Source organism: Cotesia typhae, unplaced genomic scaffold, assembly GCF_013202065.1.
Source record: "Cotesia typhae breed Kobodo isofemale line unplaced genomic scaffold, CoteBio_Ctyphae contig_35, whole genome shotgun sequence".
In the NCBI taxonomy this organism is placed as follows: domain Eukaryota; kingdom Metazoa; phylum Arthropoda; class Insecta; order Hymenoptera; family Braconidae; genus Cotesia; species Cotesia typhae.
Window position 1 is genome coordinate 724,288 of NW_027423743.1, and position 61,461 is coordinate 785,748.

At 29.0% G+C, this 61,461-nt stretch overlaps 7 protein-coding genes and 1 long non-coding RNA gene across 11 annotated transcripts in view; 2 read left to right on the top strand and 6 right to left on the bottom strand.

Moving 5' to 3' along the window:
- Window positions 1-3,871, bottom strand: part of LOC141526567 (uncharacterized) — a 5,911-nt gene extending 2,040 nt beyond the window's left edge. Inside the window, exons 1-4 of the mRNA XM_074241600.1 lie at window positions 2,309-3,871; window positions 1,801-2,205; window positions 1,531-1,728; window positions 576-927 (exon numbers count right to left, since the gene is read on the bottom strand). Of these exons, the coding sequence (XP_074097701.1) occupies window positions 576-927; window positions 1,531-1,728; window positions 1,801-1,836 (586 nt within the window). The 5' untranslated portion in view covers window positions 1,837-2,205; window positions 2,309-3,871. The remainder of the gene's footprint in view (window positions 1-575; window positions 928-1,530; window positions 1,729-1,800; window positions 2,206-2,308) is intronic.
- Window positions 3,872-9,850: 5,979 nt separating this feature from the next.
- On the bottom strand, window positions 9,851-12,163 carry LOC141526565 (uncharacterized). The gene is made up of 3 exons (XM_074241597.1): window positions 11,442-12,163; window positions 11,219-11,321; window positions 9,851-11,137 (listed from the first exon to the last, which is right to left on the bottom strand). The coding sequence occupies exons 1-3, from the start codon at window positions 11,696-11,698 to the stop codon at window positions 11,006-11,008; spliced, it is 492 nt and encodes a 163-aa protein (XP_074097698.1). The 5' UTR covers window positions 11,699-12,163; the 3' UTR covers window positions 9,851-11,005.
- A 2,201-nt stretch (window positions 12,164-14,364) lies between these two features.
- Window positions 14,365-25,860, top strand: LOC141526562 (uncharacterized). Its single transcript, XM_074241595.1, has 3 exons — window positions 14,365-14,576; window positions 23,504-23,678; window positions 23,770-25,860. The coding sequence occupies exons 2-3, from the start codon at window positions 23,592-23,594 to the stop codon at window positions 25,858-25,860; spliced, it is 2,178 nt and encodes a 725-aa protein (XP_074097696.1). The 5' UTR covers window positions 14,365-14,576; window positions 23,504-23,591.
- LOC141526575 (uncharacterized) lies at window positions 16,044-22,538 on the bottom strand. 2 transcript variants are annotated; one of them, XM_074241606.1, is made up of 10 exons: window positions 22,187-22,538; window positions 21,039-21,716; window positions 20,835-20,965; window positions 20,558-20,764; window positions 20,333-20,505; window positions 19,207-19,666; window positions 18,914-19,065; window positions 17,923-18,379; window positions 17,384-17,643; window positions 16,044-17,118 (listed from the first exon to the last, which is right to left on the bottom strand). In XM_074241606.1, exons 1-4 carry the CDS (start codon window positions 22,292-22,294, stop codon window positions 20,629-20,631), a joined length of 1,053 nt encoding a protein of 350 aa, XP_074097707.1. In that variant the 5' UTR covers window positions 22,295-22,538; the 3' UTR covers window positions 16,044-17,118; window positions 17,384-17,643; window positions 17,923-18,379; window positions 18,914-19,065; window positions 19,207-19,666; window positions 20,333-20,505; window positions 20,558-20,628. The 2 variants fall into 2 exon arrangements, with proteins under 2 accessions (XP_074097707.1, XP_074097706.1); XM_074241605.1 differs by having other exon boundaries at window positions 16,045-17,118; window positions 18,050-18,379.
- A 2,584-nt stretch (window positions 25,861-28,444) lies between the features above and the next one.
- LOC141526580 (uncharacterized) lies at window positions 28,445-29,194 on the bottom strand. The gene is made up of 2 exons (XM_074241617.1): window positions 29,084-29,194; window positions 28,445-28,803 (listed from the first exon to the last, which is right to left on the bottom strand). The coding sequence occupies exon 2, from the start codon at window positions 28,792-28,794 to the stop codon at window positions 28,456-28,458; it is 339 nt and encodes a 112-aa protein (XP_074097718.1). The 5' UTR covers window positions 28,795-28,803; window positions 29,084-29,194; the 3' UTR covers window positions 28,445-28,455.
- Window positions 29,195-39,148: 9,954 nt separating this feature from the next.
- Window positions 39,149-55,192, top strand: LOC141526545 (uncharacterized). 2 transcript variants are annotated; one of them, XM_074241578.1, is made up of 6 exons: window positions 39,149-42,543; window positions 42,603-42,686; window positions 42,967-43,041; window positions 44,532-44,712; window positions 45,639-45,965; window positions 54,628-55,192. In XM_074241578.1, the coding sequence occupies exons 4-6, from the start codon at window positions 44,604-44,606 to the stop codon at window positions 55,104-55,106; spliced, it is 915 nt and encodes a 304-aa protein (XP_074097679.1). In that variant the 5' UTR covers window positions 39,149-42,543; window positions 42,603-42,686; window positions 42,967-43,041; window positions 44,532-44,603; the 3' UTR covers window positions 55,107-55,192. The 2 variants fall into 2 exon arrangements, with proteins under 2 accessions (XP_074097679.1, XP_074097680.1); XM_074241579.1 differs by lacking the exon at window positions 42,967-43,041.
- LOC141526573 (uncharacterized) lies at window positions 47,002-48,933 on the bottom strand. Of its 2 annotated transcripts, XR_012479050.1 has the most exons (4): window positions 48,487-48,933; window positions 48,120-48,334; window positions 47,805-47,963; window positions 47,002-47,303 (listed from the first exon to the last, which is right to left on the bottom strand). It is a non-coding gene; the product is annotated as an uncharacterized LOC141526573 (long non-coding RNA). The 2 variants fall into 2 exon arrangements; XR_012479051.1 differs by lacking the exon at window positions 48,120-48,334.
- A 2,396-nt stretch (window positions 55,193-57,588) lies between the features above and the next one.
- LOC141526564 (uncharacterized) lies at window positions 57,589-60,467 on the bottom strand (the record flags this gene model as incomplete). The annotated part of the gene is made up of 3 exons (XM_074241596.1): window positions 57,589-58,039; window positions 59,722-59,923; window positions 60,029-60,467. Coding segments are annotated over 3 exons (1,057 nt in total), but the record flags the coding sequence as incomplete, so codon positions are not given.
- Between the last annotated feature and the right edge of the window lie 994 nt (window positions 60,468-61,461).

The window sequence follows — 61,461 nt, forward strand, 5'->3', positions numbered from 1 at the left end:
AGAAATGAAATTAAACTTTTTACCGGAAATACTTATTTGTAATCAGTAGCAAGAAACAGTGGTTTTAAGGAAAAAAAGGGTTCAGTTTGAATACACCGAATTGTTCTACACTGATAAAAAGTTAACTTGACTGAAGAAAAAAAAAACTTGGGTCAATTTTCTTAAAAAAATCATTTTGAAGGAATTCATTATCTTGAGTACTGCAAAACTAATTTTTGAAGCAAAAACTTTCTTCATTTGAAATTTGTCTTCGGGCCAAGCTTACTTCTTTATCGGTGTAATTAATTCTTACATAAGTACTCAATAATTTAATGAAAAGTTATTAAAAATTGATTTTTTCGGTGAAAAATTATTAGTACTCCCGATAACATAACATCTTCTTAGAGTGCAAGACAAAGTTCAAATTTGTCTAATCATATAAGTAACACGTTGCAGAAAAAAAATATTAACAAGTTTTGTGCTGAATATTGTGGAAAAATTAATTTTTGCAAATCTGTCTACAATATTTTTTATTGTATAATTTTCACTGACATTAGTTGTAAAAAAATACAAAAAATAATAATATTTAAACTTACCAAGAAATAAATTATGACTTGGCCGCTGTTCTTTTATCACAGAATTAATTTTTTTATGGTATGACTCCAACTGGTTATCGGTCCTATTTTCAGTAACACGGTAAACTGATATTTGTTCAGGGCCTTCTGCTCGCAGCCATTGTTTTGCATAATAATCGAGATAACGATCAAAAAATGATCCGAAATTTGTTTTACAATCATTTTTTATTTGATGAAACGTATTTACAATGTAGTCAGGTGGTAAAAGGGCCAAGTACTTTAATCTTCGTAGCACAACATAAATTTCTGGGTATTTATCACTTGTGATCGTTTTATCAATGATCTTATGATCATTAGCATTCTTCATCAACGCCTATAAATAATTAATGGTTATTAGTATTTATCATACCTTCACTGATAAAAAATTTAACTTGATTCAAGACAAAAAAATCTTGAACCATGATTACCATTTTGAACAAAATAATTTTCTTGAGTCAAGAGCAGAAATTCTTGAACTGAGAATAATTTCTTGACTCAAACAAATCATTTTCTTCAAAATGGTATTCTTGGTTTAAAATTTTTTCTCTTGAATAAAGTTAAATTTTTTATCAGTGTTTGCTTATTTACAACTACATAAAAAAATTGTTATCACATTTTTCTTCTCTCGTTTAACGACTTTACGTTGAAATTAATTGTAAATGAAACTGACAAGCAACAATTGGAGCAAGCATTATCAGAAAATTAACAACTAATTAATATATTACGATTTTTTTGTAACTTTGAATGTGCTTCTCTCTCAAGGAATGCAATTGTATTGACTTTAAGCTATGGCCGTATATGATGTAAATTAATTACTATTGTTATAATAATGATAATAATAATAATATATTATTATTAATTTTATTTCAATTTTTATTTTTATTTAATCTGAGAAAATAAATTCGTAAAATAAGATATAAAATCGAACGTTACTGACTTGAGCGTAATGAAAGTAACAAGTTCTTGTCTCGATTTGCGGAAATACCAATTTCAATGCATTTCGCAGTGCTAATTCATGATCAGACATACTGTATTTGGGCTTAAATTCTTCAAAATTATCAGCAATAAATTGAAAAATTTGTTGATAGCACCCCGTCGACTTATTCGTCATTAGAGCCCACATGAATGGAACAGCCTATAAAATTTGAAAGAATCATTTAACATAATCATTTACCGTTTATGGCAAGAGAAAAACCTTTTTAGTTACCTTGTTAATTCCGTGATTATTGTTTATTTGTGCCATAACCGTTAGTAATTGACCTTTTTTACGTGCAAGTTTGGAAATGCTTTAAAAGTTGCGTCTACAAAAATTCTGTCAACATGTGAACTTATATGACGTATAAAATCATGGTCATAAATTAATACGTTTGTAGCTGATAAGAGTTCACCGTTAGTTGTTTTTGTTTGGATTGTCTCATGTTTTCCAATAAGTTGAAATTGTTTTAGTTTACCATATTTCAAATCTTTGTCAGATATTTCCAGAAATTTTCCGAAAGTATTTATTTCTTTTTTAGGAAGCTGTATGTTCGTCGAAACTGGGTTGTTTTTATGGAGACTGCGCTGAACGTGCTTGCGGAGGGCTGCATTACGTGTGGATTGCGGTACTAGATTACTGAATTATAAAAGAAAAATGATTAAATTCTGTGGATTTTCATAAATTTTTACGATTTATAAAAATAAAATAAATAATTTCTAAATAATAACAATGCACTTACTTTGATTTTACAAAATTTATAATCTGCTTCGGTTTTATAAATGGAACGCTCGCTAATTTGTTAATTTGTTCTTTGCACATTTCTTTCTGTTGTTGTGAATGTTTGGGATCGTGATTGTGTCGATATTTTTTGCTGGGTTTAAACTTTCCGTTGATGTAGTATCCTCGTCCAAGGCACTTTTTAACTTTGTAATTATCTCGAATGCAATTCATGTATCTAAAAAGTTTATTGAATAAGAAAATACTTGATTATCGGGCTTTATCATAATTAAAATATCCATTAGAGAAAGACAAATTTTTTTATTTTCTATTGATTTATGTCAATAAAAAACATCAGATCTAAAAAATATCAAACGAGCATGCAACGGCGTTAATATTTGAGGTTTTCTTGTTGTCATACAGTACACATGAAAAATATAGTGATAAAATTTTTGATGAAATGGATGTTTGATAACATACATGTGTATTATTTCATGTAGGAATCTAAAAAAGTATCAGTACATAATGAATAATGTACACAAAACGAAAAAACAATTAATCTGACTCGAAAAAAAATTCTTCAATCAAGAAAATCATTTTGAAGAGTCTCATTCAAAGATAAGATAAAAAAATAATTGACGTCCCGATTTTTTGAGCTTGCAATGCTCGAAAATCGTCCAACACGTTGATTTTTGAGCTCTTTGAAGAGCTTAAATCAAGTTTAAAAATCTGAAAATTGTTTGAGATCAACATTTTTTCAAAATTGTTCAACAGCAATATTTTTTAAACACGTTCAATTTTGATCTTCCCCTTTCAACGCAATTTTGTAAGCATAAATAAATTAAGGTTGATCTCTTAGGATAACTAAAATATGTTTGAAAAGTTAACTGAATAAATTATACTTTTCTTTGCAACACTTTTGAATTGAAAGTAGATTCTCGTAACGAAAATAATACGATTTATTGACTAAATGGCTGATAATAGGGGTCTGGTTGATAGAAGAGTCACTTACCTTAAGTTTGATAGAGACAGAAATTACGATTAAAATTATTCACGATATAAAACGAGGATGATGAAATTGTTATTTTTAAAGTCTCTGATAGCTAAGAAAGAAGGGAATTTTCGGAAAAAGTTCTATATACAATTTGGGCATTTAACAACTAAATATCACGATTAAATCCGACAAAAAATTTAACGTTGTGTCCGTGTACCCAAGATTTACAAGATACGGAAAAAACTTAATGAAATAGCAGGGGGTTTTATCCTGTTGTTTCTGCTTCTGAGGATTGAAAAATACAAAAAAAAATGTAAGAGTAGAGTTCACCACATTGTCTATGCATCCAACTATTGAATGAATCAAAAATACTATGTTAAATTTTTCCGTGGCCATTAATAATTATAAGCACGGATAGGATGTAGGATTCAACTCATAGGATTTCCTTGTCTCTAAAATCATGGTTTCCGTGACTCTTAGTCCTTAGATCCAAGGACAGAAGCATAAAATGTCGATTCTACGCTGTTATCCATAGATGTAAGGACTAAGAGACACGGAATATTGTCCGAGGCTCTAAGTAAAATAGACCCAGAAAAATCGAGTCAGACGTTTCTATGTTTCTCTCCGTGGACCTAAGGACTAAGAGACATGGAAAAAATCAACAGAAAATTCTATGTTTCTGTCCGTGGACCTAAGGACTAAGAGACACGGAATGTTGTCCGTGGCTCTAAGGATTAAGAGCCCCGGACAGGACTAATACAAGTCGTTTCATACTTCCTGTCCGTGGAGCTAAGGACTAAGAGACACGGAAAAAAATCAACTTAGAAAATTCTATGTTTCTCTCCGTGGACCTAAGGACTAAGAGACACGGAAAAAAATCAACTTAGAAAATTGTATGTTTCTGTCCGTGGACCTAAAGACTAAGAGACACGGAATGTTGTCCGTGGCTCTAAGGATTAAGAGCCCCGGACAGGACTAATACAAGTCGTTTCATACTTCCTGTCCGTGGAGCTAAGGACTAAGAGACACGGAAAAAAATCAACTTAGAAAATTCTATGTTTCTCTCCGTGGACCTAAGGACTAAGAGACACGGAAAAAATCAACTTAGAAAATTGTATGTTTCTGTCCGTGGACCTAAAGACTAAGAGACACGGAATGTTGTCCGTGGCTCTAAGGATTAAGAGCCCCGGACAGGACTAATACAAGTCGTTTCATACTTCCTGTCCGTGGAGCTAAGGACTAAGAGACACGGAAAAAAATCAACTTAGAAAATTCTATGTTTCTCTCCGTGGACCTAAGGACTAAGAGACACGGAAAAAAATCAACTTAGAAAATTCTATGTTTCTGTCCGTGGACCTAAGGACTAAGAGACACGGAAAAAAATCAACTTAGAAAATTGTATGTTTCTGTCCGTGGACCTAAAGACTAAGAGACACGGAATGTTGTCCGTGGCTCTAAGGATTAAGAGCCCCGGACAGGACTAATACAAGTCGTTTCATACTTCCTGTCCGTGGAGCTAAGGACTAAGAGACACGGAAAAAAATCAACTTAGAAAATTCTATGTTTCTCTCCGTGGACCTAAGGACTAAGAGACACGGAAAAAAATCAACTTAGAAAATTCTATGTTTCTGTCCGTGGACCTAAGGACTAAGAGACACGGAAAAAAATCAACTTAGAAAATTGTATGTTTCTGTCCGTGGACCTAAAGACTAAGAGACACGGAATGTTGTCCGTGGCTCTAAGGATTAAGAGCCCCGGACAGGACTAATACAAGTCGTTTCATACTTCTGTCCGTGGACCTAAGGACTAAGAGAAACGGAAAAAATCAACTCAGACAATTCTCTGTTTCTGTCCGTGGACCTAAGGACTAAGAGACACGGAATATTGTCCGTGGCTCTAAGGTTGAGAGACGGAAAAACGAAGCCAAACAGATCATTTTTTACGTGTTATCCGTGTCTCTAATTTGAGTCACGGATTTTGTCGTCGAATGGTGTCTTTAGCCGTTTTTTAAATACTCTAGAGTATGTAGCAATTTCCTGCATTGACCCAAGCGTGGACCAAAGAAGGTGCGCTGAAGCTGGGTTCCCCAGTACTGACCTACCCCAGCCCAGTCATTCAACTCTGTGAGCTTCTACATGGTTATCCGTTATTTTAAATTGCCTCCTTATTTTTTAGCTGTTAGAAGCAGTGATAATATAGAAAATTTCGGTTGTCACCTTATTGGCCGTGCCTCCAAGACTCATGAAGCATGGAAAAACTTAAAAGAGCGTAAGGAGTACACCATAGTCCGTGCCTCCACCTCCTCAGAAACGCGGACAAAGTTAAATAAGCGGATAACTCTATTGATGTTGTTTGTGTTTTCGAGAATGAAAGGCACGGACAAAAATGAAAAAGCAGATAATTATTTTTTGTTATTTATTGCTATGATCAAATGCACTTTTATGAATCCTATGAGTTGAAAATATGACAATAAGTAAAGAATTCGAAATGAGATCCATTCTGTCATCTGGAAACCAATTCGGTTGAATCATTTCTAAATTTTACATACTCGTGTAAATCATCGTAAAAACACTTAGAATTGCATCTGAAGATTCCAAAACCGCGTTAACTTATCGAAGCTACAAGCAATAAAAATGAACACTAGTAATTTCCATCAATCTATAAAAATTTTTATTCTTAGCTAGAATTAAAAAAATAACTTACTTAGTCGGTAAGAAAAGAAATTATACTATCAACAAGACTAGTTCGAGCCCCACAAAGTTTTATCCAGAGCTCATCTAGTTTTCTTTAAAACATCGTATCTCTTAGTGGAGTAAATCATGTAGATGGTTTTAAAAGATAATTACAAAATTATCGACAGAGTTGTCAAAATTAATCTACCAGCGCTTCCGTATTATTACGTCTAAATAAATATACCTGTGAATTAATGTAAATATAAATATAATTTCTCAATAAACACACGCAAAAAGTCATAATTCATACAAGGAGCTGCCAATAAATAAAAACTTCACAAATAAAATTGTAGTTTTAACATTTAAGATTTATTTTATCAAACACTAGTAAAAATATTATTTACTATTCCCATAAAAATCAACATGTTAATTTTAATGAAGTTATCAATGATCAAATTTTTAGTTTATGTTAAATCGACTTAAATAGAACACAAAGATATATTATAAATATTAACTATTGGTACATGACTAAAAAAATATAAAAATAGTAAAAAGACTAAATTTTTTTAGCCTTGACAGTACCATAAATATGAAACTTACACCCTAAAGTGGGTTTTTTTGACGCTTAGGTCTTCCATATATGTTGCTCTGAATTCCGATGTGTCCTGTTACATCCGATGATTTTAGTTCTCCCGTGTAAAAAAGTTGCGGAATTCCTCCGGCGATCCGCCGAAAATCCTGAAGAATTCATATTTTAACACAAATATGAATTCCAGAGAAATTCCAGATGACTTCCAGAGGAAATCCAGATGAATTCCAGATAAAATAATGCAAAATGATTTTATCAAAAAATTGTATTGTCAAAAATTGAAAGTTTATTCGGTCTAACTTAAGCCTAAAGTCCGCAGAGATTCCCGCAGAAATCCGCAGAGTTTCCACTTGGATTCTTTCGGATTCTCCGAAGGAAATTTAAGAAGCCTGTAACTAATCAATCCACGGAATTGAATTTTGCAAATCTATACAGAAAACGTTATCAAGTTTCTATCGAAAACTAGCAGAAATTCCTGACAGAAAAAAATTTTTATCAAGCTTAATATATCGCATTTTTATTCAAGTTTCTACTACAATTTTTCGATAAAATTATTTTCTGATATTTCATCCGGAATTCTTCTGGAAATCATATTTGTGTCAAAATAAGAATTCCTCAGGACTTCCAGTGGAATTCCTCAGGACTTCCAGTGGAATCACCGGAGGAATTTCGCAACTGTTTTACACGGGCTGGTTCATTAGATGTAAGCCCTTAAAATTATAAACTCAATATTGGTACATAATGAATGCACGTATAATTTAACACAGTAATCATTAGAATGAAGGAGTTACCCATTCGTACAACACGTAAAGAATTATGGGTTATCAATTTATCATTTTGTATGAAAGAGAAATGAAAATTTCTTTGAAGAGAAAATTTTGCATTTGGAAAAAAAACTTTCAACATAGCACTAAAAATTAAAAAGAAAAAGTACTTACGCTACTACTTTATTATATCGTTTGACAAACCGCTTTGTTTTTACATGATAATTATACCCATCAAAATACCAAGATTTCCTCCGTGTACATTTATTTTTTGAGCAATTATCAGTAGTAATCTCCATTATTGAAAACCATAAAACATTTATCTTAATACAAGTAATATTTAATGAAAACTCAATAATATAATTATAGACATGCACATTCGTCCGAGTATGAATATTCATCAATAAAATATATACTATTGATACTTGAATTACTATTATTATAACGCGATTATAGATTAATGTTTTTAGGTTAATAAGAAATATTAAAAACTAAATATTGAAATTGAATTTCGCGCCGCTGACACTATCGCCGTGAGTAGATTCAGAACTATGATGTGAGTATGGCAGGTTCTGATAAATTCAATGGAGGTTTTAACTTTATTTTCAAGCTGACGGCTGCATTTTGCAGGTTCTCCATATTAACATAGACGATACTGCTGCAATAATAGTGTCCGTGTTCCTGAGCGCTAAGAAACACGAAGATAAAAAAATTTGGAGTACATTTGTACTTGCCTCTGAAATTTGAAAGACACGGAGTTGCCTTTAGAGCAGAAGTTATCATTTCCTATCCGTATTGCTAATAACTACGGGGACTCTGACATGGAAACTAAAACCTGGCTGCAATTATCCAGGTTTCCATAATAATATTACGGCAGGTGAGGTTTGCTCTGCTGGTTAGAAGCCTGGACAGAAATCAATGAAACCAGATCCCGTTGGATCCAAAGAATATCTCTCCAGTTCTTAAATTGTTAGTTTTTTTGCGATCCTATTTTTGGATAAATGGTTGTTTTTCTGTACTTCTTTACTTTTTGATTAGAGTATCGTTTTAGTTATCTTCAACTGAAAAAAGTAACTGATTTTGATAACGTGATATGGGATTATTTTAATTATTCTCACAGCATTAATTGTTGAATAAATCAATAAATTGATCATTTTCAAAATAAAATTAAACTCTCTTGTTTTTATTTTAACGATATGAATATTGTAACTTTTCTTGGTAAGCAATTTATGATAAGTATTGAAAGAAATATCTAATCAAAATTTTTTTAGATTAAAAATAAATTCTAATTTTTTAGATAAAGATTGTGAAAGAATAATCAGAAAAACAGGCAAGTTAGACATAAATATTTTATAAATATTGTAAACTAAAATAACAAATTGTAACAGGATGGGGTTTCTGTAATTACTTTCTTATTGGACTATGTGGTCTATGCACACTAGTTGAAGCTACTGCGGCGCTAATTATTTTAATTGCAATTTCTGTAGTAACTTGTGATCTTTTTTTCAATAAAAGACAGATAGTAATTTTGAATACTGTTTTATCACTAAGTAATTAATTCTAAATAGATTTAATTCTTTAAATAGAAATAGTGAAATTTCATTTCTTTTGTCTAGGGATCACTCTTGGTGGATTATTATTTGGTACCATAGCTGACTATGGTGGATGTAGAAATTTAATTCTAATTCATATTATTTGCTTCTTTCCTTGGACTCTCATTCTCTCAAACTTATTTATTGATAAACTTTTTTATTTTCATGTTGGGAATTGGATACAAAAACACTTCAATTATATCTCGTTCCAGATGTCATAAGGGCGTATACCGGTAAAATATAGCACTGAAAAGCCATAAGGGCATATGAAAAAAATTTTGTATGGAAATCGACAGATTTTTGTCTGAAACGTGCAGAAATGCCAAAAAAAAAAAATTTTTCTCAAAATTGAAATTTTTTGGACTTAAAAAAATGAATTTACCAAAAAAAGAAATTTCAATTTTGAGAAAAATTTTTTTACATTTCTACACATTTCAGTTTAAAGTACGTCGCCCTTATGGCTCCTGGTACCAACCTCAGATACCATAAGGGCGTATAGTAAAAATTCAAATTTTTTTAAGTCCAAAAGATATTTTAATTTTGAGAAAAATTTTTTTGGCATTTCTGCACGTTTCAGGCAAAAATCTGTCGATTCCCCAAAAAAATTTTTTTACATGCCATGGCATCTGTAACACGATATTTTATTTATATTGAAAAATAAGCCTTTAAATCTATTTGTTAAACTATTAGATTAGCAGGAAGTCACCTGTAAATTTGAGTTTATTTGATTGAGAGCGTTCCAGCTAAGAGAAGAGGCATTTGTTTAGTTTTTGTTGACCTGCTGCTATGGACTATTGGCTACTTTCTGTCATTAGGTATTTATAATTTTTTTCGCAGACGTATTTATAATTTCTTTATCGCAGACGTCCACAGCAAGCTTTAATTGTCCTCCAGCAAATGTTTGTTATCAATAATTCTCAGCATATTAATACTCTGAAAATAAATAGACACAGAACAGCCTAAAGAACTCATGTTTTCATGGTCTATCCGTGTCTGTGAAATTTAAGAGATGAGACGTACAAACAGACAGTGGCAATTTTTCGAGATCTTGGTCTGTAAAAGACACTAAAATGGAGACTGTGAACTGCATTGGTCCAGGTCCATATTATGGGCACACAACTGCCGTGTACTGAAAATTACCTCTTTTCCGTGTGTCTTATAGTCAAGAGCCTTGGAAATAGAAACAAAGGGCTACAATGATCCGTGTCTCAGAAATTTAAGAAATACAGAATTGCTGTGAACTATGAAACACGAATGAAGCTAATAAGAATTCAAATCTTACAGTAATATCTTCAATACCATTTAAAATAAAACGACACAGATGAAATCACACACAAGTTTGTTTCATTTATTTGTAGTTTTTAAAAGCATTGAAACATTGTTATGGATCTTTTGTGGGTTAAAAAATATCGCATGTTCTCTCGGACTCATACAATTAACCTTTGAAAACTTATTTTAAAAGTAACAAAGCTGAATACCAAAATTTTTAATAAACACATAAAATAATTTGTAACTCATATAGGAAATAAACGATGCTTATTTAATATATTAAATAGACTAAACTCTTTTTTTAACTTTTTTGACTCCGTAAGTTTCATATTCGGCACCTATAGTAGGTTTTATTTGACGTTTAGGTCGTCCACATACGTTACTCTGGATATCGTTTTGTTTTAATTCAACAATTGGCTTAGAAATTGATATTTTTGATGAAAGCTCATGATCAAGATCAGATGGAGATTTTAAAGCTGCTGGTGTAGATACTAAAGACGGCTGTTTAGATGGCGTAGGCAAATTTGAGTGTTGCAATTGAATTACCGTTGAAGTTGAACCATTTTGTGAAGCAGGCGGGCTTGTTGAGGGGAGAAGTTCAAGGTGTGGAGGTGAATTAATTACTGACGATGGCACTACAACATGCGACGACTCTTTACCTGAAGAAACTTTCGGATGATGTTTATCAACTGCTTTTTTTTTTATCTAATTTTTCAAAATTATGTAACAACTTGACAAGCATGTCTTTCTTCGTTTGAGTTGTACTGTCATCATAAGCGATACTCCTTTCAAATTTTTGGAAAATTTCTGACATCGATAATGTATTATACCTAGAACTTTTAAGATTCTTTTTTTTCCGCAGCCACCTCCAATTCAGTATTACGTTCTTCATCACTGGCAAAAGTTTCATCACTTACGTCGTTGTCATTATTATCTTGATGGCTACCATCAAGAGCAAGGTCATTATTTTCCTGTAAAGATAATTAAATTATTAATTAAGTAAATCATACATAAGTATTGTGTTTTACTAAATTTGTTCCAGTCGAACTTACTGGCAGATGGTTATGATCAGATATCCACTTTGATACGACTAACAATTTTTTATGTAAGTTCGCTGTTACATGGAGCTTAACTGGACAACCATTCTTGTTGGATCTGTAATATATATAAAAAATGTAACTATATAGTAAAACATAACGTTGAATAATCATAATTAATGTAGATGCAATTCAAAAATTTCACAACTAATAATTTGAACAATGAATGATTACTTACTTCACCTTACGGGAAATAACACCATCCTTTTTTTTTGACTTAAACTGTCCTCCTCTAGAGCACCGCAAATAGTAATAATAATAATCTAAATTAGGGTAGTCGTTTGCATTCTTACCCATGTGAGAACAATGCGTCACCATTTTACGAGAGTCATATTTACTTAAAGAAAAATTGGTTTGATCTTGATACATTATAATATGATTATTAAATTCTTCATGGTTATTGAATTCTTGGTTAAGGGAAAACAGATCAGCCATAGCGGCATGTAAATAATTATATCCAAACAAATAATTTAGAATTATTAAAAATCAAAAAGTTTTAATTTTAAATTATAAATTTAAAATATACACATTAAGGACCGAAAAATATATCTCAAAATTTTATAACAGGATAAAAAATCGTTTTATTAAGAAAACTTTATGAATAAGAAGAGAGAGAGAGATCAATGTTGAGTTTATAAATGTTATACTAACCAAAAAATATATATAGGAATTTAGCAGTCAGACAACAATCGAAATTGACAACAGTCGATATCTTGACAAGTGAACTTACCTTATTGATTTGGAAAAATCAAAAACGACTGTTATTTTACATGAAGTACATGAACCAGAAGGAAGTTAGCGTAGAATAATTGTTTTTTTAATTGAACCATATGTCAATTAATTGCTCTTTAAATACTCTATTAAAATCCGTAATTGCTTTACGTCTATTACTATTAGTTGATTTTTAATTAATTTAAAAAAATTTAATTTTCGAGAATTTCGTTTGGCTATAAATCATGAATTATCCACTTTTTCTTGACTTTTTTTTGCTCAAACAATTGCTTTCAATTTGCTCTATTAATAAAAAAAAAAAAATATTGTAATTTTTCAATATTTATAATATTTAATATAAAAAAATATTTGCATGCAAATTGTTGCACTATGACGTCATCGGCGGTTGTTGAATCCACTAAAAACTATGCTTACATGAATCCTCATTACGATGATTTCATCTTTGCCTTAATGTTTATATTTTCATTTTAAGGTTATATAGCCGTATTATTATGATACTCAAAAATAATACTATTCATTATTAATTACATTATTACACCTGCTCAAAAATAAAAAAACGTAGATTTAATATTAACTAAATAATTTTTATGAGTACTGTTGTTAGTGAGCTATTGTAGATAGCGATATATTTGCTTATATAGTAATGACTTTGTCGATCGGGTTTCACCGCTTCTTTTTTAAATCTAATAATTGAATATTAGAAAATTTGTAAAAACCACTTATAACTAAAATAATAAGTAAAAATAACAGTAAAAAAGTAAGTTTTCACGTGGTTACTTTTGAAATAAAGAAAAGTTTTACACAATATAAGAAAAAATTCATAAGGATTAGTGATAAATAAAAAAAAATAACGATTTAATAAAGATTTATTGATAATGTGATTTTTTTCACTTTAACCATGTGAAAATAAATTTTTTACTGTTATTTCATTTTTAGGTTTAGCATTAAAAAATTTGCGTAAAATTTTAAAATTCAATAATTGGATTAAGAAAAATTGCAAAACAGTAGTTAAACCCATTCGACTACGTGTTTGAAAAATGTAGGAGTAATGAAGAAATTAATCGAAGAGTATATAGTGGTCAAATTAAATCAGATAACAGAATTAAAAAATTTAATTTTTTTCAAATCTCAAAAAACATAGAACCAAACGTATACCTACGATTGGACAGGGCTTCAAAATCTTCAATTCATATAAATGTTTTTGATAATTTAAAAAAAAATTCCAAGGAGGCATACATTTTGAAAAGCGAAATTTTTTTCTATAAATCGAAAAAAAAATGACTACAAAAATATTTGATAAAACCATACTTATTTTCGGCGAAAAGCATGCAAAAAAAAGGAATTTTTGAAATAATTGATATGTAAGGGGAATGGAAGGTCCAAAGAAATGTGAAAAAATTAACGGAGTTATTTATTTGTTAACAATCAAATAAATACTGTGGTTCAAATGAGAACAGTAAATAGTGTTATTTTATTCGTAGGAAATATGAACATTAATTAATTACAGTTTATTTCTGACGTAAATTCTAAAAGTGTGCAAATATCATATGTACAGTAATTAATAAAATGTCAAAGTTAATCATGAAAAAAATTTATTAAAATTAATTACAAATAAAAGTTAACTAGTGGAAAAATAAAAGAGAAATTTCATTTTAATAATAAAAATTAACAAATGATTTTGAAAACCATAGACGGTTCAAATTTATTAAAAGAATTTGAAAATATATTCTTTGTTAATTTCATACTCATAAAGTAAATATAGAAAAAGATAATAATTATTAGAATATTTTTGTGACAAATTACATTTTTTTATTGAGTAATAATGACATTTTTAGATTTTTTTGTTTATATTAATAAGTTTTTTTATAAATAAAAAAATAATTGTAAGTAATTTTCGTGATTTAAAAATATTATGAACATTCAGTGTATATTAATTTCTGTAATAATTTGTATTTTTTAACTTACATAAGTAATATTCAATTGATACGATGATAAAATTTTAATAAATCTATGTTTTTGCTCCACAACACTTACGTACACTGTTGTAAACTCCATTTTTTTAAATCCAGAATTAAATTTTAATTGAAAAAATATTTATTAAAAATTGCGACGCTGACACTTACGACAAGGCAGTTATTAATTGAATAATAATTTAAATTTAAATACCGATTGATAATTTCAGTATCACTCCAAAAACGAAGAAAATTGTCTCGTAATGTTAATAGATATTTTAAACACATCAAAAGATTATTATTATTATTTTTATTATAATAATAATAACTATTATTATTATTATTATTATTATTATTATTATTATTATTATTATTATTATTATTATTATTATCATTATTATTATTATTTTTAAAAATTATTATTAATATCATTATAAATTATTTCTCACTGAATCATTAATTATCACTTTAAAAGAGTAATGTATATTCATTTTATTAAATAACTTTTACTTTTATAAAAATTTTACATGTGACTCCAATTTACAAGCTGTTACAAGCGTGTAGCTTGAGCTGCTTGAATAATATTCTAGCATAAGCCTATGGATGATGCTTCTTACTCGATTTTGAAGGTATATCCGCCATCTATTGACCAACTGCTACACCATCATGAAATGGCCTACCTTATCCACATGTACTTTTATCTACTCATTTCAATGAATAATTTTACAGGAGGCAGCACCTATATACTTCCCGCTGTGTGTTAGCTCCCTAATGGAAACACGAGCGTCCTCACAGTAGAACGTTGTGATACCAACTTGACAATGTTAAATGTTCCAACTTTGTTGGCAAAGTGTCCCCATCCCGTAGATAACATAAAAAAATTTTTTTCTTACAGTGAAAACAAACATAAGAAAAAATTTTCGACACAACTCTATTAAAATATTTTAAAAATTTAGTACTTTTATAGATTAGTTTGTCCAAATTTAAAACAGCATAAATTATTACAAAATACATTAATATTTTAGCTAATTTGAATACTTTTTATGATTACTTACCAGAAAACATAATTACCCGTCCTGTTTCTTTTTTTTGTTATAAAAAATACCACGCTTTCGCCTTCAGTTGGCGGGTTATTTTTATCAAACATAACCTCACTATCGTCAATTTTACAATATGAATTGTCCCTTTCACAAATTAGAATAAACATTATCTAAAAGAAGTTGTAAATCGTAATAGCAATAAGTAATATTTTTCTTATAGACTTATTTTACTCATACGAATCTAATTCCAAGACAAAGAGTGTAAATAACACACGTTGCGTACCGGCGACTATCGAAATATGTATACAAAGTATAAGCCGTATAGTACGATTCAGACTTGTAAGATGCACATGGAACGTGGGACGCTACACCTTTGAGAGTGTAGCTGTAGTAGTAGGCGCGGAATGTACGAAATAATTACTAACACTACTGAACCTGTTTACGTACATCCTATATACCATCGGCGTCACTACGTATCACGGAGCTTAGATAGAAGGAGCTCGAACGTATAGTATCAGAAGTGTCCACGAAAAGTAGAGAAAATAAAGTTTCATTACAGAGTGCGCTGCTACTGCTGCAATCCAGTTTTTGAATTTAGCGGTTAAGAGTATAAGTATAACGAGGAGTAAGCTATACTTAACCTACAACTCCAATGTTTACAGATTTTCCAATAAATAATTAAGAATTCGAAAATAATATTGAAATAACAAGTTAACGGCACATTTAATTTTTAACTAAATTGTTACTTTTATAATGACTTAATTATTTTAAAAATTTTTGAGTAAATAATAAATTATTTCATATAAAAACTGAACATATTAAGAGAAGGACCTGTTGAATAGATTTAAAATTATTAAATTTATTTTCTAAAAGAAGCCTTATAATTATAAAATACCAAAAATAGTATTAACGATGAATTCCTTGGTCTGTTTATAATTAGCAGGCATAGAAGTGAAGTATGAAAAAATAATTTCTATAAAGATAAAAATCAAATAATAAACGTAAACATCTATTAAAAAATATATATTGTTACTTAAATGTTTTTTTTTTTTTTTACATAAAAACTCTGCATAAAAATAATTAATAACTATAAAAGTTATCATTATAAAATTGTTAAGTTTGACGAACATTTGTAAAAATCTTTTAAAACTCCGATAAGCACAACTTATACTAATTTTGAAATTTTACGTAATTTTTTATTTTTAATACTTTTTTGCTTATAATTCTTATTAATATGATTAGCTAAGAAATGACCTCTAATAGTTATAAAGTAATTTAATATTTTTTCATCAACGTGAATTGATGTTCTTGGCAACCAACGAAAGGTAGTGATTTTTCTTCTGCGACTTTATCTAAAATACAATTCATCGTATCAAACCTAACTGTCTTTGTCCCAACAACAGTCAATACAATATTTTCCAATTGCTGGATCAAAGAATATAGATTATTACTTGGACGTATACATTGTTCACTCATTAGATCAATGACTCGATCTCTATGAGAAGATTTATCAGACTCTAGACTCGCCAAGCAAAGATGACACCGAGAAAATCGCTGCATTTTTCTGGCAACGTAACCAGCAATATACGACACAACAAACTCGCTTGTACTAACAACATCGTAGTCATGATGTTCATGAGGATCATTAGCCTGTAATCCATCAGCAATAGCAGAATCCAAATTAACATTATTGTTTTCATCTTCACTAGAGTCAACTAAACTCTCAAAAGGTTTTTAGCTACACTCCTTTTTTCAAGAAAATTCATAGTCCTTGACTTTGATGAATCATTGGTGGCAGACGTGACGTCAGTGTCATCTTCACTCGTATCAACTAAATTCTCAAAATGACTCACTGCGACGCTTTTTCTTCGGTAAATATCGTCTTCTTCAATAAATCCATTGTCAATTATAGAATCTAATTTCTGTAGCCACTTTGATTTTTTATCTTGAATTAGCATCAGTGATTCTTTTGTCTCCATCAATGATTGCAAAAGTTCAACGGCAGTTACATTTGATCCTTTTGGTGGCGTAACTAAAGAATAGGAGCAGAGTAATCTGAATACTTGTCCAAATATGATAGGATCTGGATGTTCATTACACCCACAAGCACTCCTTACGATCCCAAAAATTGCTATAAAGTATGAACAAATGAGAAATTTAAAAAATTTATGAAAGCTATAGAGCCGTTTAAAAATATTGATTGAAAAGAATTAAAAATGATGAAATTCAAATTTTTTCAATAATTTTAATTCTTTTGATTGTATATATAGATATACAGTTTGCATGGAGTGATCACTTTTCAATTCTTTTCAATCAGTTTTTAAACCAGGGAGACTCTATGAGAGTATGATATTTCGAGAAGTGACTGTATACAATTAAATCTTCATTGTACTTACTTCTAACTTGTCTTGATTAAGACGGGCAGTCATTAAATAGTCAAAATTACATTTTTCAGTCAAAAAATCCAATAGTTCAAGTGTCCCTCCTAAAGTAATCTTCAATCCTGTTAGCGTGCTTTTGGTAATAGCGAGAAAAAATGTTTTTCAATACTGTCATCACTTTCTACATTTTGATTTTTCTTCTTGCGACATTTGTTTTTGTTATCAACAGCTTCAGCTTCCCATTCTCTCAAATATTTGTCAAATTCTTTGATAATCTACAGCGTAAAAATAGAACTATATCAAGAAGTGTTGGTGAATTGGAAAATGTTCATGCAATGAAATAATTTGAAGTGAATGGTTATTACATATGTACATGTGATTATTAATTTTAAATTCATAACGAAAAATGAAATTCATAACAATACATAAGAAAACAGAGCGGCAAAGCATTACTAACTCAAATTATAAGAAATGTTTTGTCTTAGATTTAGTAAAAGATGTATGATGCATAAAATATTAATTATTTTTTTACTAAATATTGGGAATCAACATACTACAAAATTGTTTGTTATTATTTGTTATTGTTATTGCCGAATGAAGAACATGGAGTATCTGAACTGTGAATAGATGTGTGTAGAAGTGTGACTCTCCTCTCTCTTCAATTTTATATTGTTTACTTACTCCTTCTGATAAATATTGTGATGGAGAAAAAAACTTTCGAAGGTATTGATATTCGTTTTATGCGCCGTTAGCTGTGATATACCGATTTCATTTCCACTTGGTCTTTAACTGAAATAATCAATTATTTCTACTTTATTGAAAATAATACAATACCTGTCTCATTGGACATTCGTCATTAGAACGTAAAGCAGATTCAGGAGTGCGAGAACTCATCGCCTTTATCAAATTATCTACTCTTTCCATAAATTTGATAGTGGGTCCACAATCTTGCAGTTCGGTGCAATCGTTTTGCCAAGTCATCATAGCAACTCTTAATGGTTTAGAGAATAACTAAAAGAATAAAAAATTGCAATTTCTGTTGAAATTAAATTTTGATTTTTTCAGTGAGGTAGTCGTTCTTCGGAAATAGTAATGTCGGAAAATTCTAAACTTTTGTATACTTAATAAGGATATTGAAATGCACTAACCCTTTAAATTTGAAATTGATTAACTATTCCTAATGCGAGATTATTGCAATTTAAAGAATGACCAAACCGCATATTCTTGTTTTCACGCTGAATAGACGGTCTGATTGATTTAAAAACAAATATTATACGAATTTATATATTCAAATCCGAAGAAAAAAATAGGCATTTGCGGCCTCTTAGTTTTCTTCCGAAATTATTATTAAGTTAGTATAGTGAACGTAAATGGAATACCAAATTCGCGATAATTATGAAAAAAGCTGAACTACCAATGAATGAATAAAGAGACCAATGGCGGAATCTGTATTTTACAAGGCAACTGTTTCAACTAATATTAATTTTTCATGAAAATAAAAGAATCAGATAAAAAGTTAAAGATTAAAGATTAAAGTTTACTTACTTCTTCCGCTAAACGAACATTCATTTTTGATATCCTTCGGGGTGTATATGTTCAGGTGTTAATTTGTACGAAACTTTCAAGTTAGGTCTATATTGAAGCTCGTGTTGCAATAAAACTTCCCAATGGATTTTTTTCACAATCCCATCAGGGGTCTAAAAATGTATTAAGCTATTTAATTACCGTAATGAGAACAATTTTTCATACCAAACATGATATTTTTCTTACTAAATATTACGCATCGTCAATTTACATACTATTTACAAAATTATAAACATATATATTTGACTTCTTACCCAAAACGAAGGTCCCTCAAGAATTTTGGTTCGGAAACACTTCAGCAAATGAGGAAAGTCTGACATAAACCATAGTTGTCTAGATGTATCATAAGGATGCGTACAACTGAATTTTTGGTCTTCGATACCAAAATTTTCCACGCTCCGCGGTTCCACTGAGCACCATCCGAGGTGACAACATCTACTTGCATTCCAGCTTTCTCTAACTGGATGATGCAGTCTATGATTAATTTATGCAGAACGTCTTTCGTCACTGCACTTTTGCTTAAAAAATATCCCAACACTTGGACCCATGTACCACGGAAGGGTTGGTACATAAAAACTAGTGCATGATTAGCTCTCTCGTTTATTAAGTTTTGTGGCGTGTAACTGCCTAAATTGACGAAGCCATTAAACTCCATAGTTTTAGTATTTAATTTTACAGCTTCGCTTAAAGCGATTTCGTCAATTAATAAGGTACCTGCGAAAACACGAAGATGAAAGTTAGTGTAATAAAATGCTTGGAGTACTTGTATTAAAAAATTGTAAGCAAAAGTAATTTATTTCTAATTAAGCTATGTTAATAATGCATTATCTACGTATTAATAAGCATATTAGCAAAAATGATATTAAGCCTATGTAAATTATTCGAAATTTAGTACTACGCAATTTCTTTGTAAATGTAAAAATGACACAATGTGTATCATTGTTGTGTATGTCATAATTGTATTACTGTAACAAATGCTTTTTGAAAAATAATAGAAATAAAAAGTGGATAATTTATAACGCTAATAAAGCTCAACAGCTCATATTCACGTGTAGTTTAACGTCATGTTTCGAAGAAGCAATTGTTATATTGTCTTTGCATTGATTGTTAGTAACCAACTGTAGAAAAATTGTTAGTATCGCAAAGTTTACCACGTGTCACGTAAAATAAATTATACCCCTTTTGTCATAACTTTCCATTCGCGATGCCTTCAAACGGAGAGTGTCAAATATAGCTTTCGGAAAACCAAAAGCGCTATCTAATTTGTTTATGTATCTGTTTAGTGTGTCCTTACAAGGTAATGGTAATATTTGACGTTCACACAATTTATCATAAACCGCAGGACCTTTAATTCTAATCATTAGACACTCATATACCCACTCAATAGTATAACGTCGTTGTTTCGAATTTTTGACTTTAGCAGCTTGAAAACAAGCACGAACTGCTTGTTTTTGGGCTTCTGGGAGATCCGCGATTTCTTCTTCAATAACACTATCTTTGATTACAGCACACTGGTGTTTTAATTGTTCCATCTTTTCCTTCAATTGATGATTCTGTAGAACAACAAATAGTATAACAGCAATTACATTATAAAACCAATATTACCTTTTTCTTCAGACGATGTAAATTTTTTTGTTTTACATGCAGTTTACGTTTAATCGTAATGTAACGTTTCGTTATATCGTTGTTTTTCGTTTTGACGACATTAACAATCTTTTTCGTAAGGATCGACAACTGAAACATCGATTCATTTTCATAAATCTTTTATATTTTTCGGGTGATTGTAAAATACCATCACACCTGGTTGAACACCTACAAAAAAAGATAAAATTCGTAATTCATTTTATTCATTACTTCACAAGGAAATGAAGATAATAAAAACCTTCCGTTGTTCACTCCAGCACCACTGCAAAACTGCGATTTTTCAATTTCTTGGAGCATATTAAAAAAATGTATTACTGATGTTAATGAATAATTGTAATTAACAGTCACCCCTGTTTCCATAACAGTTATCTAAATAATAAATGATAAAAATTGAAAGATAAAATTTATATTTCCGGCCGATAATATACTAAAGTCTAAGTACCTGAATAATTAGATTATTACTAATTTTAACTTCTAATTTTAGTTTTTTCAAAAAACTATCTATGTAATATAGAATTAAAAGTTTTTGTGGTTCTGATTGTTTTGACCAACACCAATTTTGTGGTAAACCTTGATCTTTCAGTGCTTGCAATATTGTAGTTAACGAAAACGTTCCAGGATTGTCATCAAAAGCTGCAGGACGATAATTTTCTTCGCATAATATTTGCCATTCCAACTCAAGATCTCCAGTATGACTTGTTGTATCTTCAATTATTTCATTTACGATACTTGAACTATACATTTGTTGGCGACAATCGGAAAAATTGTCATTTATGTTGCTGTTCTCTTCCATATGTTTTCCGGCAGAACAGCCAGTATCAAGTTCTTCGTTTATAACCACTTCCTCCGAAACTATTTGCATAGGTAAAGGATTTGTATTTGAAGAATCTAATACACGTGCATCATGGTGGTCTACGATCATATTTGCCTGTACAGGAATTGCACCTGCCTTTAAGTGGAATCTTTCTTTTGGTAAATCAAAAACCTCACCATTTGGCAAGTTTATTCTGTCAAATGTTCTAATGATATCATCATCTTTAAAATGCAATTCACAGACAAAGTTTTTATGAAGAAGATGTTGTGACAATGCCAAGTTCCAATTTTTTAATGCATCGGGACACTAATTTAAGAAAAAAAAATTATATTTCCAACGATTATTCAGATATTAGTACGCATCTATTACGCTGAATCAAAAAAATGTGCAATTTCTTTTTTTTTTTTATACTTTAAAGTTTGAAGTGTTAGCAAAAACAGGGGAAAAATGCTAGCACGGGTAAATGCTAATAGCCACACTCATAGAAATTTGTTTGAAAAAAAAAAAAAAATTTAAATAAATAAATAACTGTGATGTCTTTAATCAATTATAACTTTTAAAAATTTTATATCTTATTTATCCTCAACTTTCATTCTATTAATTATTGATTATAATTCCCGTAATTTTTGATTTTATAAACTAGTGATTACAAAATAAAACTCGACTCTTTATTGAAAAATCACAGAATATAAATTAATTAACTCTTATTATTACTTAATTTAAATTATATATTATTAACTTATAATAAAATGGATTGAACTTATTGGTTATATTACCTTGGGTACTTGAAATAAAGTCGTTTGACGACGGTTTAATTCAACGTTTCGTTTTCTTTCAGCAGTTGAGCCACTTAAGCAATTTTTAACTGAACACTTTTTGACCATTTTCTTAAATTATTTTATCAATTATTTTCACACTTTAACAGCACTGTCCAAGCAAACTTAATTTTACATTTGTTTATGTTTACATACTTCATAAAATCTTAACGGCTTTTTGTGACGTCACAGAGATTGTAGTGATCGTTGCGCTACTCTGGTGGTGAAAATAGGTACATGTTATTTGCTGCTGTTTTTGAGGACACATTTTATACCAAATGACCTATGCCGTTCGAGCTCCTTCTATCTAAGCTCCGTGCTACGTATGCTCAAAGCTACTTTCGACGTATACGTATGTGCTATGGAAACTATACACTACGTCATATTCTCCGTAGATGCGTAATACGTACATACTATAGTTAGTTGGTTGCGCATAATGCAAGTAATACTATATAGTTATAGTCATAATATATATGTATGATAATATTTGTATACAACAACAACAACAATAACAATACAAAAATACAATAACAACAAAAACAATATTCAATAAGTGAAATTTTTTATTTCCCAAATTAAATAAAAGTTAATAGATCATCAATAGTAAATATTAACATTTTTTTATTAATATATTAAAAATTATCTATCAAAACAATGTCAAGAAGAGGTTTACTATCGTGTAATAAAAAAAAATTGACGTTTGTGAATATATATATATATATATATATATATATATATATATATATATATATATATATATATATATATATATATATATATATCAAAGATAGGAATGAATTTTTTAATAGTAAATAAATTATTCAATCAATAAAATCGATAAAAATTCAAATTCAAACAAATGCGCGTGTAAAAAAATTAATAAATAATCTACTAGATTTACACTTATAAAAATCGATAATGACAGTGAATCTAACAGACATGCATTAATATTTTAAAATTAAAAATAATGAAATATTATTAATTATAAAAAAATGCACCTCAAGAATTTTAAATTTTCTAAATGTGCTTTTTTTTAATTTTTAAATAAATATTAAATTTTTTATTTTTTTATTATAAAAATGAATCAGTGTCTGCTAGATTATGACACAGAATTCAGCAGTCACCTGACAAATTTTGGAATTTTTTAACCGGTAAATTTTTGGAAAAAAATGTTTTCTTATAAAAATTGTCAGTTGCCGGCTGAATTCAGTATCGTGCTAGATTATGCATTACAAATCGATAACTATGCTAATAAAAGCTTTGTACTCTCTGTTTTAGGTGGTTTTTGATAAAACATTGTTTTTTTAATTTTTTTCCCCACTCGATATTGCATAAAAATTGAAATTATATGTAAAAATTTATAAATATGATATCCGATGATAATGAAAAGAATTGTAACTCTCCAGTTCCAAAAAAAAAGTATAAGCTTTATAAATCAGATTCTACAATTTCGGTAAATATTTATTAAGTATATCTCATTTGTAAATTTTTGTGAATTTTTTTCTTATTGCTACGTCAATTTCTTTTTTTTTTTTCTACTTTAGATTCCATTGAGAACACTCAATCGATGGAGAGCACAAGGTTATTCTTATGAAGGTAACAGCAGTAATTATGTCGAAGATAATTTTGCTACTAATATTCCCTCATGTACTGAGTCGGATGAAGAATATTCAGAGTTGTATAAGTCGGATGTAGACAGTATTCTCAGCAATAGTAGTTCAGAAGATGAAGAGGAAAATGAAGATCTTTTTGAGAACAGTGATCATGAAACAAGCAGTAACTTTGATAATGAAGATAGTGAAGATAATAACGATGAATACGTCAATAATTATGAAGATAATGAAGACCAGGAAACTAATGATAATATAAATGAAATTGAAGCAGACAATGAAAATGTAGCTCGAATTAATACACTTTTTGAAGATAGTATTTTGACCACTGACAAATGTGTTTTTGATTTGTTAAACTTATATATTAACCATAACATAACTAAAGCTGCGTTACAAGATATATTGACATTGCAGCTAAAATTTTTACCAACCCATCATGAAATGCCAAAAACAGTTTTCAAGCTGTTTAAGTATGCAAAAGATATTGCACCTCCATGTAAGATTATTAAACATTTTTATTGTAGAAAATGTTTATTTAACGTTGATATTGTGATTATAAATAAGAAAGAAATTAAAAAATGTTCCTTGTGCGATACCAGTGAACCTTTAGATATTGGATTTTTCCATGAATTTGACATAGTGGATCAAATAAAATTTTTATTTGAACAAAATAACCTGGCTGAAAAGTTAAAAACCAATTCAACAAATAATGAGAATATCTCAGATATAACCGACGGAACGGAATACATCAGAGTTAATTCTCGAGATAATAGAAGCACGTACGACTTAACACTGATTCTCAATACCGATGGATTATCTCTTGTGAAAAGCGCAAAAAGCCATTGTTGGCCAATAATGTTCACTGTAGCAGAACTGCCTGAGTATATTAGAGAGAAACATATTATAATAACAGGATTGTGGTATGATGATCATTGTAAGCCGCCTATGAATCTTTTTCTTCGTCCGATTTGTTGTAAACTGAAAGAATGTTTTATTAAAGGTATTGATTGGGTACATCCCAAAACAGGAAATAGTGTCAATTCAAAAATTACTGCTCCATTAATAATAGCGGATGCACCAGCTAGAGCACAAATTCAAAATATCCTCTCTTTTAATGGTCGTTATGGCTGCAATATTTGCGAGATTCGAACTGTGAGAAGCAAAAATATTCCTGGCAAAAAAGCTTGTCGTATTTATCCCTATAAAACTGACTTTAGAGTAAGAATTGGAGAACGAATGGAAAAACAAGCAAAAAAATTACTTCGAACAGACATGAAACATCAAATACGAGGTGTGAAAGGATACTCTATTATGTCTTGTCTTCCTTTAACTGATATTAGTACATGTGTTTTCCCAGAATACATGCATTCAGTTCTTCTTGGTGTGGTCAAGCAAGTTATTGGTATTTGGTTCAGTGCAAAAAGCCCTGGGAGCATTAAAAATAGAAGTAAAGAAATTGATGACTTCATTTTAACAATACGACCACCTCAATCATTTTCTAGATTACCCAGAAAGTTGTCTCAATATGGTTTATATAAAGCATCTGAATGTTACAATTTTTTATTATTCTATTCTCTTCCTTTGCTTACTACTTTCTTACCGGAAAAGTTCTTTCAACATTGGATGTTACTGACAAAGGCTATTTTCAATTTAGTTAAGTCTAACATAACACCGATTGATCTTGAAGAATCTAATGAATTATTAAATTTATTTGTGTCACAAGTAGAAGATCTATACGGTGATCGACAACTGACTTATAACATGCATCAACTCCTTCATTTGACGTTATGCGTAAAAAGATGGGGTCCATTACAAGGAAGTTCAGCTTTTCCTTTTGAAAACTATAATGGTTATATTGCAAAATGTGTACATGGAAGCAAACATTTTGGTCAGGAAATTGTGAATAATTTACTAATTTTACAAGGATTAAAAGTTCTGGAAAATCGAATAAATAAACATATAAACAACACATCAACTAATAAAACAAAAACTACGATATTTTGGGAAAAGTTCTTACGGATATAAAATTGAATGAATCTGAACGTGATATACTGCTATTAAACGGCTTAGAGTTGGAGAATATATTCGTCTTTGCACGTGTTAAAATAAATAATGACATCTATACTTCAGAGTCTTATAAAATGACTAAAACAAACAGCCACACAGTACAAATCAACTTGAACGAATCTATAATGTATGGATCAATAAAATTTTTTATTAAAGTTCAAGAGGATTTGTATATTATCATTCGCCATTTTACTGTTGAGCATACAAAAATATTTTGTCATACAACAACGAAGAAGAGTATTGAGAATGTTGTTCCTATAAAAAATAGTGATAATCTATTGCTTATCAAATATGATAATATTAAATTGATAATGCAACTTGTAAGGGTCGGTAATTATTTATGTAAAACACCAAACAATATAAAAAAAGTTTGGTAATAAATTGCTATTACTTTTGACAACTTACATTAAAACAATTAATAATAATAATAATAATAACAATAATACTAATAATAATAATAATAATAATAATAATAATAATAATAATAATTTGTGAAAAATATATTGAAACTATTAATAAATCTTTTGTTAATGAACCTTTGATTATTTTAATTAAGCTTTCTATAAATAAATTTAAACATATATCTATAAATAACAAACTACAGGCTCTCATACAAACGTCAGGTCTGACCAGATCTAATTATATATAGATCTATATATGATCAGATATGAACTTGTACCGCAGTTATGTCTTAGTCAGATTTGACTATATATGATTAGACATAGGCATATACAGTTATATATGGTCAGGTCTGATTATATATGGACCTATATATGATTAGACATGGACTTATAATCAATTATGACTGATCAGATCTGATTATATATAATATCTTATGTATGATTAGACATGGGCATATACAGTTATATATGGTCAGGTCTGATTATATATGGACTTATAATCAATTATGTCTGATCAGATCTTATTATATATAATATCTCATATATGATTAGACATGGGCATATACAGTTATATATGATCAGGTCTGATTATATATAGACCTATATATGATTAGACATGAACGTGTGTTACTCATGTCCGATCAGATCTAACTATATCTATATCTATATACATACTCATACAGGTCCATATATAATCATGTATGATTATATATAATCCTATATCTGCTCATGCATAACTATATATAATCGCATATATAATCATATATGATTATATATAATCTGATGTATAATTATATATGATCATGTCTGATCAGACAAAATCATTTTTTCCCGGGAAGTCATTATTATTATTATTATGATAATTGTTACTAATATTGATATTATTATTATCACAATTATTTCTATTATTTTAGTGTATCCTTCAATGGGTAGAGAGTTGCAATACAGCACGGTAGTTCCTCAAGAATGGCTAGCTAACAGGAGTTCAACAAATTTATGCAACATTATTTTTCTAGAGATTCACCAAAGAATGATGCTTGATGATGCTTACCAAATTGATGGATCACAGATAACAATCGATGGAATAAGAACACAACTTTCAATTAGAAACAATCGGTTGGCTTGGTGTTTTATTAAACAATGTGATGCATTAATTAACGAAATTGATTATATTGTAATGGATAACTGGGCTAGCGGATTGTTTAGGAGATTGAGATCCTACTATGATCAATTTCATGATATGGTTAATGGAATAGGTCAAGTTAATGTGGGATTTCAAGAAAATTCAGATGATGAAGGAGTTGAAATGTATTATGAAAGCGATAGTTCATAACATATGAAGATGTAACATAAAATTTTTTGATATACATCCTCATTATCTTTATTCATGTTTTATTATTCAAATTTTAAAGAATAATTTGTTTTTGAAAATTAAAATTTAACTTTTAATGTAATGTTTTTTATGAAAATTAAATTTTTCGGTGATATTATTAATGATTTTTTAAATAAAAATTTAATACTTTGAGTTTGATGTAACATTATTTATATGAAAAATTAATATAAATTAAACAATTAATATTATTTATTAGTATTGAAATTATTATTATTATTATTATTATTATTATGATTATTATTATTGCTGTTATTATTATTATTATTATAAATCGGATAATAACAAGAAGGTAAGTTAAAATATAAATAATTTTTAGACATGCAGCTTAAATGTTAAGACGCGCCAGTGTCTGGTAGATGGTTGAGAAGTGGGAGGTATAATCTGATAGCAGCAGCATGCTGTTGCCATTGGAAAACACCTTTCACTACTCTCCTAAAGGTGACACTGTAAAAGGTAGCGGCGGACTAGGTTATTTGAACCACTCTCATTCCCCGCGATAAATAAACATAGTATATGTAATTGTTGTAAGATGTATAGAATTTAAACTAATAGTAGATGTCACTACTGTAAGAGGCGCGGGAATTTAAATTTAAACTAATAGTAGATGTCACTACTGTAAGAGGCGTGGAATTTAAATTAAAAATATAATCACTGACATATCTACATTAACATTTTGAACTATAAATATTAATCTTAAATTTAAAACGAGGGATTATAAATAAAAACAATGAATTATATTAAAAGATAATATGTTATTGATTAAATAATTCCGCTTGTCATTTTTACATCAAGACTAGAATTAATAAATTCAAATTTATTATATTTTCCACCATGGAAACGTAGAAAGAGATAGTTTGAATCTATTAATTCATTCAAACTCTTCATGAAGTTATCATCTTTCAGATGTTGAATAGTTCTAGATGGTAGATAAATGTTAAATTCATCGTTTATATTGGCAACAATCCTAGTCCCATACTGAGTTGTAATAGCTTTGATACCGTTAATCTTATAATCTCGATTAAACTCCAACTGGATCATTTTCTTAACAGGAAGAATCCCAGTAAGACAATTAACCTCGTTTATCTTGGTAAGATCCATGATTGATAACTGTAAAAAAATAATTAATCAGCTGATTAATGATTTTTTATAACTGATTTAATGAATTAATAATTTGTTATTAATTAATAATTTTTTATTAATTAATAATTTTTTATTAATTAATAATTTTTTATTAATTAATAATTTTTTATTAATTAATAATTTTTTATTAATGATTGAATTAATATTTTTAAAATGATTTAATTCATATTTTTATTAATAATTTAATTAATCGATTAATTAACTAATTAATTAGAAGGTAATTAAAATTTAATGAATATATACTTACATTTAGTAATATTGAGTGGGACAAAATGTATTCCACCGAGAGCTCGTACTTCACTAGAGATGTGTACTTCGTTATTGTGAAGTACGCTCTCAGCGAGCTGCTTATATACCGTTACAGTTACCCCCACTCCTCTACCTCGAAACCGGTTTGATGACGTCATCTACTGCGCAGTAAGAAAATTCTAGAACAGAATGAGTCATCTACTGTGCAGTTAGAAAATTCTAGAACAGAATGAGTCATCTGGTTCGTGGAAATTTCCCCCACCCCTTTCACAAAACAAGTCTAAACCTGTCTGATGACGTCATCTACTACGCAGTTAGAAATAGAACAAAGAAAACTACGCAGTTACGCGACCTTGAACAGGTTCAAACCTATCTGATGACGTCATCTACTACGCAGGAGAACAAAGAAAACTGCGTATGACCTTGAACAACCTTAAACCTAAGGTTGACAAAAACCTCACCAGATGGTGTATCTTCTCGCATGTACTCGTCATACATGCAGTTTGAAAATATAAACCTTTTCAGATTATGAACAATAAAATGCACCTGTGATCTAAGCAACTATAGTTGATGGTTAGATCACAGGTGCATTTTTTAACAAAATGGTGAATTCACAATTCAAAATGGCGGATAACAGCCACCAGATGGCGGAAATCAGATTCAAAATGGTGGATAGCAGCCATCAGATGGTAGATAGCAACCACCAGATGTCGGATAGCAGCCACCAGATGGCGGATTCACAATTCAAAATGGCAGATAAATTTTAAAAAGGGCGGGAAAATGGCGGACAGTAAGATGGCGGCGGAATTCACCACCAGCGCCACCTGCAAAACCTCGACCATATCCTCAAACTGTCGGTAAAACAAGTCGCCCATACCCACAGATGATACCCACCACGAACCTACAGTCGGTTATGCAGATCCCTTAGTATGGACACGAACCCACAACTCTGTTTTACCGATTGGGCATACACCCCCCTGTTTAACTACTATTATCAATATTAATTGATAATGGTCATTGAAAATAATAAATTCTATTTAAAATTAATTAAATTCTCTAGCACAAACTATAGCGACCCAGATTTTTAGATTTTGACTTTTTTCTTATGGAGAAAGTGACATGCCACAGACTAAATAATTCGAGAATGTATGGTAACTCTCCACTAGATGGGAGACTACAGTTCAAAAAAAAAGTTATGAGCTTGCGTCGATGCTCACTAGGGCTCGTCAATGTTACTCTAACACAAACTGTAGTTAGAAACTTCGAAATCGAAAATAAAAGAAATAGTAACAATCATCACCAATATTATAAAAACCATGGAAATTTATTTTACGATTTTATAAAATATAAATATTATGATTAATAATTTGTCTATCAATCTAAACCAAAGAATATACTTGATGGAATTTTATTAATGCTTATTAGTTACTCTACGAGAAATAAAAGTTTAACGTGATTTTATTGTTACAAATGTTTGTGCACTAATTTTCCGCGGTAAAAGTACATAATTTGAATTGAAAATTTTTTCAATCACATAAAATGTTAAAATTTTTTTTTTTTAATAAAATCTCTAGAACTTACTATCTATCAACTTTACATATGAATTTTTTTAAATTAACTTTTTTTTAAATTAAGTATTATTTATTAACTAGAGTCAATATCTACAAGAGCTCACATTGTTTGGGTTTAGTTTCTATGTAATAGTCAGCTGATCATTGCCTAAGTAATTCTGGTCGAGTGTTTTACAGATATAGGTGACACTGCTATACTGCGACCGAACTGCGCGGACATTCAAAACGACAATATTCTGTACATAATGCTTACATTCATTGAGTTTGATGAATCGTATTATTTACTAACAACATAATTATGATAATAATAATATGTAATAAAAATAATCATGCTAATAATAACAATAAAAATGAAGATAATACTGATAGTTATTATAATGATAACAATAGATTGATGTTAAAAATAATTGCATTCATAATACCCTTGTGGAAATAATTCTCTGAAAAAACTCTTGACAAGTCTTTATAACTCTGAATAAGACTTTTCAAAATTCTTCACATCCCTAACTAAGTGAAGGAAAGACTTAATAAGTCTTCAAAACTCTGCAATACTCTTCAAAAGTCAAATTTTCCCTGCAATTTCGGAATTTCTCAAAGAGTTATTAAGACTTGATAAGACTTGTTCAGTTTTACAGGAAAAGAAGAAAATATTTCTTTTAAAAAAATTACTTATCAGAATTAAATAAAACTATAAAAAAGAATTAATGAATGTTTTAAAAAATTTTTTTAAATAATATTTTCATCACGAAAATACTTTGATGGGCATCGAATCACTCATAGTTGAGCAAGTCAAAACATCAACAGCAAATGAAGTGCACTTGCTGTTGGAAACAGATATTACTCAAAGAGTAAATCAATCGGTATTTAATTTGGACTATCAAATATTAAAGTCAACTTTCTAGGTAGGAAAGAATTTTCTAACCACATGCCACCTATTAGAAACTAAGAACACTCAAAGATTCTAACTGTAAATTCGTATACTAAAATATGTTAGGTATCAATTAATTCCAGCAGATAGCGTGTGGATAGAAAATTCTTTTCTACCTAGAAAGTTGACTTTAATATTTGATAGTCCAAATTAAATACCGATTGATTTACTCTTTGAGTAGTATCTGTTTCCAACATCAAGTGCACTTCATTTGCTGTTGATGTTTTGACTTGCTCAACTATGAGTGATTCGATGCCCATCAAAGTATTTTCGTGATGAAAATATTATTTTAAAAAAATTTTTTTAAAACATGCATTAATTCTTTTTATAGTTTTATTTAATTCTGATAAGCAATTTTTTTAAAAGAAATATTTTCTTCTTTTCCTGTAAAACTGAACAAGTCTTATCAAGTCTTAATAACTCTTTGAGAAATTCCGAAATTGCAGGGAAAATTTGACTTTTGAAGAGTATTGCAGAGTTTTGAAGACTTATTAAGTCTTTCCTTTACTTAGTTAGGGATGTGAAGACTTTCGAAAAGTCTTATTCAGAGTTATAAAGACTTGTCAAGAGTTTTTTCAGAGAATTATTTCCACAAGGGTATTGAACAATACAATTATTTTATTAAATTATTAAGGATTGTGGTATTAAATCCAAATTCATAATTTCCTAAATTACAAAAAATATAAAAAATTTTTCCTACGATTTTATAAAATATAAATATTATGATTGATAATTCAAGTCTATCAATCTCATCCAAAAGATATACGCGACTAATTTTCATGAAATTTTATCGATGCTACTAGTTTCTTTACGGAAAATAAATGTTTAATTTATTTTTATAATAATTTTATGAACATTTCATATCCGTGGGAAAAGTACAAACTTTAAATTAAGAATGTAAAAAATTTCTTATGAATACAAAAAAATTTACAGAGTAAACTACTAACTAAACTATCCAACAACCTTCTATGTGTATGTTGTTAAACATATTGTTCTAATTTAATTTAATTTATTAACCAGACCAAATAGATAATACGCTAAACATTGTTTGAGTTTTACTTTCTTCGGATATACCAGCTGTTCAGGGTCTCAAGAATTCTCATTAAGCAGTGTGTACATTCTATGATCTTTTGGTCATTTCCTGTAGGTGGCATTGTTATTCGATTGAGCGGGTTTCAAATAATCATAATTTTTAGATAATTCGTATTGTAATTATGCGTTTGATGCATTGTCTTATTTACTAGCAACAATATCATAATAATAATAAATGATAATTTAGGAGCTGATTTTTAAAATGGTATTAAAGTAAAATTTCAATTATTTGAAAGAGCTTTCGTTGTAAGAGAACAATTTCCATTATGCTTGAGTTATGCAGTAACTATTGATAAGAGTCAAGGTTTAAGTTTAAAAATGCCATCATTGAAGCAGGGAACACCATTTTTAATGTTGGTCAAATTTATGTAGCCCTATCTCGTGTAACAGAGTTACGTGGACTACATTTAATCAATTTTGATCCTCATTCCGTTAAAGCAAGCTCTTCAGCAATTAAAGAATATAATCGCTTAAGAAAAATTTATAGGTCTGATTTACCTACCATACCAATTCCTAATACACGTTGGCAAAAAGTATGGGACATGATTTGGGCAGTTGAAGAACATTCTATTCAAATTGAACTCAAAAATGCGAAAAAAGCTTCTCTTAGTTTATTAGATTGTCGAGGTATCGAAAACTGTGATAACGTTTCCGATGGTCTTAATTCAATTATTCAATGTATGTTTAATAATACAATAATTAGAACATGATTAATCAATCATGGCCTAAAGAATCAATCTGTCAACAATAAACTTAGTAATTTATTTAGCAAATATAATAATCGCGTATTACTTTTAAAGTCCAGTGACATTAAAGAGTCATTAATAGAGCAGCCTTATTCTATGACAAATAACGATCCTGTCTCAGTATTTCTTAAAATTTGTGATGATAATTGTGATATTAGAAATTTAGTACAATTTAAATTAGAAATTAATGATCGATGCAAAACATGCAATTATTCTAATTCTTACAGTATACTAGAAAATGTATTACATGTTTCAATATATGATGAGAAAAGAACATTTGAACTATAAGAATTAATTGATTCATCATTTGGATATTGGTTTACTAATTTCAAATTTTGTGAAAATTGTAAAGAAGTCAAAGAAACGCTATCAAAAATTTCATTAAATTCCTTGCAACAGATATTAGTTGTGAAATTACATGTGTCCATCAAAGGAAAAATAAATTAATAAATAGGAAAAAGGGTTTATAAAATCGGAACCCAAAGTAAAAATATCATTATGTAATGCAAACTATGCTGTTGTAAGTGCTATATTTAACTCTTCAAAAGATGGTAATTCTGAAAATCATCATGTTGCGATGATTAAACATAATTTATCATGGATCCAAATAGATGATGAGACTGTGCAATCAGTAAGATGGCCTGCGAATTCTAAAAGTGCTTACGTATTTTTCTTACAAAAGAAGTAAATTGAAAACTTGAGGTACACCGAAAGAAAGAAAGTCTTAAGTCAAGCGTAAATTTTCTTAAATCAAAAAAATCTTAAGGAAGATTGAAAATTTCTTGAATGAAGTTAATTTTTTTAAGCCACGAAAATTCCTTCTTGCTCCAAAATAACTTCGGTCTTCCTTACAATTTTCTTAGTTCAAGAAATTTTCTTTTCTATGTATATATGACATCTTAATGCTTAAAATATATTAACTTATCTTAAACTTAACAAGAAATTAAATAAAATAACTACTACTAACTTCTTTTAAAGTTAAAAAAATACTTAAGTAAATGAGCACAAACAACAAAACAAAAATTTTTAAAATTATAATACTAAATAAAAAAATAATCCACAGATTCGGTAGAATCTGACACCAAGTTCCGTTCAAAAATTTCGTTGTAAACGGAGCGTCAGACTACCGACTGTGTTTACTGTAAGCATGACGTTTTTCTGAGGTTGCAAATTTTATTTTAAATTCTACGTTCTTTCTTTTTCTTAAATTTCTATTATAACAGTAGTTCATACCTTTTTTCCTAATATTAATTAATTGAAAAATATGAAAAAATTGTTTAGTTCTATGAATCATAATTATTTCGGTTCAGACAGCGTTGAATATAACTGCTTAAATTTTGTCCCTATTATAATTTTTTATTCAGATATCTCTGCATAGGAACACTTTTTAACAATAATACTAATTATAATACTAAAAGTAATAATATCGGTAATAATAAATTGATGTTAAAAATGACAGCAATAATAATATTTATCATTATCATTATTATTACTATAATAATTGTTTGTTATTTTCATTGAATTAATGTGTATTGCAGTATTAAATCTAAATTAAAATTTTTTCTTATTAAGAAAATGTCAAAATTCTCTTTGTATATATAAGAAATGTATAATTTTCATCGATAATTTAAGTTATCGATTGAAACCGGAGGCGTTTTCGCGGATTAGTCAGTTTAAATTTTTTTAATACCACTAGCTAATATGAGAAAAGAAAACTTTAATTTTTTTTATTATAATTTGAGCTGTAAAATCAAAGAACGAACGACTTTTCATATGATTATAGCTTTGCCTGAAAAAATTCATTTATTTATGAATTTTTAATATTGCGCGGGAAAAGTTTACGTTTGAAATTAAAAATGTAAAAGTATCCTATGAAACAAGAAATTTTATAGAACAAATTATCATACAACCTTCCATGTTTATGTTTGAAACATATTTTTTTAATTAAATTTTATTTGTTAACCAGTTTAAACACACAAACATTGTATGAGTTATACTTTCTTCGGATAAACCAGATGTTCAGTGTCTGGGGAATTCTCATTAAAAAGTGTGAACATTCTGTGATCTTATGGTTATTGCCTGTAGGTGGCACTGTCATCCAATTGAGCGGGTTTCAAATAATCTTAATCTCTTGATAATACGAAACATGACTATGCGTTTGATATATTGCGTCATTTACTAACAACAATATCATAATAACAATAAATAATATTGGTAACCATAATAAAAATAACAATAATAGTAATTATAATACTGAAAGTATTAATATCGGTAATAATAAATTGATGTTAAAAATGAAAGCAATAATAATGTTTATCATTATCATTATTATTACTAAAATGATTGTTGTTATTAATAAATCCGAATAAAAACAGTTTCATTGTAAAAAATTGCGCCAAGTCCACGTTCATAAAACTCATCTCAATAACATTAGCACTTTACAAAAAAAAATAAGACTCGTTTCAAAAATTTTCATTCTTTACAAAAAGATGTGAAATCCGAACAAAAACAGTTTCACTGTAAAAAAATTGCGCCAAGTCCACGTTCATAAAACTCATCTCAATGACGTTTGCACTTTACAAAAAAATAAGACTCAATATAATAATTGTCATTCTCTACAAAAAAAAAAAGTGAAATACAAAAAAATACCAAGAAACTGTCATAATGTTAAAAAAATTGAAAGAAAATTTGTTGAAAATTTAAAAATTAAAAAAATTTTTTTATCGTACTTGGCGCGCGTCATTGAGTACCCCAAATTTTTTCAGGATAAATAAACATCCTTTGAATGATTAAAAATTTATAATTCAGTCAACCTATAAAATGCATGAATTTAATTAATCAACTATTATTATTTAATAATAAGTTTTACAAAATTTAGGTAAAATCGACATGTCATACATATGTTATTTGAAATTTTTAATCTTCCAGACATCATTTATGATTTTACTAAAACGCCCTCTCGTGTTTGGTTATGAAAACTACTTCAAAGTAGATACAATTGAGTGCTCTAGAAAAGAAAACATATGGCCGACTAAATTGAGAAAATGCGGTGTGATTGCCAATCAAAATGTGTTAATTACAATTAAACTAAGCAATATCAAATTTCTTCACTGAAGCTTAATGACAGAGCTGAAAAAAATTGAATCCAAAAATTTTATATAATTTCAGATGATTTCACCACACCACCATATTGATAGTTATGTCCACTAAAAATTAAAAAAAAAATTTAAAAACGGATTTTTTCACTGAAACTGATAATTAATCGAGTAAGCAGTGTTTTTAATGAGTTGAGTATGCTTGACTAATGTAAATTTATAAGTATAAGAATGTATGAAATCATATATTATGTAATTAGAGCTGATCAGCCCGAATATGTATAACTATACATAATTACATAAATTCGAGCAAAATCGTTTTTTCTCGGGTTGAAATTCTTCCGAAAAAAATTTGGGGTACTCAATGACGCGCGCCAAGTACGATAAAAAAATTTTTTTTTAATTTTTAAATTTTCAACAAATTTTCTTTCAATTTTTTTAACATTATGACAGTTTCTTGGTATTTTTTTGTATTTCACTTTTTTTTGTAGAGAATGACAATTATTATATTGAGTCTTATTTTTTTTTGTAAAGTGCAAACGTCATTGAGATGAGTTTTATGAACGTGGACTTGGCGCAATTTTTTTTACAGTGAAACTGTTTTTGTTCGGATTGCACTTACAGGTTTTGTTGACGCTAAAAATTAGTGTTCTTTGCCACCGCCGCTATAGCATGTGACTCAATAGTATAAACAGCCACCATTTTTAATGGTTAGACAAAAGAAGTAAAGTTGCGTTGCCTACAATTATTGCAGATCCGTTTTTTGTCGTGATATTATTAAGTTACACGCTTATAAAAATTGTTCATAACTCGTTAAACTAGTTAGTTTAATAGTGGATATACAATAAGATTGCTTTGTCTTATCTATAATTAATAAATAAAATATATACCGCTATACAGCTAATGAGGGTTAGATATACACAGTATATCAGTATTTATATAAATATATTTAAACATACATACATCATACTTAAGTACGTGATTTTTTCCTAATGTCTACAAAAAGTAAGTTAAAAATTATTAAGTTATGTTTTGTATTTGAAGTCAAGTAATTGACATAAGTTTTATAAGTAACATGATTCAAGGTATTTTTATTTACGTTTTATTCTTTAGAAAAATCTCTTCAATGGGCTGCTGTTTTTATAGACAGTAAAACTAAATTAGTTATTTCTATTAAGAGTTTTGTGAAATTAGACGTTAATAATGTGAATGATAAAAAAAATACAAGTTTCACCACAAAGGATTCATTGGCCAAGGTCTCATATTGGGTCTGTATGGTAAGGCACATTCTGAATAAAATTAATTAATATTTTTAAAAATGATGGCTTTAATTGATATATTTGTAACTATTACTTTTATTTTTTTTTATTAATAGTAAACAAAAATGATGCCGAAAAAAAAATTACTTCCAAACGATCATCGGTCCCTCCTGAAAAGTATGTCATGTCAGCTTCTGAGGTCAGTGACGATGGCGGTAAAAATAAAAATCAAGTTAAGAAATCTATAGCTTCAAAAGAAAATTTAGAGAGTAAGATCATGGAATTAAAAAAAGCATCCGACAAGGTAATCGATTTGATATAATTGTCATTATATAATGAAATGATCACTAATCTAACTTATTACAGTACATTTAATTGTTACTTTTTTTTCAGCGCCTGATGTGCAATAGAGATGATTCATCTATTACTCTCTTAAAGAAAACAAAAACTATGAACCATAACACTGCATTGAATAAGTCTAAACATTTAATTTTTTGATAATTTATATAATATTTTTATTCTGCTCAATAAGTTGATTCAAAAAATATGATTGGGTCTAAATATTATGTTTGAATCTTGAATAAACAAAAAATACTTTTTATTTTTACAATTTCATGATCAAGTTTGAAAATTAATCAATTTTATTAATCATTATAAAAATAATAACGTTTAAAAATTTTTTGGTTATCAAACTAAATTTTCTAGCTATATAACTAGAATAATTATTCTAACTGATGATCTTGTATACTGATAGAAGGATTTCTTAGTATTTAAGAAGGTTTCTTTGTATTTAAGAAATCATTTCTTAAATACAAAGAAATCCTTCTATCAGAGTACAGCTAAAAAAACGATAACTACCATACAAAACAACCATACCATACCAAAAAACCAACTACTATCATCACTATGTAAATCATTGTGATTAAAAAATTACTTGTAAATTCCTCTTTACTATGTTAATATTACAATCAGGAGTAATTATTCATTAATAAAAATACACACGTAGAAAAAAAAAGGGATTTTCCTATTGTTAGGGCAGTTATTGCAATTTAAAATTTCAAAATATAGTGTTTATCGTACATAACTTCGACATTTCTTATCGGATCGTTTTCATTGAAAGAGACTTTGTTTTAGATCTTAAGGTAGTACGAGCGCTAGGCGGGATGGGAATAGGTATCGACTCTAGCGCGGTAAGGGAAGAGCAGTAACCATATAATTTTTCTCAATATATAGATATACATTTAACATTGGCTAATGGTGGCTTTTATTTTTCTTTTTATTAATACACTTTAATTAGTCGGGCAAGTGTAAATTTTTTTAAATTAAATTTATCACTAATATATTTACTTTCATCCATAAGATTTTAAAAATATTCCCCAACAGTCTTACGAGAAAAATACAGAAATGTATCAATGTTTGGAGGTTACCCCATAAGACCAATGTTAAATTGCTCAACTTTAAGGTTAATTATTTCTTTAAATGATCGGGCAATCGCCTTCAAATTTTCGGAATTTGTTTAGACATATTTAAACTTCATATTAAAAAAAAATGAAGCATTTTCTCCACAGATACCAAGGTGTTCGTACTTCCTTAAAAAACCGCGTCGATTGTTTTCAAGAACATACAAATCGGTTCATTCATTTAAAAGTTAATGCAATTTAAAATTTCAACAAATAATGTTTTATTAAATTTCTATCAAACTTTTAAGTTAAAAAGCAAAGACCAGATATTCTTGCGAGCTTAGAGAGCTCAAAATAACACAAAAATTATATTTTTGAACTTGAAGATATGTGCAATTTCGATCGCTTATGTATGACATGAGCGGGAAGTTGCAGGTATGGCCTTTAGAGTCAACCGTTTTACAAATTTTTTCACTAATTACTTGGTTATGTAGATTCAATTCATAAATATTCAGGAAGTTGTACGAATTTGGTTACTTTACGTGGATCTCCCTATCCAAAAATCAATGCAAAAGAATGAATTTGCAAATAAATTCGTTAAAGAAAATTGATCTTGACTCTACGAATTTCTCATTCTTCAAAATGGTATTCTTGGATTAACGATTCGTAGCTTTATGGTAACTATACTGTTTGGCTCCTGTAACTCTATGTTGTTGAGCTCTGAGAGCTAAACGTCGTTGACTTTTCACAACTCAATAGGATCGTTCTGAGACCAACAAATTTTATGATACGACTGGTGAATATGCTAATTCATGGATTCGGAAATAAATAGATATGTTTTTTGTTTCACTTAAAAACATTTAATTTTAATTTTCTCACTGAATATACATTTTTTACCCCTTAATAAATAGATAAACTGAAGATTTGATAGTCCTTATATATTTTTAAAATCAATTTTGAAGGTTATAAAATATGTCTGCGCACTCCACTACTGCGTAATGTTCAGGCCTCCTAACTATACCGTTTGCCTCTCAGAACTATCTCGTTGAGCTGTGAGAGCTCAATAAAGTTAAGTTACCAGAACTAAACGATGTTTAGTTACTGTAACTCTACAACATTTAAGGGAGGAAATACCTGTAGCGAGTCGTTGTCAGACAGATTTCCATGAATTATTTTAAGGTATAAGCAATTAATACTACTTATTGAAAATCTTAGATTATTTTATAAATGTATTGGAAAGTAAGAATTCATATTTTATAAAATTAAAATTCAGAATGTCGTGAAGATATCAGCGGGCGGAGATGCGGTGACAAGTCAACCGCGGACACATCAACCACGACAGTTCAACCGCGACATTTCAGCCGACGGCTTTTCAACCGGACGACAGTTCAACCAAAAGACAGTTAAACCTCAAACTATTCAACCTATATACAATTAAATACGTACAAAACCTATGGTAAAGGACATAACACGATCATTAATATTATTATTGGGATCAAGTTGTATGATTTTATAATTTTCGGGATAAACTATTTTTCGGTCGAACTGTCTTTCGGTTGAACTGTCGTCCGGTTGAAATGTCGCGGCTGAATAGTAGCGGTTGAAATGTCCCCGGTTGAATTGTTACAGGACCAAGTTACACCAGGTCGAAAAAAATTATTTCGAGAAAAACGCGTTTAAAAAAAGTAAAATTTACAGGCGCTTTTACCGAAGGGCACTTACTAAGTCGCTTATGACTTTTAAAAGAATAAAAATTTTGACCTAAAATTTTAACTGGACATTCTTCAATAGTTTTACAAGCGATATATGAAAAAAAGAAATGAAACTTTTTTTGCCTCTACAGGTATTTCCCCCCTTAATAAATTATGTAGAGTTACGGTAACTCTGCAGTTAGGTTACCAAAGCAAAATTTTTGTTCCGTGTATGTTAACATTGGAACAATTCCTATGTCAAACAGAGAAATTTTTCCTATGCAAAATAGGACAAATCCTTATGTTTTTCTCTCCGTGAATACTTTTAAACTTTCTGAAATTGATCGAATAAAAAAATGATTCTGTAAATTTGTAATTATTAAATTAAATTACATAAATTTTAGTGATGAATGAATTTTTCCTATGTCACATGAATATTTGTATCATATAAATAAAGAAAAAATTACTATGCAAAATAGGAAAAATCCCTATGTTCTGTTCTCCGTGTAGACTAAGTTTAATTTTAAAGAACAAGTAATGTAATGCAGGTGTAATAGTATTGAAGTATATCGTTCTGTATTAATTATGAATACGTCTCTCTCTTTTCGTCAACTGTCTTGGAATAGGAATATATACATATTCCTTTTTGCACGACTCATGATGCGAAGCAATTATGGAAAGTGCTTTACGATCGAAAATTTTTTTTGCCTCATTTCGGCAACTATTTTTAACATTATAGCCTTGTTAGTTAATAAAAATCAAAATATTTCGCATACCATTGTCAAGATAATTTAATGCAGATTAATTTGATATTTTCACAAATTGAATTAGTGTAACAAAAACCGAAAAAAAACATCAAAATATGTTAAAAAATTTTTCCGTCCGTCAACTGTGAAACCTGAAAACACTATAACTTGCGAAAAAATGCATCAATTAAGTTAAATTTTTTTTCATTCCATTCTTTGAGACAATTGTAGGTTCCCTATTGCATATTGCTTGATAATTCAATGTCGTTTATTTACAATTAATGAAAGAAAATCGTAACTCGAAGACTGTATATCTATATATATCATATAAATAAAACACATGAAAGTGTGAAGTTAGTCATAAGTCGAAACTCGCAATAATCGGCTCCCGGTTCTTTATTGGTTGTCATTTCGAAGCCCGCGCATAGCGCCCTATTCGAATTTCTAGTCCATATAAAATTGAAATGCATGCTGATATATATCTATATCTATATCTCTTTTTTTATATACACATTTTATTTTATGTATTATGTATGGTTATTCCATCAGGGTGCCTTGCATTACGTTTCTAGTTTTTATTTTAGTTACAAAATCAGTAACTTAATAATTTTATTTATCAACTGTTTTTCTGCTTATTTTTGTTTTATTGTTTTTTTTTAACTATTCTTTAAATTTTATTATTAAATGAGCACATGAGTCGTGCACTTTTGGATTTTTCAAACTTTTTTATTCTACATTATAAATTTCTTAGCATTATATTATCGTACGAAATTTCTACGTAGTTTTACTTAAGAAAATGTTATTACCTTGTGAAATACTAATTACATTTGATTGCATTTTTAGGATTATGGTGATTCTGATGTAACTAAAAATGAACACCGTACGGAAGTATTAAATGAAATTCCGATTTTCGATAATCATCAAAACATAGTAAGTTTAAACTTTCAATATTGAAATAAATTCAATTTAACTGTGGATTTCATTTCTAGGGAGAAAGTAATGCTGTCAAAAAAACTGAGTCTTCCAAAATAGTGATTAAAGAAGTACAAGATTTAAAAAATTCAGAGAATTTGGTAAGTTTAAACCCTCAGCTAAAGAAATATTCAGCGTTTTGTTGTATATTTTAGAAAAAAAAATTTTGGTCTATTTGTACAGTATTAATAATGGAACTATTTTTTAGTGTAAGGTAAAAGCCCCAGTATAGGTTCATGTACCATTACCGAACCACTCCATGCACTTGTATATCTATATTCACAAATATAGATATACAAATCTATTGAGTGGTTTGATACTGGTCCATGAGCCGATACTGGGGCTCAGACCTTACAAATAATTTCAATGTGAGTATTTTAGGCCTGTTCAATAATTGGACAATTTTAAATGTAATCATCCAAGGACTGTTATTTACTTCGCCATGCACAGCGGCAGGTACTAAGACTATTCATGTGGTTCTGTTTTAAGGCTTGTTATAGCTTAATATATTTAAGAAAGTTTTGCTGTGTGGAATCATTCACATTTATAATTTATTTGAAAAAAAAGCTACATACTAATTTTCATTGCTAGTAATTTCTAAATTTTAGTCTTATCGAATTGAAAAGAAAAACTTCTTCATAACGATGAACGAATAAAAAATAAGTAACAATAATAATTTACAATGAGCATATATGCTCAACTCAACAATAAAAATTAGATTTGGTTCTTATATTTTTTTCCTTCAGTTACGTAGTTGACAATCTTAAAAATATCAAAAAATGTTGCAAAGAAACTATTCTATCTTTGACTTTGAACATTTTCCTTGGGAATGAAATTGGAAATTTTTTTTTTATTCTGTTAGATTTAAAATCAAAGTGACTCACACTTTTGAATGAACAAAAAGTCACTCTTTAGCTGAGTACAATCTACTTATTGTACTCATAAGAATTTCAAAGTCTTTAGTACTTAACCTTCAACTATTTTAATGCTCTGTATTTCATCAGATTAATATTCTTCCTGGCCATTTTAAAATATTATTGAGATTCATGATAATAATGAAAAGATTAATAAGTTATGCTGCATAATTTTATCGACTAATCCATCAAGCAAGCTTAATCGTAAAAATTAATTCTTCGGCTAATCGGATGATTTGAATAAATCATTTAAGCTTTAGATTATTTATTTAGCATAGCTGATTGTTAATTGAATTAAACAGAAATCTCATTGATTAGCTACGTGATTTTTTCGTTACATAGCAATTTTAATAGTTTATCTTTCATTAAGTAAAAATTATCATCATAAATTAATCAGGTATTTTCAATAATTGCTAATTTTTAGTTTTTCACGATATTTGAAATTAGCAAAATATAATATGAACTTTATTAGCTGGACTATTAGAAATTAAATATTCATAATAAAAATTTATGATTTTATTAATTGAATAAATACCAAAATCAAGGAAAGTCTCAGTAATGCGATCTCCACTACTAATTGGGTCTTTTACTCCATAAAAACTTAGTCGATCACTTTGATTATTAGCAAGTTGGCTAATGAAAAAAAAAACAATCAAGACCAAATTAATAATTAGCTTATAATCACATCACGTTTAACGTCTTCAATCATTATTTATCTATAATGTCATATGTTTTAGGCATTCTTTACATTACACTTTAAATATTATTATATACTTGTTATTTCTTTATTTATCTTAAGGATGTGGCTGAAGGTACGGCTGACTGGAAGATACGGAGGTTGGAAAGTTAAAGCTTATCACACGGGCATGTAGAAAATTTCACTTCCTAACCTCCGTACCTTCCAGTCAGCCGTACCTTTAGCCACTCCGTTATCTTAATGCTTGCCTTCGTTATAAGTATTTCATTATAACTGTAATCTTTTCTGAATCATAATAACTGATCTTTGATATTAATAAGTATTAAAATATCTAGGCACCAGAAGGAACAATCTTGGCAACTATAAAAACTTTTCAAAAAGAAAAGGCGAAATTATGTGCTGAAGTTATGAAACAGGAAATGATAATTAAGCAATATAAAGAAGAGATTCAAGAAGTCAGAAAATTGAATGAACAATTACAAATTCACGTTATTGATGGACAAAAGAAAATAACAGGTAATGTATTTTGTTTGATACTTTCTTATGAGGTAAGCGAATGTTTCTCGCGAGAAAAGTCAAAATGGAATATTGCTACTGTAAGAAAGGTATTGAAAACAATTTGTTATTGCCGTTTAACGTCAAATCGTTATCAAAATATGCATCAAAACTGAAAATTTTTTTTTAGAAATAAAAAAAAATAGTTTTCTTAAGGTAGTTGTTGGGGTACAGTACTGTCAAAAAGTTATAGACTATATACTCTTAACACAAAACTATACCGGCTTGTAGTTAAGTGATCCATAACTTTTACTAATTTTTACGCAAGACTGTGCCCGTGGGACGTATCCTATACAGTACTTTTATATATAGGTATACTTTTCTACACCATACTGTATACATTTCTATAAATTGATGAACTTTAAACTGTTATTAAAAAATAACTAAATTGACGAAAATTTTCTATTATTTTTTTTTATACTTATTACATATGTATTAAAAGACTGTCAGTTTTTGGAAAGTATCTAGCTCACAGTTTTTGTTTTATAACGCAGAAACTGGGTCGGAACGACTTATCCCCTATACCATCAATGTTAATTATCCAATTTTTAATTGAATATATCTCGGATTCTAAACAGACAATCCACTTCAAATTTTACGGGTAATTGTATAATCGTGTCTTTAATAAGTATACAAAAATTTAGAATTTTCTTACTAACTGCCCCAACCCCAACAACTACCTTAATTGAAATTTTTATTCATAATACTTTTATAGAAAATATGTTTAAAAAGTCAGAGGCAAAAAAACATTTTATGTGTCTTTTTGGCATTTGTAACACGATGTAATAAAAATAACTTAAAATAAGACTACCAAAACAAAAATTTGAATTTTTCAAGTTATCATTATAGCTAGTCAATTATAGCATCATGATTTATTTATTTTATAGATATTATTAAACTGATCAATTCGAAGAAAGACACTATTGTTTCTGAAGAAATTGATCATGATTCAGTGCAGATTGGCACTGAAAGTGATGACCATAATACCATTTACATCGGTTATGGTCGTTGGATAGAAAAAGAAAGTTATAAAACTGCAATGGATGCACGTAGAGCTACATTGTTCATCAATACAATGGCTCTATACATTTTTGGTTCAGACACTTTGATGAAAAGTACGAAGACTGGTGCATCGTCAAGAAGGACAAAAGACGTTCCGGATGATGTTGAGAAGCCTTTAAAGTTACCGCATGACGGGATTATGATATTGAGAGGTAAGCATTATCTATTAAAAAGATATACTTTAAATTTCATTCTCATTACAAATCTGCAGTTCGAGGTGCTCAAAATAACACGAAAACTATATTTTTGAGCGGAAGTTGCAGGGATGGCCTTGACAGTCGACTGTTTATCCGAATATTTTTTTTTTCATTCGATTCCTTATTAATTTGCGAACATGTAGAATATGAATTGTAGCTTAAAACCGTTTCGTTAGATTATAATTAATTTTTTTAGTTGGTCTGAAGAGTGATTTTGTAGTATTTGAGCAGCCAAATATTATTTTTTTTTCTGTAAATACAGCAGTGAAAACCTGCTTCTTCTATCGATGCGTGTGTGTGTGTGTGTGTGTGTGTGTGTGTGTGTGTGTGTGTGTGTGTGTGTGTGTGTGTGTGTGTGTGTGGATGTATGTAAACCTCTTATAACTTTTGCACGGCTTGACCTACTTGATTATAATTAGCCTCATTCAAAGGTGCTTCACTCAAATTAAATTTCCTGAAAGTTGGAATCGATTTGGATCGATAGATTTCGAGATATCTCGAAATAACCACGAAAAAAATTTTTTCTAAAAGTGGTTTTTTTTTTAAATAGGGTAAATGTACCAGTGTTTGACCGCTTTTATAAAAAAGTTCAAAAATTATTATCAAATGAATTCTTTATGACCTTGAAGTTTTTTTTTAACTATTGTTGAACTTACAATAATTATAATAAATATCCCAATAAACAATATAACCTCTTTATAAGTTCTTAAAGAAGTCTGATTTAAGATTTGGACGTCTTAATGATTTACAAAACGAATTCTCTAAGACGTCCTGAAGACGTCGGATGCGCCACTTCAAGAGCAAATTAGAGCTTCTTAATGAATTCTCAAAGAGCTCTTTTTCTGAGATCAGAAAAAAGAGTTCTTACAGAATTCAGAATTAAGAGTTCTTTCTAACTTACAAAGAAAGAGTTCTCAAGGAAGTCAGAATTAAGAGCTCTTTCTGACTTCAGACAGACGATTTTGTAGGATAGTAATAATAACAATTTAAATAATTATAATTCTTTTTATTATTAATATAATAATAATTTTACAAGCTATAAATTATAAACAACAAAAATTCTTGAAACTTTTTGTTGATAGCTTCATATGTTGCAGTAGCTCCCCTTCCAGCCGATTTATAACTTGTATATAAATAAGATAATTATAAAATACCAAAAAAATTATTTTATTATTTATTGCATTTGATTCTTTGCACGATAATCGATTCGGTCACCACTGTGCTGCAACCATGACTTTATTGCCGATTCAATCATTCCATTTGAGCTGTCAGGGTTGCTCTGAGATATAGTTGCTGGAAATAAAGAAAAATGATAAATACCAAAAGATAAATCATATTCTTAAATCAATCTTATCTTTTCGAAATTCAATTCTACTTTTATTTTGCGTTTTAAAAATAACTGAACGTTTTAGATATATATTTGTATCATGTACTTTTTTTACTAGTTTACATATAAGAGTCGGTTGTTTGTATTGTTTTCACACAAGTCCAGAATAATCTTCATATCGATTATTTTTTTTTTTTTTCCACCATATTAATTGGTTTAAAAATCAGATTTCTCATTATTAATTTTTGTAAATACAAAAAGAAAATATACACTGAAACCTAATCGAATTGTATAATATCATTAATTTATCTTAATAACTTATTATTATTTTGCAATTCAAAAATTTTGGAGTGTGATTCAAGAAGAGTTAAATACTTAAATAGATAACTAAAAAACGGTTTGTGATTTAAACCGTAGTATGTCTCCCAACACTTAAATTAAAATATAAATTTGTTCTATAAACTCACCAATCAAAACTTCAACAAACGCCATTCCTTTTACTTTAATAGTTTTCTTTTGGCCAGTCCAAGAAAGTGGACGAGCAAACTCATCTGTTAGAAGATATGACAAAACAGCACGAGTATGTTTTTAGCATTTGGATCACGCCTCTTGGTAATTATTTCAATCTACAAAAGAAAAATTAATAAGTTACATATGGATTTCATATTTTGTAAGATCCTTAAACAACATCAGACGTAAATAAGAAAAAAATAATTAATTTTGTGAGTCACAGATAATCAAAATAAATATACAGTTAGCTGCAATTTAAAATAATTATTTACATATTGAGTCCGTGCAGTATCATTATCTTTCAATAGCTTATTAAAGTTTGTTAATTGTTCAATTTTAATAAGCGGAAAATTCGGCAATAAACTTGGAGGTGATTGTGAACTTAGAGAGTGTCTTGAAGTGGCGGAAGGAAGATTGGAGTTTTCTTGATTGATTATTAGCGTGTTTAACAAACGTAAAATCGTGTTTAATTTTAAGCTACATGCAGCTGTGGATAAAACAAAATAAACACAGTACTATTGTTGAATAGTTATTAATAATAATGAATGTATGGTCATTACAAATGAAATGTTTTTAAAAAATTCTCATTGTATTAAAATAGAACACAAAAGGATAATGAATTAAACTTTATATATTTACCGCAGCAATTAGGAGAACATTCTAAGTTTAGAATCTCAGCATCAACTTTCTTAGTTACTTGTTCATTAGAAACAGGAGTTGGAAATAGTTGATTTATAGGACTAGTTTCCCGACTTGAAACTTGAATAGTAGACTTAGCGGTAGTAGTTGATTCAACATTATTCTCATTTATGTCTTTTGCCACTTTAATGGTTTTCGTAGCTGCTAGAGTACCTATTTTTTCATCTGAACGTTGAGGTACATAGCTCCTAATAAGGTTAGGTATAATTTCACTTTTTCTAATAGTTATTTTTTTGTCTCTCGCTTAGAAGAGTGATCGGGGTGATCATTAAAAAAATTGCCATAGTCTAACTCCTGTGTCTCAATTAGATTTCCATCATCTAAATTTTGAGTTGTATCATATGCGAATACATCTCTTGATATAGTATCAGTAACATCTGGTTGAAATTCACTACCACCATCATCATCACTAGATGGTATATCACTTGAATTTTCTTTGCGATAACGTACTGGAGGTTTGCGATTACGCTTTCTATCTAATAATTTGCCATCTTGGAGTTTTGAGAAGGCTGTTTCATCACTAGTTGACAGGTCGACGGCAGCAATCTCTACTGATCTAGCTATATCATAAGTTTCTGTAAATAAAATAAACTTATTAAAAGCAAAAGAAAAATTTAAACGAGTTAAAAAGATTTCAATAGTGCATAAAAAAGATACACCTAAATAATTTTCTATTTGTATAAACGAAAAATCTTTTGAAATATTTACAATTGTAATCAATTTAATGTAATAACAGAATATTATACTTACGAAAGGGTCCAAGTAGTCTGGAATATTGGATCGTCGCCCAGCTTTTTTAGGATTATTTTGCTTTATTGCAGCAGTCGTCGGATTTTCACTTTTGGGTGGCCATTTCAAAGTTTGACATTTTTATTCAACCAAGATTCTGGTACGGTTGAACACCAAGTATCGTAAAAAACAACAAAAAACATCTAACCAAAAAATAAAATTTTATTTTAATTAAAGTTTGAATCAAGATAATAAAAATGATTAAGATCAGAATTTGTAATTATTTATAAGCTGTGTCAATAAGTTTTATATTAAGATAGAATTTGTAAATAAAGAAAATGGTCGTTTTTCGAATAAGTTATTTTTTGCAAGTAAAAATATCGAACGAAGTTATTTTTGATAAACAAAAAAAATTAATTATTTAACTTAAAGAATACTTGATTATAAAATTTGTATAGTTATTTTTTCGTTTATTGAATCATTCAACTACTTATTAGTTGCATCTGCAAATGTTGGAAGTCATATAACAATTGTCTGAATAAAGTAAGGTTATTTTTTGTAATTGCCAAATACACATACATCATTAATTACTTTTATCATATATGAAATCAAGCTTATTACAATTTAAAACTTTTAGTAAATAAATAATTAAGTAAGCTTACTATAATCGTAGATATAAAACTTTGTTATTAAAATATTATCTTTATATCACAAGAGTATACAAAAATAAGCAGTAACAAGTATTGATTAGGCTTTACGTATGCGCTAGTGTGTATACATACATATTAACCCACGATTGCATGTATAAGTATATCGATTGAATTTACAAGCAGCGCTGCTTCTGTTTTGTAAGATAAGAAAACGGGCGGGTAATTACAATTTAAATAAATCAGCGAATTTTTCATTACAATAATTTGATAAAATTTTATTAACATTACGCCTTACACTAAAAAAAAAGCTCGTTCATCTTTTAATGTACATTTTATATATTTGAATGGATAAGTGGAAAAAAATAAAAAGATTTCTTAAAAGGTAAGCAAACAGCTTTCTTCAAGACTTCGGTTGCCTTAATACTTAAACGATTTGACCATTCATTACCGATGACTATATGAAGTAACTTGCTATCGAGTGGATAATTTTTTATGCTCTCTGGGTTTAATAATCTGTGACCTTGTAATGTAATCTCGTTATCAATTAAGCAAATATTATCGACACGAAACACATCATAATTATTAATATAACAAAATTTATCACAGTTCGTATTAGCTGAAAGTTTAAACTTTCCATAATTAATAATATTATACGAGGAAGCTTTTATATCAATAGATTTTTTAGCATTATATTGCAATAGTTCCGGTTTGATTAGATTTATGTTTACTTTTGATTGATAACCACAATTTGCCCGTTCGTCAAGACGATTATGAAGTTGTTGTAAAGGTTTATCACCTTTTTTAGAAGATTTTTAACAAAAGACAAGAAGCTTTCAAAACTAAAAGCACTAAACAAATCCAAAGGACCAAATTTAATCACATCATCCGGTAAATGTATTAAATTATGAATATTGAATATAACAAAATTTTTTCCATATAATTTTATACCCTCGGAAACGAAATGTCTCAACAATTTTTTCGCACATTCATTATTTTTAATGCAATCTTTTTCATTACATAATATTCTTATTGCACAGTGAAGACAATTATAATGATAGAGATATTTACTAGGTAAATGCAGTTGTAAAGCAATAGGACCGACATATAATAAGAACAATCGCAATTCAGTCGCTTTCCACCGATCTAATTCGTCCAATTTTCTTGTTTTTCGCACAAACTCAGAGGGTATCCAATTACTGATAAGACTTAGATAGGTTGAAATTTCTTTAGTCATTCTATGAGATAATTTCAGTAATTTTTTCTCATTTACACGCCATCCTTTTATCCACATATTGAGTATTTTTTTGATACTCCCAGACAAACACAATGCATGTAATCCACTGGAAACTGAGACACCATACCAATACCACATTCTTCTAATTTTGATTTTCCTAAGTGATGATGTTTATTAATTCGATCAACAAAATTTGAATCTGTACGTAATGGTGAATTCATGTCAAGAAATAACATCCGATGATCATTGTATTCACCCTCTTGAATACATTTACCACAGCCGTAATAACCACCATGGCCTTTTGTAAGTGTAACAAAAGATCTTGCAGGTGCATCGCAAATTACAGCCCTAATAACTACTTTGAATTTGTGACAATAATGTTGGAAACCTGTAGCTTGTAAAATTTTGTACTCTTCGATAAAATCCATGAGAAATTCATTACAGTCATCTGGTTTACTTAGACCATGATATAAACCAACAACAAAAGGTACAGCAACTTTTGGATAAATTTCTGCTAATATTGGATAAAGTTGGCTTGTCGAGCTTTTCGATATTGGCAAGCCATCAATGTGCACGTTGATCTGAATAACGTCTTTGAACTGACTGATATCGATAACTTTCAGTTGATTAATTAATCCTTTTTCCAACCCATAATGGAAATACTCTCCAGGAGGAACAGAGCGAACAGTGGTATTTTTAGGAGTATTTAATAACGTACGACTATCTAGTGGAAGATTTTTTAAATCTTCTGTTGATTTTACGTTTCGAAGAATACTTAGTAAGTTACTTGATGCTGCTTGAGTGATATTAAAAAAATTTGCATGTTGTACCACCATGCGCATGCGCCAAATTTAACATTTTAAACCTCAGAAAAAAGACTTCCTAAAGAGTTCATAATTTTGACATCTTACGAAGTCAGAAAAAAGACTTCTCGAAGATTTCTTGGTTGAGAGTTCTGAAAAATGAGATCGTTAAGACGTCATAGTTAGACGTCTTATAGACGTCTTTAAAAAGACATCTTCCAGAAATCTTTCTGACTTGCTTGCTGTCTGGGATATCTTCTGAATATTATTTAATTTTTAGAACATCGAAAATAAATCATGAAAATTTCTTTCAGCATGATCTGACTAAAATCGATCAGTTATTATAGTAGAGTATCCGAAACGTGAATCCATGTTTTAGTTACTAAGAAGTTCCCGTTGATTAAATATTTCCAAATTAAATTCTATAGTAGTCACTAATAATTCCTTAACAAATTTTTAAATTCTTTTTTACAAAAATTATCAAATAAATACCATTTTAAACACCGGTCAGACACTGGTACAAGAAAAATACGATTGTACCATCAAAATATAAACATGGGTCATCAATTGGAGCTTATTATGTTTTTCCAAACACCAGTTGTTGACCGCATATGCAATAGACGTTTTCTAACCTATATAAAATAAAAGCGTTACTGTGTCTACGTGAGAGTTTGATTTTCATACGAAATTATTTCAAATAATTGACAATTATTTAACTAATAATAATAAAAAAGTATTTATAACTATAATAGAGATTAATGTGTTTCAAATAAATTAACTGCTACATCAAGTACATATTGGTAACCAAGAAGTATTGCCTAGTGACAATTAATGTGCAATTTTTTGTTAATTATAAATTATAAGTTTAAACAAACATAAATGATTTTATATTTAAATTACGTTGCTTAGGTATGAAAATGAAGTTAGCCGACATTTATAAATTTTTAGAATGTTTTTTTTGTTGGAAACTTTATTATAAAAAAGTTTAAAAAAAAATGTCATGTCTAAAAAACCTTGAGAAACTATAAGTGATATTTGTTAAAAATATTTTATCAGTTCTAATTTAATTACTAAAAAGAATTAAAAATTTATCTACATCTGCTAACTTCTGTTTCATGCTTAGGTTGTAAAATATTTTGCTCTAGTCGTTAATAATTCTACGTTTGATTTACTGATCTGTTACGTTTTTACTATAATTAGTTTCGTTTTAAACTAAACAAATTCTGTTTATTAATATAAATCTGTTAAATAATATAAATAATGATACAAGCTTACATAACTCAGTATAAAAAAAATTATACACTAAACGTAAAAAAAAAATCTAAGTTGAAAAAATAAACGGTCAACTACTGGTACAGTCCGGTCAATTTACGGGTTCAAACCGGTCAACGACTGGTATTTTTACCTTACCTGCAATCATTTGTTAATTGTTATGTAATTTCATTAATAATTGAAATAAATAACATCACAGATTAAAAACTTAACTACTTAAAGTTTAGATAAACTTTGAATCATGATTTTTTAACCTATAGTAATTAAATAATGATCAATTGAAATTCAAAAAATCCTTAATCGGTCAACCATTGGTACATTTACCCTAATTTTAAAACGACTCGACCGATCAATTCCATAAACTAATCAGCTGTTAACATAATAAAACCACGTCTATTGCTACCAATCCGGTCAAAATCAGTTAATTTGTTCTTGAGAAATCGTTGTCGCAAAAAACCTAAAAAAGTGTTTTCTGACATAACTTCGACATTTCTTATTAGATCATTTTCGATGAAAGTCACTAATTTTTAGAAATTGAAAAAACACGTCGATTGCCGCCAAGAACGTATGAATCAGTTCATTCATTCAAAAGTTATTGCAATTTGAAGTTTCAAAAAATAGTGTTTTTCGTACATAACTTCGACATTTCTTATCGGATCGTTTTCAATGAAAGAGACTTTTTTAGATCTTAAAAACCGCGTCAATTGTTTTCAGAAACGTATTAATCGGTTTATTCATTCAAAAGTTATTGCAATTTAAAATTTCAACAAATAATGTTATATTAAATTTTTATTAAACTTTTAAGTTAAAAGTTTAGAGAGCTCAAAATGACACAAAAATTATGTTTTTGAGCTCTTCGAATATGTGCAATTTCGATCGCTTATGTATAAGATGAGCGAAAAGTTGCAGGTATGGCCCCTTTAGGGTCAACCGTTTTCCAAATTTTTTTATTTGCTCTCGAAGCTTCAAAAATAAAAAAATTATACAGACATTTGCGATGCGAACAATTTAAGACAAATTAAATAAAAACTTTTCCATGTCATTTCGGCGCAAAATTTGCTATTGTTTTGGAGTATTGTTCTAATATGCAGTTAATTACGGTAGAATGTTTTACGGTATTGTTTTAAAACACTATTTCATCAAAATGTAATATCGATTAGATTCAATTAAAAATTAAGCTTTTCATGTATACATTACTGTTATGTCCTATCATCTTAATCAAATTTTCGTACTGATACTGATCCGAACAATGAAAATTTTTTCTTACAACCGATATTTAGAGATAAGGAGAGTGAACATTGATTATTTTATTGTTAATTTGTAAATTGTACACTATATTAACTTTAATGCACTTTTTCTCACACACTTAAATATGAAATTTATTTTTTTTCAGGTATCTTCAAGCATTTTTTGAACACTTCGCTATGGTATAAAGATTTAGACAGCTTATCAAAAGATTCTCTTGCTGGTAAATTGAAAGAATTCCTTACTAGATTTATTTCTAATATGAAAGCTCCTAAAAGTCGACCAGTAAAAAAAGATGCTAATACCGCTAAAAAATTGAAGAATGACTCTGAAGATGAAAATGATGAGAAAAATGAGAAAAAAGATGATGAGATTCACGTTTCTGAAGATGACAACAATGACAATCATCCTCAACATATCTATCCCAAAATTATAATCAATAAAGGTGGCCACGAAAATAATAATGACATTGTTAGTGACTCTACCGAAGTTGATGATGAAATTCATGATGGTACCATTGACAATGCTATTGATGAAGAAGAAGATGAAAATAATAATGAAAATGTTGATATTAATGATGTTGTTAATGATAAAATGCTCCTTTCTGATTCGGACGAAGATGATTGAATAATCATAACATATTATTAATAAAGTTACAAAAACTTATGTAATTTAATAAATTATATAATAAATAAAAATAAAATAAAATTTAATATTTATAAGCACAGTTTTTTTTCTTTGTGATAAACATGAAAACTACTGGACCGATCAACATGGGATCATGATCGTTTGATGCATAATTAATTATAAATGGTTTTAAGCTATTTGGTTATTTATTTTTCAAATTTTATGAACTCATTGCTATTTATATGAAAGGAAAATGATGTTTGTTTGTGACGCAATAATGTCTGAGCTTCTGATTATACCGACATGACTATTGGGTGCGGAATTTTACATTGATGGTTCACAGCTATTCATTTTTTTAATTTTAATAATCCATCACTTGATCACTGTTTTACTTCTATGGATTTTTTTATCCCAATAAAAACATAAGAAAGGCATATTTTTTTGATTCATTAGTTTGGTTTTATAAAACAAATAATGACAATATTAATTTCTTTTTATGACTTAGTATATATTATCTTTTTGAGCTAAAAAATATATAATTTTTAATTTTGAGTTCTCAGAACTCAAATAATAATTTTTCTGGGTTTTTTAGCTTTTTGAGTTTAAAAGGCCCTCTGCAGTTAAATAAAACATGATTTTTATTAATTTCATACAGCTTTGATGTTTATGATGCCGATTAGTTTTTGGATTCGATGGTACAGCCGGTTGGAAGTTAGTCCGAAAAGTATAGTGAAAAACTATTTTTGAAATATTTAAATTGAAATAACTTTGAAATGAATGAACTAATCATTTTCCTGTTTACAGTATTAAGTGCAGCTTTTGAGGTCTTTGAAAGATCTTAAAGCTCGAACTATTCAGACTAAAAATGTCATTGAAATTCCAAAAGAATCATTTTTTTTTTTTTTTCGACAATGATTCCTTACGAGCGAATTAACTGATTTCGACTGGATTGGGAACGATCAACGTAGTTTTTAACACGCTTTTATGAGCTTTACTTGTATGTTGGCTTGTTTGTTTGTTTGTTTGCATGTAATCAAACCTTTTAGGTCGATTTTGCACTACTTTGACCGAAATGATTTTCTTTAAACTGTGCACACCTATTAAAGACTGGTGACAATGCAATAATTAAATTGAATTATCTCATTATCCTGATTAGATTCGTCAGGATTCATTGATTTCTTTGCACATCCATTGTATAAGAGTGAGAGAGATAGAGCTAGTCAGGCACTCAGTATACCACAAACGTGTAGATAGATGGACACTTTCGTACGCTATAATACTTGCGTCTTGTTCAGTGTACATTTATATAAATGTACCGATAGATCTAATAGCATACGATTGTTTAATAATATCCATGATAAATTAACATTTGTGATTTACAAAAAGTTTTCTTACTGACAATAAAATATTTCCCGGGTAAAAAAAAAACAATCTATAATAGACTCATGAAAGATCTACCACAGATCTTTCGCTATTAGATCTGCAAGAGATCTACTAGAAGTCTACCTGGGGAGACAAATTTTCTAAAAAACAGTATAGTCCATTAAAGACTTCTAGAAAATCTTTGGAAGATCCGCGAGCGAAATATCTGTGGTAGATCTTCAAAAGACCTCTGAGCGAAAGATTTGTGGTAGATCTTTTAAAAGTCTGGTGTAGAATTTTTAATACATTCTTTGGCAAGACTGCTGAAGGTTTATTTTTTTGTGCTTCATAATCTTCTTTATTTATATTTCTTCAGTGTGTGTGTTTGTCACTGAAATCCTTCCAAAACGGCTGGACCGATTTTAATGAAATTTTTTGTGCGTCCTCCGGTGGATTCCAGAATGGTTTAGATTCACAATTCAGTCCACGGGAAAATGTTTTTGGAATTCAGTCCATGGGAAAATATATAATATATATAAATATATGAAAAATTGATGTGGGTACTCAAATGAATGGTCTCAATGAGTTTAATGTTGAGATAAGCTTATATCTTTAAAAATATCATTAGTTGACAGGATACAATGTCATGGCTTAATTATTGACGTTTTTAAAGATATAAGCTCATCCCGATAGTACATTCATCGAGACCTTTCATTTGAGTACCCGCTTGCATTTTTCATATATTTTATACATTTCATAAATATCATATATATATATATATATATATATATATATATATATATATATATATATATATATATATATATATATATATATATATATATATATATATATATATATATTTATTAAAGGTAGATTTATTAATGAAGCCAAATTCCCCGATCCAATTTTTAGACTATTTTATTTTATTAAAATTTTTTTAAAAAATTCTGAGTAGAGAAAATCGCTCTCAAAAATTTTACTGTCTTGAATCGAATAAAATAATTTTTGAACCAAGTGACATGAATTTTTGTAACTAAACATTACTTGGTTAGAGAATTTGTAAGTATAATTCAAATTAATAATATAATTTCACAGAATAATATGCGTAATTCAAGAACATTTTTCTCAAATAATTGTTTTTACCAGTGCTCATTAACTTTTGCGGTGACTTTCATCACTACATCGAGAATGTAGTGAACGGCTTCTTGATCGTTCACGTGACCAATGATGACGATCAATGGAACGACGGATGTGAGAAGATTTTTTGGAGTGATGATCAGGCTGTCGATAATTGAGAGAATGATCTTGTGATTGATAGTGCGAACGCGTAGAAGAATCATACGCAGACTGACTGGGAGCATGCGATGACGATTCAGGAACATAAGATGATTTTGGTGTCTGCGATTGGTGATGAGATGTTGAACTTGATGACTTTTTTGAATCGACTAGATTTTGTAAAGGTTTTGCAGAAACGTTATTACTTCGCCTGATTGACGTAAACATTTGTGTAACGGCTCGCTCGAATTTCTCAAAATTCAGTCTTGGTTTTGAATTTAATTTAACATATTCTGAAAAATTAAATTTTTTAATCCAAAAGCTTTCATAAATATGCCTGAAGAAATCCAGCACTTGCTATTATCGTTCAGAGTTTTATTATTATTTCCCAACTCTCTTACGTTGTTTAACGTATAAGAATTCATGATTCAAATTTTGTAAAAAACCAAATTGACCCAGAAAGATACTAGTACGCATTAAATTTTTTTTATCAATTATAAAGCAAAAAATCCACGAAAGGAAAAATTTTTTGGTAAAGTTGATCCGGTGGTCTAGCAGCTTAAAGTTTAAGCTATTTTAAAAATTTTATTTTTAAATAAAGGGAATGATCAATCTTTTCAAATTTTTTACACTTATTCTATTACTTATCAACTACACAAAAATGAAAATCAAAACAAAAAAATTTTTTTTTGTAATTAGAAAAATGGCGCTGAAGTCCTCTAAAAAAAAAATGGACCTGACTGGTAGATATAGATTGATCTCTCCCTCTGATCTGAAATTTAAAAATATGACTGATTTTTAATTAGTAGAAGTATTATTATCGTCGATATTAGAATGAAAAAAAAAAAAATATTTGACAAAATGGCGCGTAGTTTAAAATGAAAATCTATAATTCGCTTTCAAAAAATATTTTTAACTACGCGCCATTTTGCCAATTTTTTTTTTCATTTTTTAATTCTAGTATCGACGATAACTATACCTATGCTAATGAAAAATCAGTGATATTTTTGAAATTTATATGAGAGAGAGAGATGAACCTACCTTCACCAGTCAGGTCCATCTTTTTTAAGAGGGGGACTTCAGCGCTATTTTTCTAATTAAAAAAAATTTTTTTTCTGTTTTTATTTCCAGTTTTGTGTAATTGATAAGTAATAGAATAATTGTAAAAAAATTTGAAAGCATTTTTCATTACCTTCAATTAGAAATCAAATTTTTTTAAAAACACGGAAAGAAAATTATGTGAACTATTCCTATAGCATTATAGGAATGGTTCCCATAATGCTATAGGAACAATTCCTATACTATTATAGGAACTATTCCTATATCAATATGGGAACGAATCCCATAATATTATGGGAACTATTGTAATAATATTGTGGGAAGGGTTCCTATAATGCTTTAAGAATCATTCCTATACTGTTATAGAAATGGTTTCTATAATTTATGGGAACCATTCCTATAATAGTATAGCAATGGTGCCCATAATATATAGGTCTAAATCCTACACGGAAAAAAATTGGGGCTGCCACATGATACATCTCTGTGGAAGATACATGAGTTTCCCATTACTATATCATTATAGGAATATTTCCCATAATGTTATGGCAATGGTTTCTATGATTGTATAGGAATCATTCCTATAAGTATAGGAACCATTCCTATACCATTATAGGAACCATTCCCATCGTTATGGGAACCATTTCTATCGTTATGGGAAATATTCCTATAATTATGGGAATAGTTTTCATAATTCATGGGAACAGTTTCTATAGTTGCCTGAGAACTGTACCTATAAAATTATAGAAATAGTTCCCATATTTTTCTTTCCGTGTAGCTTGAATTTGAGGCCGCTAGACCACCGAGTCCCCTTAATGGAAAAAACTTTTGTTTGCTCCAAAACAAAGAGTCGAGGTAAAATCAAGTTAATTTTTTGTTTTGTATGCAAAAAAAAAACTATATGAACATATTTATATACCGTAAACAGTTTGGCTAACGTCTAAGGGTAATGGCTGCCACCCATTTCCACCAGTTCGGCTCATAGTAGATAATCGGTCTTCTCCAATTATCGATTTGAAGAGTCGTCGTGCCATTTCAGCAGGCTCATGACGAAACTTCACTTTGATATAATGTAAATCCACTTCATTGATGTAAACATCTGAGTTTTCAATTAACTCCTTCTAATAACGAAATAAATAATTAGAAAATTTTATAAAAAATAAATACATTAGATAATAAAAAATAGTCAAAATAGTGTGAAGAATAGAAAAATGATTCAAACTAACTTTTTTAGCTGAAGGAATATTCCATGCATATTTTGGTTTCTCTTCCCGAGTGGTATTTTGGCCAAGAGAACCACTGTGATTTTGGTTCGAAGGCTTCTTACAGTATTGAGTGGTTTTCACTTCATCACGTAATGAAATCGGTGAATGGAATACTTTTGGTGATTGAATAGGTTGGAAGTGAGGAGATTTTTCAGAACTCGGACAACATGAAACATTTGAACGCGAACGTGCTACTTCCCTGGATTTTTGAGGAAATTTGTGGTGATTCGAGCCAGAAAACTTGTCGGAATACTCAGAACTAGAGGACTTAAAACGTTTCTGATTGTCAGTGTTCCGGGATTCAGTTTCTGAAAATGCATTAGAAGAGCAAACAGGAGTAGAATGTTTTACGTCAGAATGTTGACTTGAATTATCAGCTGAGAAGTTTGTGGTGTCACGACTATGTAGATGGTGTGATTTTTAGCTGATTCAGAATCAAGTGGAAATAGAGCTCTGGGCTGGGAAAACTGAGATGACTTCGGGTTGGCTGCTTGCGTAGTATGGGGTTGGCTGGATTTTGGCGCAAAAAGTTAGTAATTCTTCACACAATTGAATTCCTCTGGCAAAATCTTAGAGTCAAAGAATATTTCTGTTTTAGGATTCAGCAGATAAAGTTATTATTTTTTTTATTTTAAAAATTTTGAATGGCTAATAAAATTAATCTACACGGAACGAAAAATATGTGAAATATACCATTATGGGAACTATTCCTATATCATTATAGGAACTAATTCTATAATAGTATAGGAACGGTTCCTATAATAGTATAAGAATGATTCCTATACCATTATGGAAAACATTCCTATAATATTATGGGAATGGTTCTCATAATGCTATAGGAATCATTCCTATACTATTATAGGAATGGTTTCCATAATTTATGGGAACCATTCCTAGAATATTATAGGAATAGTTCCCATAATGACATGGGACTACACTGCATTTATTTATTTATTTATTTCATCAAATTCATATTTATATTAAATAAAAATCATTTCTAATATTAATTAGAATAAAAAAAAATGAATTTTAATTTTCAGTTCATGTCCACCACCACATTATCATTATTATTAGCGATCTTGCAGTTATTATGTGACTGTCGTAACTTATAAACTATAAATAAATAAAATTTTGCCTCATGGAATAATGAATTTTTTGTAATTGCACCGTACTTTTTTAACTATTGTCGTTTTTAATTAAAGATATAAGCTCATCCCGACCTTACATCCGACGTTTCATATATATATTTATTTAAATTATATTTATTCTATATATCATATAACATCATATAATATCATATAGAATCCTATAATATTATAATAGTAATAATAATAATAATAATAATATTATACAATATAATATAATATTATTATTATATTATAGTTATATTATTA

Bases quoted from the DNA above. Each gene is read 5' to 3' on its own strand.
- LOC141526565 (XM_074241597.1), bottom strand. From the start codon at position 11,698: ATGGCTGATCTGTTTTCCCTTAACCAAGAATTCAATAACCATGAAGAA. The intron at 11,322-11,441 runs GTAAGTAATCAT...TATATATTACAG, and splicing joins GTTATTTCCCGTAAGGTGAA to ATCCAACAAGAATGGTTGTC. The intron at 11,138-11,218 runs GTAAGTTCGACT...TTATCTTTACAG, and splicing joins CTGATCATAACCATCTGCCA to GAAAATAATGACCTTGCTCT.
- LOC141526575 (XM_074241606.1), bottom strand. From the start codon at position 22,294: ATGGTCAAAAAGTGTTCAGTTAAAAATTGCTTAAGTGGCTCAACTGCT. The intron at 21,717-22,186 runs GTAATATAACCA...TTCTTAAATTAG, and splicing joins CTTTATTTCAAGTACCCAAG to TGTCCCGATGCATTAAAAAA. The intron at 20,765-20,834 runs GTTTTTATTATC...CTTTTTTTGTAG, and splicing joins GCTGGAGTGAACAACGGAAG to GTGTTCAACCAGGTGTGATG.
- LOC141526562 (XM_074241595.1), top strand. From the start codon at position 23,592: ATGATATCCGATGATAATGAAAAGAATTGTAACTCTCCAGTTCCAAAA. The intron at 23,679-23,769 runs GTAAATATTTAT...TTTCTACTTTAG, and splicing joins AATCAGATTCTACAATTTCG to ATTCCATTGAGAACACTCAA.
- LOC141526580 (XM_074241617.1), bottom strand. From the start codon at position 28,794: ATGGATCTTACCAAGATAAACGAGGTTAATTGTCTTACTGGGATTCTT.
- LOC141526545 (XM_074241578.1), top strand. From the start codon at position 44,604: ATGAAACAGGAAATGATAATTAAGCAATATAAAGAAGAGATTCAAGAA. The intron at 44,713-45,638 runs GTAATGTATTTT...TTTATTTTATAG, and splicing joins TGGACAAAAGAAAATAACAG to ATATTATTAAACTGATCAAT. The intron at 45,966-54,627 runs GTAAGCATTATC...ATTTTTTTTCAG, and splicing joins CGGGATTATGATATTGAGAG to GTATCTTCAAGCATTTTTTG.